At 38.6% G+C, this 72,089-nt stretch overlaps 3 protein-coding genes and 1 pseudogene across 4 annotated transcripts; 2 read left to right on the top strand and 2 right to left on the bottom strand.

Annotated features, from left to right (window-relative positions):
• Positions 1 to 35,954: 35,954 nt before the first annotated feature.
• On the top strand, positions 35,955 to 40,217 carry LOC142551184 (MACPF domain-containing protein At1g14780-like). Its single transcript, XM_075660271.1, has 7 exons — positions 35,955 to 36,478; positions 37,661 to 37,899; positions 38,138 to 38,336; positions 38,453 to 38,530; positions 38,637 to 38,820; positions 38,985 to 39,151; positions 39,288 to 40,217. Exons 1-7 carry the CDS (start codon positions 36,203 to 36,205, stop codon positions 39,984 to 39,986), a joined length of 1,842 nt encoding a protein of 613 aa, XP_075516386.1. The 5' UTR covers positions 35,955 to 36,202; the 3' UTR covers positions 39,987 to 40,217.
• Positions 40,218 to 40,816: 599 nt separating this feature from the next.
• LOC142551185 (uncharacterized) lies at positions 40,817 to 50,412 on the bottom strand. 2 transcript variants are annotated; one of them, XM_075660273.1, is made up of 9 exons: positions 50,061 to 50,412; positions 47,278 to 47,370; positions 46,502 to 46,713; positions 44,431 to 44,575; positions 44,273 to 44,345; positions 43,007 to 43,153; positions 42,779 to 42,904; positions 42,301 to 42,416; positions 40,817 to 41,032 (listed from the first exon to the last, which is right to left on the bottom strand). In XM_075660273.1, exons 1-8 carry the CDS (start codon positions 50,303 to 50,305, stop codon positions 42,324 to 42,326), a joined length of 1,134 nt encoding a protein of 377 aa, XP_075516388.1. In that variant the 5' UTR covers positions 50,306 to 50,412; the 3' UTR covers positions 40,817 to 41,032; positions 42,301 to 42,323. The 2 variants fall into 2 exon arrangements, with proteins under 2 accessions (XP_075516388.1, XP_075516387.1); XM_075660272.1 differs by having other exon boundaries at positions 40,817 to 41,063; positions 50,061 to 50,411.
• Positions 50,413 to 52,991: 2,579 nt separating this feature from the next.
• On the top strand, positions 52,992 to 57,081 carry LOC142551183 (putative aldo-keto reductase 3; annotated as a pseudogene).
• A 5,987-nt stretch (positions 57,082 to 63,068) lies between these two features.
• On the bottom strand, positions 63,069 to 65,597 carry LOC142550620 (uncharacterized). The gene is made up of 6 exons (XM_075659695.1): positions 65,160 to 65,597; positions 64,817 to 64,957; positions 64,324 to 64,707; positions 63,994 to 64,248; positions 63,556 to 63,864; positions 63,069 to 63,260 (listed from the first exon to the last, which is right to left on the bottom strand). Exons 1-6 carry the CDS (start codon positions 65,595 to 65,597, stop codon positions 63,069 to 63,071), a joined length of 1,719 nt encoding a protein of 572 aa, XP_075515810.1.
• Between the last annotated feature and the right edge of the window lie 6,492 nt (positions 65,598 to 72,089).

The following is a 72,089-nucleotide window of genomic DNA, read 5'->3' as shown; positions in this document are numbered from 1 at the left end:
ATGAATGAAATATTTCATTTTGTCATATCTCTGTTTATCTTTTGTTTTTTACTTAATGCAAATAAATAAATAAATAACAATAAATAAACAGAAGAAATGATGAGAAAAACTTAGTCTGGATAATTTAATGCACGATGACTCTTCGTCTTCCTCAAATCTTGTCTATAAAAGAAGATAACTTCTTCTCGTAATAAGATTAGAATTCCAATGGATTGTGAAAGCAGCACTCATGTTCCTCATCCTTTATGGACACCTCAACATTTGCAAGAATTAAAACAAGGTGCAGAAGACTTCATCTTTGCGGAGGTTATGTCCATTTGGACTAATGCTGGTTTAGAATGTGGCAAGATGCTGTAGAAAGAAGTCTGAATCAAGTTGTAAGACATCGATTTTATTCTCAATAAAATATCAGTAGTTGCCACAACTTGTCTCCTTTTTCTTATAAGCAAACTGCTATTAGTTGAGTAGCAGGCAACTTATAATAATCAACAAACTGATAGCAACAATATACTCAAGTTAAATCAATTAAACCAAGAACATTTCGAAAATAAGAAAACTTATTCTCAAGCAGAGGCTTTGTAAAGATATATGCTGCTTGTTGATCAGTAGAAACGTATTCCAGACGAATGTCCTTCTTCTGCACATGATCTATAATCAAATGATGTCTGATATCTATGTGGTTTGTTCTGGAATGAAGTACTGGATTTTGCGTGATTGCTATAGCACTGGTATTGTCACAGAAGATGGGTGATTCAGAAGCTTGAACTCCTTATTCTTTAAGTTGTTGTATCCAAAGAATTTGAGAGCAGCAACTTCCAGCAGCAAGATACTCTGCTTCTGCAGTAGACGTAGCTATGGAAGTCTGCTTTTTACTAAACCAGGAGATTAGCCTATCACCAAGCAATTGAAAAAAACCACTTGTGCTTTTTCTGTCTAATTTACAACCTGCATAATCAGCATCTGAATATCCAATAAGATTGAAAGAATGAATCATTAGGATACCATAAGCCAACATTTTGAGTGCCCTTCAAATATTTCAGTATGCGCTTAGCAGCAATGTAATGTGACTGCTTAGGGTTAGATTGAAATCTTGCACAAATGCAGACAGCAAACATAATATCAAGTCTATTGGCAGTAAGATATAACAATGAACCAATAAGACCACGATACTGAGTTACCTCTATTGAAATTCCATTTTCATCCTTGTCAAGTTTAGTAGATGAGCTCATAGGAGTAGAAGCATCAGAGCATGTTTCCATGCAAAACTTTTTCAGTAGTTCCTTAGTATACTTAGCTTGATTTAAGAAGATTCAAGTATCAAGTTGCTTGATCTGTAGTCCTAGGAAGAATGTTAATTCTCCCATCATGCTCATTTCAAATTGTTCCTGCATCAATTTGGAGAACTTTGCACACAATTTGGGGTTAGTTGACCCAAAGATAATGTCATCAACATAAATCTGTACTAACAGAATGTGCTTATTTTTAACTAAAGTGAACTAAGGTTTTATCTACTGTGCCGATAGTAAAATCATGATTAACAAGAAATTGTGAAAGTGTGTCATACCAAGCTCGAGGTGCCTGTTTTAAACCATACAGGGCTTTGTGTAATTTAAATACATGATTTGGTAAGAAATGATCGATAAAACCTGGAGGTTGTTCAACGTAGACCTCTTCTTGCAGTAGACCATTTAGAAAGGCGCTTTTCACGTCCATCTGATATACGTAGACCTCTTCTTGAATAGCTTCGATCCAACTGGGATCCAGAAGAGCTTCTTCAATTTTCATTGGTTCATCCTGAGAGATAAAGGCTGCATGCATATATTCATTAATCATTGCCTTCTGGTTCTTAATGGAGCTGCAGGATTACCAATAACCAAAGATGGAGGATGGGATTTCCTCCAAACAAAATGGTTTAAAGAAATTTCTTCCTAGTTTGATAGATTCGAATAAGGCTCAGCTAAAGCAGTAGCAAGTTCTAGGAATGTTCACTTCTGGTTCTGGTAAATCTTGTTTCTGAGCAATTGGTTCTACCAGAGGAATGTCTGGTTCTGGATTTTGAGCATCTTTAACACTAGGTTCTGCATCATCTTCATTATCCAATTCCAGATGAATCATGTCTAACCTGTTACTTAGATTTGACATGTTAGAAATTCAGGAGTACTGCTATCTTCATCAAAGACAACATGAATATATTCTTCAACATTAAGAGTTCTATTATTGAAAAAATTCTAAAGGCTTTGCTTACTGCTGAATATCCAAAAAATAGTCCAGCATCTGATTTTGAATCAAATGCAGGCAAATAATTTTTACCGTTATTGTGAACAAAACATCTGCAACCAAATACATGAAAATAAGATACGTTAGGCTTACTCTCTTTTCAGATCTCATATGGAGTCTGATTGTGCCTTTTGTTGATCATTGTTTTGTTCTGTGTATAGCATGCTGTGTTGATTGCTTCAGCCCAGAAGCGCTGAGAGATGTCTGCATCTTCTAGCATTGTTCTAGCGGCTTCTTTAAGAGTTCTGTTTCTCCTCTCAGCTACTGCATTCTGTTGAGGCATTCTGGACAGCTGAATATTCATGATGAATGCCATGTTCATCCAAGTATAATTCAAGAATCTTGTTAGTAAACTCAGTTCCCTGATCACTTCTGATTTTAGTGACAGAAATAGATTTTTCATTTTGAATCTTTTTCAGAAGCTTGACCAAGAGACTACTGGTTTGATCTTTTCCAGCAAGAAATATTACCCAAGTAAATCTAGAAAAGTTATCAACAACAACAAGTGTATATTTCATTCTCCCTAAGCTCATGATAGGGATTGGACCAAATAAGTCCATATGCAATAATTCCAAACACCTTGAAGTTGATTTACTACCTTTATTCTTGAAGCTAGATCTGACTTACTTTCCAAGTTGATATGCAGAACAAACATGATTCTTAACGAAGTTTATATCAAGCAAACCATCAACTATATTCTGCTTCTTGAGATTATTGATTGAATTGAAATTCAAATGATTCAATCTCTTATGCCATAGCCAATGTTTATCACTAAGAGAGGCAACTAAACACGTAGGAACATTAATATGATCTATATTCCATGAAACTTTGTATGTTATGCCTTCTCTTTTTCCAATTAATACAGTAAACTCATCAGCATTTTTAATTGTGCATATGTGCTTCTGAAAAGCCACAGAGTAACCATTATCACACAATTGACTGATGCTAATCAGGTTGTAATAAAGATTTTCAACCAATAGTATATCATTGATAGTAATGTTACCATGGATAATCTTACCCTTACCCACGGTTTTATATTTTGAGTTATCCCCAAATGTTATCTTTGGTCCAGTACAACTCATTAATTCTGATAGTCGATTTTTCTGTCCAGTCATGTATCTGGAACATCCACTGTCCAGATACCATGTGGAGCTGCTGATTTTGGCTTTCCTCTCCTGCTCCTGCAAACAAAAATTTTAGTATCTGATACTCAATCTATTTGGGTCCAAACCTTATCACTCCTTTAGGAACCCACATTTGTACAATTCTAAGTGACCTTGTACTTCGGGTATCCAAAGCGGTGTATGCAACAGAAGGTCTGCTATTTCTAACAGAATGCATCTTAGAATGTTGTTCTTCCCTTCTGTTTTTGTTGTCTGGTCTGTATCTCTTCTGAACAGGTCTAGAATTATAGTGCTGGTAGTTTTTAACCTTCATAGGGGTTTGTCCTCCTGAGTTGAATCCTCTGCTGGATCCAGAACTCTGGTTAACTCTTCCCTTAGGTTCAACATAACCCAGACCATAATGCTTCCTTCTGTTCGTCTGAACTACAGTCCTTTCAACTCGAACAGTTGGTACTTCAGGTTCATATACCACACTGGATTTGACAACGTGAATGAATTTCTCTTTGCCTTTATCCAGCTCTGGCTTAGTAATTTTTTCAGAAGTGCTTTCATTATTGCTGAATCCAAGACCACTCCTGTCAGCGGATTGCTTCTGCAATTCTTTCATCTTCTCTAAGGAAACAGAAGACTTGTTCCATGCATTTACCAAAACAGATAGATTCTAGTTTTCAGACCTCATTGTTTGGTAATCTGCATTCACTCTTTCATTCTCAGTTCTTAACTTACTCATCTCAACTTTTAAATCATTGCAGCTGTTCTCTTGCAAGCAAGTGAACTTGCTGACTTGATCTTTTAAGTCTTGATTTTCAATCTTAACTTCCTCGAATGATTGAGAAAGTCTTGAGTACTATTCCACCATGTCATGCAGTGCTTTAATTAAATCAGTTCGTGTAAATTCGTCAGAGTCAAATCAAGTACCTCTCCAGATGTCGAGGTTGGTTCAATATCTGCCATGAGACATTTGATCTCTTCTGCATCACTTTCGCTGGAATGAATTTCTGAGTCAGAAGACTCAAAGCTAGAATCCGCCCATTTAGATTTGCTTTCCTCAGCAATCATTGTTTTGCTGTCTCTTCTGAATTTCTTGTCATTCCTCTTGTATTCCTTTTTCTTCTGGTCATCCTTCTTGGGCTTTGGACAATCAGCAATAAAGTGACCGATCTTTCCACAGTTAAAGCACGCCATGTCACCAGGTTGTGAATCTTCTTAAAGTTCCGGTTAGGGCTTTGGTAGGCTCGGTGATTCTTCTTCATTAATCTGGAGAATTTCTTCACAAAGAGAGACATAGCATCATTGCTGATTTTTTAAGCAGTATTTTCATAAGTGCTCTCAATGATGGTAGCAGGTAATGCTTGCGGAACAACTACAGCAGCAGCAACAGCAGCAGCAGTAGTAGCAGCAAGAGCCTTGGTCGGTAGATTTGCTGAGAACTCTTCTCCGCTTCTCACTTCCAATTCGAACTCATAGGCTTTTAAGTCTGCAAAGAAGTTATGTAGCTCCGAATTGTTTAGATCATTAGAGACTCATAGCCATTGTTTTAACGTCCCATTCCATGGGTAAAGCTCTCATCACCTTGAGTGTTATTTCTCTGTTGCCATACTCTTTCCCAAGGGCTGCTAGTTCATTGACCAGGCTACTGAAAATCCGGATCTTCCAGTCATCAAAGTCTTCTTTTGAGAACATGGGAACCTTGCTGAAGTGTGCCATATCAGTTGTAAATATAGAACAAGAAAAATCTGCTCTGATACCACTTGTTGGGGATCGATATAGAGTTTAGAGGGGGATGAATATACTCACTCCTTTGACGGTCATTTTTGCAAATGGTGCTAGAATCCTGTTAGAGATTATAGCTAATCTTGTTCAAGAGTAATTCCAGCATATCACAATAAATAGTGCGAAAACGATCCGATGGAGTACGGTGAAATACAATAAAACAGTAGGCAGTAGACAATGGTTGTTTATGGAAGTTCGAAGATAAAATCTTCTACGTCTCCCCTTCTTCGGTTTCCAAAGGGTATCACTAAAAGACTTTGGTTTTTACAGTACAATACTTGTACACACCCACTTCAGCAAGACTTATCCTTCGCCTATTGAAACTCTTAGTTTCTCAACACGATAAAACGAATACAGCAAAGTTCTGGAAAAGACTCTTTTTCAGATTACAAACTCTTCTCAAAGATATAGTAATGTGAATATGATTGTAGAGAGAGTAAGAAACAGTCAGCACTATAAGATCTCAAAAAGATCAGATAACTAATGTGAAGCGTGTGCTGCTTTTCTGTATATTGAGCTTTGAAGATGATAAGTAAGTCTGAGTGCTCAAATCGACGTTCGTATATATGAGAATGTAAACGTTGTTTCGGTGTTGGGTGACCTATAAACGTCGTTGAACTTGTGTATTTATAGAAGTCTTGAATCCAACGTCTATAAACAAAACGGCTTCTTTGACTTCTGATAGAATCAGCTTTATTACCTAACAAGATTCCTGCAAAAAGTTTCAGAACAATCAGTATTGTTTCATACCACATTTGGTAAAACGTATTAAATGACTTTATTCAGCATTACTGATGCATTTAATACTCGTACTTGGTAGAGTAACGGTAACATTTAATATAAGATTGATAGGTTCTGATTTAACAAAAGTCAAGTTCTGCTTCTGTTTTTCTAAGCCGATAAGTACTCGAAGAGTACTGCTTTGTTAAGGCGATACGAGAACTTCTGCTTTTATACTATCTTCTGGTTTACTAACACGATCTACTGGTTTTGACTATCATCACCACAATTAAATTAATTCTATCAGCAATAATAAATCAAAACTCCCACTTATAAGTAGGGTATAATAATGCTTAAAGAAATAAATATATCATACACAATAAATAATGATTAAATAATATAAAACATAGATTATTACCTTTTAATAACCTTATTATCATACCAAGAGCTTTCACCTTTTCATCTCAACTTTGGGAAGTTAGCTACTCATTATTCAAAGTATAAAACTTTGAATATGAAATTAACATGATAATTATATTTAAATGAAGAAATAAAGGAAAAAAGAGAGAGAAATATTATGAACTTAAAGGTTTGTTCATAGAATGATGGATATCTCAATACATTACAATGCAACCCTATTTATAGCCAAATTTGGTGAGACATTCACAAATAAAATATTATATTTTTACACATAAGTCTTTATTGGTGTTCCAAGAAATTATGACATCAACCACATTCTCATCCGGATTTTCTTTTCCACATAAAACAAAACATGTAGATAATTGAGTTGTTTGAATTGTGGTATTTTTTTTTACCATTTTATCAAGTAATTCGAGAGATATGGTCAAAATGCGAGAGCATGGTAAAATTACCACTCCTTTGATAACTTTATTTGTTGCTTAATTTGATCCCAATTGTGAGAGGATTTTTTATCTCATGCTTGCCACCAATATTGTATATATTAACATCAACTTTCTACAGGTCCAAGAATCATCTTAATCTAATATGTTATCATAACAAAACTATGGGTCACAGCTGTAAGCAGAATAAACAGTAAAAACAATAATGACACACATGCATATAGATAGTAATGTGATTGTGGCTCACAATTTTCCTCTGGTTTTACGTCCAGAAACGACTTCAACGCCTTCTATGAGTCGATGATATGCTTCCCATCCAATTTTCTCATAAATTGGCAAACATGGTCGTTTTTAGTCGGATTTCCAAGACTATTACGATGACGCTCATCTTGGAATTGTTTCCATAAACGGAGAAGTTCAATATGCACGTGTCCTCTAGAATGCGTCTCAAGAGTCAATAAGATGTTATCTAAACACTCCATACTCAGCTCATTCTTAATGAAACCAATTTTATCTTCTCTATTATTGAAAACACATTTCAAAGATCTGCATCGTTTGTCACAAGTTCATCTTGCACACTTATGACAAACCCCTAACCTTTTGGCCCTTCGTTTTTTCGCATAAGTGCTTTTTCCTAATCCAGACATATACCGAATGAGCAATGACTGTTGAGCTTCTCCTCCTAATCGGACCTTAGCTTCTATTACAAGATGAATATCTTCTGGAATTTCATTTTGCATTAGCAATCTCAATCTTTCACATCTACCTGCATAAATTTTTCTTAGAGCATTTTTAGAAACTAGAGGGAAAATATTTACAAATTTTTGAGAGAATTGCATCCATTTTGAAAAGAAAAGAAATGATTTTTTTTTATTTTTGTATCAGCAATTTTGGGAAACTGATTTAACCGACTATGAGAGTCACGGAGTACTGTTATCCGCTATTTAACCGGAAAATAAAAAGATTAAGGAAACCTCAAATTAAAACAAACAAAATTAAATGCAACACAAAAACTCAAGGATCGGAAAGGGAAATAAACTCTTCTTAAAAGATTTCATTTTCTAAAAATGGTTTAAGTTTTTGTCCATTTACTTTAAAAACATCACCATTTTTAGGATTTTCAATGTCCACAGCTCCATAAGGATAAACATGTTTTACAACATATGAGCATGTCCATCTTAATCGTAATTTTCCTGGGAATATGTGAAGTCGATAATTATAAAGCAAAACTTTTTTTACCAATCTCAAATGATTTTCTAAGAATTGTTCTATCATGAAATGATTTGATTTTTGCTTTATAAATCCTTGAATTATCATATGCGTCATTTCTAAGTTCATCAAGTTCATTAAGTTGCAATTTGCGCAATTTAGTGATGTTTCAAAAGCTGTTCGATATGCCCAAAGTGCATCATTAAGTCGCATAGACCAATCTTTTCTATTTAAATTAACATTTTTTTCCAAAATTTGATTTATCTCCCTATTAGCTAATTCAACTTGTCCATTTGTTTGAGGATGATAAGGAGTAGTTACTTTGTGAGTAATACCATAATTTTTCATTAATGAAGCATATGATTTATTAACAAAGTGAATTCCCACATCACTTATCATGGCTCGAGTAATTCCAAATCTACTAAAAATAAAGTTATGTTTCTAGGGGTAAAACGGTCATTTTACACCTAAAACTTGTTAGACGTCCTGGCAGTTCCCTGAATGCTGTAAATAATGTTAATATGTTTATTTTAAATGTTTATGAAATCTTATGATGAAACGTTAACGCTAAAAGACGTGTTGCATGCTTGGTTTAGAATAAAAATGATTTATATATATATATATATATATATATATATATATACACACACACATATGCATGAATTTTTTTAAGTGACGAAAATATGAAACGTTGGAGGAGGTGATGTCATGATTGTGACTAATACGATGATACGATGATATGATTGAAGATATCGTGAGGGAAAAGACCCCAGAGGGAGCTTTTTTACTGGAGAAGACCCCGGAGAGAGCCCGACGACCATCCATTTAAAAGTGTCAAGGGAACAACTCAAGCTCTATTTCAACGCCTCTGTTTTACATGTTTCTACCGGGTTGTTGGGGAAAATTGTATAATTTAATATACACATACACGATTTAATTTTATTAAGCTATTATTATAAAATTGTATTAATTATTTAATATACGCACGCACGCACACACGCACGCACGCAAAAATTTATAAATTTTCTTATATTTCCTGACATAATTGTTATTTTTAATTTAATTTTTCATCTTTCCTTAAAATAAGCTTTTATATTATTATATTTAACTATTTACAATCAAATTTAAAATTTAAAATTTCAAAAAGGCCCCAGAGTGAGCCCGACGATCGTATTTCTATCGACATGATATGATGATATGTAAGGTCAAAACTAAATTGACGGGTGAGATTATCGCTGATGTCCCCGTCGCCCAGTATTGTGGTTACATGTAGATGGATGTATCGACCTTCAGCTGAAAAGAAAGTCACAATTAACGATCTGAATTCAATAAAAGGAAAACATATATGTATATGATGAGAAGGAAAATTTGTATGATGAAAGGAAAAATGTTTAAGTTTATGCATGTTCATGAAAAGCTATTTTAAGTAAAAGTATTTTCACTGTTGCATGTGGATGTATATGTATTACTTGTTATCATGGTTAAGGTTTGTTGCATCAATAGACTCACTAGGTGTGATCGATGCAGTGAGCATGATGTTAATGAGGGAGTTGATGGTTGATCTTATTGGACTGAAAGTGAACACAAACCCGAGGACCAGCGCTAGTTTTTCGCAAATAAATTACGTTTATGACTTACGTTATGACTTATGTTAAATGATTTAAGTTGTTTTTTTAGATTTTATGGCTTATGATGATTTTGAGAGGTTTTGGAGATGATGTTAGAATTAAGTTATTTTGAAAATGTTAAAGTTTGGATGATTGACTTTTTACAACTTTATGGTTGAATCACTTTCTTTTAGATCTTCAAATAATCTTTGGTTGATTTATTTTTAAATGATGCAAAAGGATTTTAAAATTGTACTTATATATAGGTATAGTACGGCCGAATTTTTTTTTAAAAAAATTTCTAGTATATTTTTAAGAAAAACGAGTAGTGGACATTTCACATAGCTTGAGAGAATATGTTAATAAATTAGTGAATTCTGTCAAAAGTATGACGTATGGTCTAGATTAGTTATTTGAAATAAACGAAGAGTAGTTGAACTACAATTTCTAACAAATTTATTCTCACTTGATTTTAAAATTTTCATTGATTTGATTTTATTGTCTTATTGAATTGTTATTATCTTCAAATTTTCAGTAGATAAATTCACATCAAATAATCATTTAACACTCACTAAAGAATAAATTTATGAAAATAATAATTGTGCATACAATCTATGTGGGAATGATATTTATACTCAGTACACTATTCTATAACTTTACTCGTGCACTTGCGATTATTTCGTGCAAAAAAGTTAAAAAATTTATTTTGATGATTTTTCAGTACCCCAGATCTCGAGAGATTTGAGGGAATTGATCTCAAATGATTGCCTATAGTGGACTCAACAAAGGCAGTAGAACTTTGTAGCACTATTAAAGAAGTAGTCAGCGCATTTTGTTGATGTTCCACTGTAGCAAACACGTCATGTTAAACCAAGGGCCTCAGGGTAGTGGTAGCAGAGTCCGGTGAAGACTCTCTAGGTTGAATACTCGAGGCAGGCATATCACTTGAGCTTGCAGTGTTGGATCTTGGTTTTCTATACGCCCAAACGCAGTGGAAGATTTAAAAATTTTATTTATTTTGACAATCAAAATATGATTTGCTTTGGACGTTCGTATGATTTTAACAAAAACATTCATAGGGCGTTAGAGTTTATACCTTTGGTGAATGATTCACACGGCTCCAACTATTCCGGGGTTAGCGGAGATAGCTCTTGGTGAATTCCCTACGAACTTTCTTCATATCCGCTTTCTTTGATCCTCCTATCAAGTCCACGACTAGATCGCTTGTTCCTCTTCCATATTGCACAAGAAAATTTGGAAGAAGTTTCTACGTTGAGATTGAACACGAAAAAAAATTCGACTTAATAATATAAGCCAAATTTTCTTTCAAATGTTTCAAGAGAAGCACTATGGAAGAGCCGAAAGTTTGTTGCCTCTTATCAAGCAAGTTTCGAATCCTTCCATTTAATAAGAATAAAATATTCTTATTATTTATTTAATCATCATTTACTTAAATAATTTAATTAATTAAGTAAACTAAATATTTGGAGGATCATGTTTGTGGATTCTCGAAAATCTCACAATCCAAATTAGTGGAAGCTCTCATTTTAGGTCAAAGAAAACTCAATAACCTAATTACCATAATTAACATTAATGAGCTTGATTAATTAATTGGGCTAGTCCAACTAATTTAATAAAGTAATCAAAATCCATTAACAACTTTAATTATTTAGTATGTTGGACTTGTACTCCTACAAGCTCATTAAACATAATTCCCACTATATTTAATTTAATATTTAATAAACCCAACTTTTGAGTTTAATAAATTAAATTAATTATAAATTCAACATTTGAATTTAAATTGTGAATTCAAATACTTGAATTTTATCACCTCCAAAATTTCATATTTAATAAACTCAACTTTTGAGTTTAATAAATTAAATTCTCAAATGTTATAAATTCAACTCCTTGAATTTATTCTCTCAATATTTCATAAATTCAACTTCTTGAATTTACTATCTCATAAATTCATCCCCTTGAATTTATTTTCTCAAAATTTAATTATCATAAATTCAACTCCTTGAATTTACTATAATAATGTATAAATTCAACTACTTGAATTTATTCTCTCTACGGGAACAAACGATCCAGTGCTTGTGTGACCCTCAATGGTTCAGGGATACAGTTAGCCGTGGGTTCACAACTCTTTGTGATTCAGGACATAATCCTTTATTCGGGCTTACCCTAGTTAGCCCCATTCTTTTCATCAACACCTTGATCAAGAATGTCAGAACTCATTTCTGATTGCACCCATCGGATCATGGTAAGAGCATCTAGTAGCATCGCCCCATGATCCCCTAGGTATCACTGATAGTGCCTGCAAGAACCAGTCGATTATGATTAACGTACACTACGGTCCCTTCATCTCATATATCCCGATCGAATCTACAACCATTGGTTCATCGAGGGTTGCATATTAATTCGATAACTATGTGATAACTATAATAGTGGCATCGCGTGTACTATTTTGAGAACTCCTTCTCTAACGTACATCTCATACTCTGGCCAGAGATTCCATGCACTATTATTTCATCAGATCACATAGGATATCCACACCCGTAGGTGAGCGGTGAATCCCCGACTACAATGCACTGGCTCTTATATGTGTCGCAACTGTACTCAACCTCGCCACCTGATGGCTCTCCTGGAGCCGGTAAACGAGTCAAAGCACAGCCCTAGTATATAGAGCCTCAGTGTTGTCCCGGGTCGTAAGGACTAATGGTGTACAATCATAACCACGGACTTATCCTCTCGATGAATGATAACCACTTGGAAAGTCCGATGGAGGTTTGTTCGGTATAATCATCATATGACTACCCATCTTCATGTTTGGACATCTCTATGCCCTTACCAAGAAACGCAGTACACAACATCACAGATGCTAGTCTCGAGCTCAAGCAGCCTTTATCCCTGTTTTAGGCGGCTGAATCGACTAGGAACGAATTTAGAATATGCAGTGTTTACAAATGAGTTTCAACATCGAATTACGATTCATTTGTATTAAAGCATAATTAAGGACTTTATTTATGCTGTTTGCATGGGTATACAGATAAAGTATAACAAGACCATAAAAAGTTAAATTATATTAAAATAAAGATTGCTTATTTCACTTGAGTCAATAAATTTCCTAGCCAACCGTTGGCTTGCAGGGCATCTACTCTAACAATCTCCCACTTGCCCTAGAGCCAACTACCCTTAATCCCATTGCTTCGCGATGCTTTTCAAACAATGGTCCTGGCAAGGGCTTTGTAAGTGGATCAGCAACATTATCTGCAGAGGGGACTCTTTCAACTGATATGTCTCCTCTTCCCACTATCTCCCGTATGATGTGGAACTTCCTCAGTACATGTTTGGATCGCTGATGAGACCTTGGTTCCTTTGCTTGCGCAACGACACCAGTGTTGTTCCAGTACAACGGGACTGGATCAACTCCATTAGGAATAACGCCCAACTCTTGGACAAAATTCCTCATCCAAACTACCACTTTAACTGCATCAGATGCAAGCAATATATTCAGCTTCAGTGGTGGAATCCGCAACGGTGTCTTACTTGGAACTTTTCCAAGAGACAGCTGCACCATTAAGCATGAATACAAAGCCAGAGGTCGATTTCGAATAATCTACGTCACATTGGAAGCTAGAATCAGTGTAGCCTTCCAATTTCAATTCTCCACCCCATAGACGATGAACAAGTTCTTAGTCCTTCTCAAGTACTTAAGAATATCTTTCACGACCTTCCAATACATTGGACCAGGGTTTGCTTGATATCTGCTTGTAACACTCAGAGCGTAAGCAACATCAGGACGTGTCGATATCATACCATACATGATACTACCAATAGCTGACGCATATGGAATACGTGTCATCATCTCTATCTCTTCATCTGTTTTGGGACACATAGCTTTAGATAGAGTAACATCATGACACATTGGTAAGTATCCTCTCTTGGACTCTTCCATAGAGAATCGCTTCAGAATGGTATCGATATAAGTGACTTGGGTGAGTCCTAGCATCCTTTTTGATCTATCTCTATAGATTTGTATTCCCAATACATAGGATGCTTCACACATGTCTTTCATGGAGAATTTACAGGCCAACCATACTTTAGTTGATTGCAATAATCCTACATCATTCTCAATGAGCAGGATATCATCAACATAAAGTACAAGGAATGTCACTACACTCCCACTAACCTTCTTGTACACGCACGGTTCCTCAGGATTCTTAGCAAAACCAAACTCTTTGATAGTGCTATCAAATCTGAGGTTCCAACTCCTTGATGCCTGCTTGAGACCATGTATTGATCTCTGAAGTTTGCATACCTTATGCTCACTTCCTACTGATGTGTATCCCTCAGGTTGAGACATATAAATTTCTTCTTTGATGTCTCCAATGAGGAATGCAGTCTTTACATCCATTTGCCATATCTCATAGTCATATCATGATGCTATGGCTAGTAGTAATCTAATGGACTTAAACATAGCAACTGGTGAAAAATTTCCTCATAGACACTACTTTCCCATTCGCCCCAAGCTTTCTTTTGTAGATCCATTTGCACCCTATAGGAACGATTCCCTCAGGTTGATCCACCAATGTCCAGACTTGGTTTGAATATATAGAGTCCATTTTTGACTGCATGGCTTCAAGCCATTTGGTTGAATCAGTATCAGATATTGCTTCTTTAAAGTTCATTGGATCATATCCAACACAAGACTCATCATGGTCTTGTTCATGAAGAAGCGTATGTCTTGCAGGTGGTTTAATAACCCTATCAGACCTTCTAGGAGCTTGTACTTCAACTACTGGTTCTTGGAAATGGGTTAACTTCTACAGTTGAGGGAGTATCTTGAATTTCTTCAAGTTCTATCATCTTCCCTTTTCTATCTAATAGAAATTCCTTTTCCAAAAAGGTGGCATTTCTTGAAACAAACAATTTTGCTTCATTGGGACGATAGAAATAATACCCAACAGAATTCTTTGGATATTCTACAAAGTAGCACAAAGTGGATGTACTATCCAATTTGTCTCCCACTGTCTGCTTCACGTAAGCAGGACATCCCCATATTCTCTCGTAAGAATATTTGGGAGTTTTTCCCATCCATATCTCATATGGTGTTTTATCAACTGCTTTAGCGTAGACATTATTCAACAACATTGCCGTAGTTTCAAGCGCGAAGCCCCAAAACGATGTAGGCAATTCAGTGAATCCCAACATGGATCGAACCATGTCCAACAAGGTTCGCTTACGACGTTCAAAAACACCATTCAATTGTGGTGTTGCTAGGTGGAGTCCACTGTGAGAGAATCCCATTCTCTTTTAGATAACCCAAAAAATCAGCACTTAAGTATTCTCCACCTCGATCAGATCGAAGTGCCTTAATACTTTTTTCAAGCTGATTTTCTACTTCAGATCTGAATTCTTTGAACTTTTCAAATGCTTCAGATTTGTATTTCATCAAATAAACGTACCCATACATCGAATGGTCATCAGTAAAGGTAATGAAGTAGGATTGCCCATATTCTGTGCTAACACTTAGCGGGCCACAAATGTCTGTGTGGACCAAATCCAGTAGACCATGCTCACGTTCCACGTTTCCATCGAATGGAGTCTTGGTCATTTTTTCTTTTAGACAGAACTCACAAGTAAGTAGAGATTTTATGTTTGACAAGTCAAACATATCTTCTCCCACTAGTTTGTGCATCCTTCTTTGGGAAATATGACCTATTCTAGCGTGCCATATTTGTGTGGGATTTGGATCATCTAACTTTCTTTTGGTTTTTGTTGAAATCATGTTTACTTGGACATTCAATTATCATTTCCAGAATATTTCTGGCACATATAATTTCTTATGCCCGGACTTCTTGCAGTGAAATAAATATGTTCCGACTTATCGGGCTTTGTAGGCCTTTTAAGTGTCCTTCAGAGTTTGCCTCTTATTGGGTTTGTTTTTTCTTGTGAGGGGCAGAACATTTCTTTCCCTTAACTTGTGGGCCATTTTTCGTCTGACAAGAGGCCCATAAGAAAAACAAAAATTTCATGTTTTATGGTGATATCATAAGTTATAAGCGTATTGAATAACTCTTCAAGGCTATCATCTATCTTATTCAATTCACCATAACCCTGTCAAATGAGGAAGAGAAAGACAACAAATTGATGTTATCTAGTAACTCGTTAGGAATCACATATTCCAGGCCCACCACATTCTTATTAAGCCCAGTCATATGTACACTATGTTCATGGACCAAAGCCCCATCTTACGTGCGTGTAGTCATGAGCTTTTAAAGGGGTGTTCATCACTGTACGAGTTTCATGTACCATACAACTCTTGCATGTTTATTCGAATGTCAGCAACATTCAACATTCCCTCAAACTGTCCCTACAGTTCATTTGACATAAAAGCGAGCATATTACACTTTAGCTTGCATACTATGGTCCTACCATCTTGCATGCTTTGTCAGTTCAGCAGGACTGACATTAGTGTGTATGTCATTTTCTCCGAATTTAGAACAATTTTTCCAACCAGTCTTGAAAATTAGATTCGGTTAGCTTGTTAATAACAAAAATCGATTACGTGACGAAATCGAAAATATACTGATATAGAAATAGAATAATGGTTGCTGATTATTTTAAAATAATTTTAAGATATAAAATATGAATTTTATTTTATAAATCTCCCTCCCACTATTTTGACATTTTCACCACCCTCTGATGAAAAAGAGAAATCATATTTTCTTAGTGGGCACGTAGAGTCCAATTAGCCAATTATAATCCCGAATAATATCAGCCAATTATAATTTCTAAAAGGTAGAATCCAATTGCATCCCTATGCAACCTCCGCGTGTTTTGCCTCACGTTTAATAAAGACCCAATAATATGACGCCGTTTATTTTCGCGTGTCAAACCGACCCATCAATATTGAATTGTAGTAGACGGTCGCCATGAGTTCCCCCAATATAGGAGCCGAAGTCATAGGAGTTCCACTCAATTCACATCATATGTCCGGTGGAAGTCACAGCTTTCCGGCGTCCAGGCCTCCCCAATAATATGAGCCAGACACTGTCTGCGGGTAGCGATCAACATGCAACCACGGTTGATGGAAGGCAAGGAAAAATTAAAATCTTTTAATTTTTACTTTTTCGGTTTGATATAAATTTTGAATCATATTCAAAATAAGGGATTTTAATTTTAAAATTGTCTCATCATTTTAAATTTTTTTTTAAATCGCGTGCCATGATTGTATGTTTGCCGGATCCATGCAACTATATTATCTAATAATATACATACATGCATACTACTATATATCGCATATATTATAATATGACATTCAACAATAAATAAGGATGATCGATCGCCAACACTATTAGATCCATGTGAGCCAAACATGGATCCAGGTCCAAAACCTAGGTGAATGCAGGGATGCAAATGCAATTATTACAAGAGCTTCCAATATTTTACATGTCTTCATCTCGTTCATCGGGCCCACCATCTTCCAGTCTTGATCTCCCACTATTTCTAATAATTACATTTAAATAGCCATGACACATAAGGGATACATCTCATGGGGTGGGAACGGGTCATAAACCAGGCCCACTTTAATAATATCAAATATTAAAAAAAACGAATAAAACAGTAAAATATCCTAACATACACCTAACACATTGGTCAAGGCTCTCGATTTCATCCTTCATGTATTTAATATCAAATATTAACATCAATTTAATTAAACAATTTAATTAATTGATAAATCATATATCTAATAATTTTATCACTAACCACCACAATTATTAAAGAATTTAATAAATTAAATAAACTCCTTTATTTAATTTCCAATTAAATCAATAATAATTGATTTCTTGTAAAACTCATTTTACCATAAATAATTAAAATCACATTCTAATTATTTATTTTACAAGAAAATTATTAATTTTCTAAAAATCAATCTTTCAAAATAAAAATTGAACCAATTTCTAAAAAATATCAATTTTACCCAAAAATTTTAAAATTCAGAAAATTGCACCATAGGCCCAAACAATTCAGGCATAACATCCAGTACGGTTCCTGAGACGATCCCGGGCAGCCGCCCTCGCTGCCCGAACGTTTCGGGCAGCGGCAGCGGCCCTGTGCGCGCGCACAAGGCGCGCTGGCGCGCCGACGCCGCGCGCGGGCGGTATGCGCAGGCGTCCGGCGCCTGCGCTTGCGCGTTGCGCGCTGCCGTGCGCGGCCCTGCGCGCACGGACTTCCCGAAACAGTTCCGGGCAGATTTAAAAAAAATTTTTTTTTTGTTTTTTGAAAAAAATAATTTTTCATGGTGTTACAATTTTCTGAAAAATTTTCTTGTGTGGTTAGAAATAAATTATTTAATATCAAACCATACGATTTAGAAAAACCTTGGCTCTGATACCACTGTTGGATCTTGGTTTTCTATACGCCCAAACGCAGCGGAAGATTTAAAAATTTTATTTATTTTGACAATCAAAATATGATTTGCTTTGGACGCTCGTATGGTTTTAACAAAAACATTCATAGGGCGTTAGAGTTTATACCTTTGGTGAATGATTCACACGGCTCCAACTATTCCGGGGTTAGCGGAGATAGCTCTTGGTGAATTCCCTACGAACTTTCTTTATATCTGCTTTCTTTGATTCTCCTATCAAGTCCACGACTAAATCGCTTGTTCCTCTTCCAAATTGCACTAGAAAATTTGGAAGAAGTTTCTACGTTGTGATTGAACACGAAAAAAAATTCGACTCAATAATATAAGCTTAATTTTCTTTCAAATATTTCAAGAGAAGCACTATGGAAGAGCCGAAAGTTTGTTGCCTCTTATCAAGCAAGTTTCGAATCCTTCCATTTAATAAGAATAAAATATTCTTATTATTTATTTAATCATCATTTACTTAAATAATTTAATTAATTAAGTAAACTAAATATTTGGAGGATCATGTTTGTGGATTCTCGAAAATCTCACAATCCAAATTAGTGGATGCTCTCATTTTAGGTCAAAGAAAACTCAATAACCTAATTACCATAATTAACATTAATGGGCTTGATTAATTAATTGGGCTAGTCCAACTAATTTAATTAATTAATCAAAATCCATTAACAACTTTAATTATTTAGTATGTTGGACTTGTACTCCTACAAGCCCATTAAACATAATTCCCACTATATTTAATTTAATATTTAATAAACCCAACCTTTTATTTTAATAAATTAAATTAATTATAAATTCAACATTTGAATTTAAATTGTGAATTCAAATACTTGAATTTTATCACCTCCAAAATTTCATATTTAATAAACTCAACTTTTGAGTTTAATAAATTAAATTCTCAAATGTTATAAATTCAACTCCTTGAATTTATTCTCTCAATATTTCATAAATTCAACTTCTTGAATTTACTATCTCATAAATTCATCCCCTTGAATTTATTTTCTCAAAATTTAATTATCATAAATTCAACTCCTTGAATTTACTATAATAATGTATAAATTCAACTACTTGAATTTATTCTCTCTACGGGAACAAACGATCCAGTGCTTGTGTGACCCTCAATGGTTCAGGGATACAGCTAGCCGTGGGTTCACAACTCTTTGTGATTCAGGACATAATCCTTTATTCGGGCTTACCCTAGTTAGCCCCATTCTTTTCATCAACACCTTGATCAAGAATGTCAGAACTCATTTCTGATTGCACCCATCGGATCATGGTAAGAGCGTCTAGTAGCATCGCCCCATGATCCCCTAGGTATCACTGATAGTGCCTGCAAGAACCAGTCGATTATGATTAACGTACAGTACGGTCCCTTCATCTCATATATCCCGATCGAATCTACAACCATTGGTTCATCGAGGGTTGCATATTAATTCGATAACTATGTGATAACTATAATAGTGGCATCGCGTGTACTATTTTGAGAACTCCTTCTCTAACGTACATCTCATACTCTGGCCAGAGATTTCATGCACTATTATTTCATCAGATCACATAGGATATCCACACCCGTAGGTGAGCGGTGAATCCCCGACTACAATGCACTGGCTCCTATATGTGTCGCAACTGTACTCAACCTCGCCACCTGATGACTCTCCTGGAGCCGGTAAACGAGTCAAAGCACAGCCCTAGCATATAGAGCCTCAGTGTTGTCCCGGGTCGTAAGGACTAATGGTGTACAATCATAACCACGGACTTATCCTCTCGATGAATGATAACCACTTGGAAAGTCCGAGGGAGGGTTGTTCGGTATAATCATCATATGACTACCCATCTGCATGTTTGGACATCTCTATGCCCTTACCAAGAAACGCAGTACACAACATCACATATGCTAGTCTCGAGCTCAAGCAGCCTTTATCCCTGTTTTAGGCGGCTGAATCGACTAGGAACGAATTTAGAATATGCAGTGTTTACAAATGAGTTTCAACATCGAATTACGATTCATTTGTATTAAAGCATAATCAAGGACTTTATTTATGCTGTTTGCATGGGTATACAGATAAAGTATAACAAGACCATAAAAAGTTAAATTATATTAAAATAAAGATTGCTTATTTCACTTGAGTCAATAAATTCCCTAGCCAACCGTTGGCTTGCAGGGCATCTACTCTAACATGCAGGACTAAGGAAGCTGAAGTCATGATTTATATCACATTGAAGCCTTCTTGAAGCAAGATCCAGCAAAAAAAAAAGAGCTAAGTATTAACGTCTATAATCAGAACAAAGATAGACTACAGAAAGGTGTTACATCAAGTTTGTTAGGGATGAAGTATTAGTGTATTGAAATGACGAAGGGGAGATAAAACCATCTTTTTTTTAGGAGGATAGAATAGATATTGTTATTTTTTCCTGACACAAATTCTCACTGGGAAAGGCAACATAGCAATAAGGAATCTTGGATGAAGGTAAATTATTGTTATTTAATTTCATCAAAAATGCCCTAGAGATCCTCATTGTCTTGATCATGGAACTCATCATCTAGGGTAATTCCATGATACTCAGATGGAGTGGAAATTTGAATCACCAATCGGGACTAAGAGGATGGTGGAATGAGAGAGTAGATTGTGACTGGAAAGTTAAATTGTTCACCCAGCAAGATTAAAGCTATGTGAGGAGACAACTGAGCAACATGAAATATGTCGAAGTTCATGAAATTATGAAAATAACCACATTTGGAGAAACCATGTTGTCCCGTTCAATTTAGACAAAGGGTTGCGTTGGTTCCCCTAGTTAGTTCCTTAACTTGCCTGGCTCCACTACCATGCTACTTTCAACGTCAACAGCCCCATTAACAACCTCACTTACTTGAAACTGCTTTAACCTAGTCTTATTCTCCCTTTCTCCTCTCGGTTCCTCGAGTTGGTTTCCCGAGTGCACAACTCAACTAACCCACAACCTCCAATGTGGGTCTTGGATGTTGTGGACAAATTCTTTGTAGTTCCTGTAGCTTTCTCGGGATTTAATTCCTTGAGGCCCATAATTAAAAGGCTTAATGGATTAAATGATAAATTCGTTGGCCAAATTAATTCATAGGCCAAATAAATTCTCCCCAGCAGGTTGTTGTGTCATAAGGTGTTGGGTTAAGTCTCGCTGCTCGTACGTGTTGGTTCACGTAAGAGTGTGCGTACAAAAAAGTTATTCGACCTAATCATACCATGTAATACTTTTGTGTTATGAGTGATTTATTTAAGCTCACTTTTTCCGTTGATTTAAAATTCAATCAAGTAAAGCGTATTAAGTTCAATTATTTTATTTGTAGGCCCAATGGGTGAATACGTTTGCCCATAATACCATACATTGACATGATTTTCCCACAAGATGTTGGCCCAACCGACCAATTAATATACTGGGGAAAACATTTTCTCCTTGATCCTCAAGCCCAAAAAACGTTTGCACAAATAATATTGCGAGCATGCCAAGACAACTGATGTTTGAGTAGATGTCTTCGAATCTATCTGTTTGGTTGGGGATTTTATTATGGGTAAAAGATAGTCTTTATTTTAATATATTTGATACCCCCGTATCGGGGATGGGCCCGGCCTACTCTCGGTAGCCCAGATAGTTAGTGACCCAGCGTTCAGGAGCTCCTGGCAGGATATGTACTTGGAGGTCATCCGGGAGGTCATCCAGGCCGACCTCCCAAAACACCCGTAATCGAGGCAGAAAAGATAGGGCTGAGCTCCAAAGCCAAGCTCCCATGCCGAGCTCCCAAGAATTTCCGAGCCGACCTCCCATATGTTGTTGAAGCATCAATTGGACACATCCTGGCCGACCTCCCGATCCGATCTCCCGTAGGGTCTAAAGAGTGGACGGGCTCTTGCCTACAAGAGCTTATATTCAGACATTAAACGGGTAGCCCACGAAAATAAGGCCCAAGAAAGCTAGGCCCAGCAAGATCTAACCAAATCTGGCATAAGATCTAATCAAATATGGCACAAGATATACCCAAATCTTTTAAGATTTTGAGGATCTAAACCTACCAAATCAGGACTCTCTCGTTCTCCTATAAATATCAGGTTTCGTTCATTATTTATTCATTCATATATTCACATTCTCTCAGCACACACATTACTCTCTCAGTTTTCTGTTTTCTGACTTGAGCGTCTGAGGAGCTACGCCGGAACAACCTTCCGCCCCCTTCTAACACTCCAGTTTGTGCTTCCAGATTTCGAAGGACTGATCCGAGCTCCCCAAGCGAAGATCCGACCTCCCAGCTACCATCGCAGATTTCAGCAACATCAATTGGCGCCGTCCGTGGGAAATTATGAGCAAAGACATAGACATGTGGGGAAGAACAGGAAAAAGAATAGGCCCTAGGGGTGCCCAAGGAGGCCCTGGAGGTGATCATGGAGGCCCCGGAGGTGACCGAGGAGGAGAAGCGGCTGTTATCAATCTAGAGCAGCTGACCCAGCTGATTAACACATCTATAAATGAGGCCCTCCATCGAAATCGAACTCCATCACCGCCACTGCAACCACCTCACCCTCCTCCCCTTGGATACCTGGATGTGGTGTGGGGTGAAATCACGAGGTTGGGCAGACAATTAGGAGGCCGACCTCTCCCACAAGACAGGGAAAGTCCCCTCTCTCATGAAATACTGAACGAGGATCTCCCGCCCAACTTTCGTAAGCCGACTGTTAGAGATTAAGATGGGAGTACCGACCCCGAGGAACACTTGGGAAGGTTCAATAATGCTGCCCTGCTCCACAGATACTCAGACGGGGTGAAATGTCGGGTCTTCCTTACCACATTGGTAGGACCGGCTCAGAGGTGGTTCGATTTGCTGCCACCACGCTCCGTCACCAGCTTTCGGGAATTCAGTACTGTCTTTATGAACCAATATGCCACCAGCAAGAGACATTTGAAGACCTCCCTGGGTTTTTTCAATGTAAAGCAAGGTGACACGGACTCATTGAGGGATTTCATTAGACGGTTTAACAGCGCAGCCTTGGAGGTCCCCTCCGCAGCTACGGAGACCCTGGTAAATGCCTTCACGCAAGGTCTCCTGGGGGGACATTTTTTCAATTCCTTGGTGAAAAAGCCCCCTCAGAGCTATGATGAGCTCCTGAGCCGAGCTGAGAAATATGTGAACCTCGAGGATGCTCAAAGGCAGAGGCGTACGGAGGCAAATCGGGAGATAAAGACAAAGGAAAGGAAAAAGTAGAGCTGAGCAGGAAGAGGCCTGCTGAGAGATCAGAGGAACGAGGCCGAGGTCCTGGACCTTTTCCTTATGCCCCGTTGGCCATGAGCCTGCAAAGGGCCATGGAAATCTGTGAAGAAAGGAGGAAGTTAGAACGCCCCAAACAAGCTGAAAGGGGGCCACGTTTACCTCCCTCTGATAAGTTCTGTGAATTTCATCAAGAATACGGTCATATTATAAACGACTGTCAGAGAATAGGGGAAGAGGTGCAAAGGATCATGCAAAGATATCCTCACATGAAGAACTTCCTAGCCCGACGAGAAGGGAGATACCAAGACGACAGGAGAGGTCGAGGACCTCCCTGGGCGAATCAGAGACCTCCACCCAGAGAAAACCGACCCAACCCAGGGGGGCGGGCGGATCCTCAGGTTGAACAGATAGCGAATGACCCGACCCGAGGTATAATACACATGATATCTGGCGGTGCAACTGACAGGGATTTCGGGAGAGCTCGAAAAGCCCATGGTAGAAGATTTGAGAGCCTTGGGTTAGACCTCGCTCCCAAGTCTGACCCCAGCATCAGCTTCAGACCAGAGGACCTAAAAGGTGTTGTCGCACCTCACAACGATGCCCTGTTAGTAACTCTCACTGTCGCCAACTATGACGTGGCAAGAATCTTTGTCGACACCGGGAGCTCAGTCAACATTCTTTTCAAAAAGACCCTGGATCAAATGAAAGTGGAAGGGTTCGAGTTTGACCCCTTCTCAACACTTTATTTGGCTTCACAGGACATGCGGTACAAACCATTGGGCAGATCATGCTTCTCTTATCTTTGGGAACGGGACCACACCGCATCACCAAAATGACATGTTTTACTGTGGTGGACGCCCCTTCTTCGTACAATGGGATAATGGGTCGACCAGCCCTGGCTGACTTCCGGGCTGTGAGCTCCACTTACCATCAAAAGCTAAAATATCCTACAGGGAACCAAGTGGGAGTTGTTTGCGGGGACCAGAAGTCCTCGCGTCGTTGCTATGTGGATGAGGTAAAGGTTGAAGTGAAGAGGTCCCGAACTGAGGTGGGGATGATTGAAACTCCTCAAGGAATGATTTCCAAAAATGAGGCTCAACTCGTATCAGAGGAAGAACCCGAGATAGTGGAAGTAGGAGCCCAGCGGAACTTCAGGGTGGCGGCCGACCTGGACCCTGAAACTAAGAATGATTTGTTGGCTTGTTTAAAAGCTAATCTCGACGTGTTCGCCTGGTCCCCACAAGAGCTTCAAGGGGTCAGTCCAATGGTCATGGAACACCGCCTCAATATACTTCTTGAGGCTCGACCGGTCAAACAAAAGAAAAGACAATTTGGTCCCGAGAAAGACAAGATAATAAAGGAGCAGGTGGACGAGCTCCTCAGGGCAGGGAACATATGGGAGATCTTTTTCCCAACATGGTTTTCAAACGTTGTTCTGGTCCCTAAAAGCTCTGGAAAATGGAGGATGTGCGTCGACTTCAGAGATCTTAACAAAGCTTGCCCAAAAGATTGTTACACCCTACCGAGGATTGATCAATTGGTCGACTCCACCGCAGGTCATCAATACCTATGTCTAATGGATGCTTATCAGGGGTACCATCAGATACCCCTAGCAGAGGAAGACCAGGATAAAGTAAGCTTCATCACCTCCGAGGGAACATTCTGTTATGTTGTGATGCCCTTCGGGTTAAAAAATGCGGGAGCTACTTATCAAAGGCTCATCAACAGGGTTTTTTCAGCTCAGGTTGGGAGAAATGTGTAGGTATATGTGGATGATATTTTGGTGAAGTCCAAGAGTTCGGCCAACCTCATAGAAGACCTTCGTGAGACCTTTGCCACTCTGAGATCTTGTGGGTTAAAGCTGAATCCCCAGAAGTGCACCTTCGGGGTCAGGAGCGGGAAGTTTCTGGGGTATATGGTAACAGAAAGAGGAATCGAGGCCAACCCCGAAAAGGTAAAAGCCATTCAACCTATGTCACCTCCTGGGAATCTCCAGGAGGTCCAGAAGCTTGCCGGGAGAATCGCAGCTTTATCACGATTCATTTCAAGAGCAGCACACCTGAAGTCTGCCTTCTCTTCCGAGTTCTCAGGAAAGCTAAGAAGTTTGATTGGGATGAGGAATGCGTGAAGGCATTCGATGATTTGAAGAATTATTTGGCCGAGCTCCCCATACTAGCCAAGCCAGCTCCAGGAGAGCAGTTATATGTTTATCTCTCGGCCACGGAGGCAGCTGTAAGCTCAGTCTTGATCAAGCAAAAAGGAACCGAACAGAGTCCCGTATATTACATCTCTCACGCACTCAAAGGAGCGGAGCTCAGATATACTGTGGTCGAGAAACTTTGTAAGGTCCAAAATTAAGACGACGTAATCCAACTGCATGCGAATTAGGAAATTATAAAAAATGGAGTAATTAATTGATTTTAGTTGCTAATTAATTATGTGACGTACTTGTTTATATGCTAAATGAGATTTATTTTTCATCATACATAAAAAAAATGTATTTTGGGAATATTCAAGTGACGATCGAGGAACGGGGACCGAGGGCTGAAGAAAACGTAAAATATTTTTATTAAATAATTATTTTTAATTATTTAAAAGATGGTCGAAGCTTTTTAGTATTTTTGTGAAATTAAGGGTTTTGAGGTGATTTTATACGCCGGGGCGTAAATTTTATCGGTGTTGGTTTTTCAACTAAAATACGAACTTTTCGGCAACCCGGCTAATAAATTCACATATTTGCTAAAAGAAAAACTTTGTTAATATTTTAATTATGTCCTAATTAGACTAATGGGCCCTATTAGATGGCTTAATAGGCCTAATAAGCCTTGAAGGTGATTAAGTAGTATTTAAAGTATTAAAATATACTAAACCCTATTCTAGAACATAAAATAATCGGCCACCTAGTTTATTTTCTGAAAAACTCTTCCCATCACACACACACAAACCTCACGGCACTTTGAAGGATTTTTGGTAAGGGTTTTTCGAAGGCAACAAGCAAAGTAGAAGCCGTAGTCATCTCCCGTTCTTCGTCGTCAACGGATTTTCGAGCGTATAAAACGCAAAGGCACACCTTAATCTCCCTTTTCTCATCCATCATATCATAATATTGTTTAAATTATGTTTGCATGAAAAGCTTGAAGTTCATATATATATATTCAGAAATTTCGGTTGATTGCTTGTATGCATGAGGAAGTATGATTTTGAAACCCAATAGCTTGTTTATTGTTTAGTGAAGGGGCTGTCATGACATAGGGTATGATCAAGGGTGGTTTATACATATTTTAGAGCCACAAGCACGCACCATAAACACCACAAAAAGAAAAATAAAACTGCAGGAACAAGCACAAGCGGAACCCAAGAGCTGCTGCCAAGACTTTTGGGGGTTCGGTTTCCTTAAGGGAAGGGGCGGCTTGGTCTTGGCTGGGGCCAGGGCTCGGCCAAGGGTTTTCATGGGTCAGGGCTAGAGTCCTAGCCAAGCTAGGACTCGAGTTAGTGGCTGGGGAAGAGTCCTAGCCTTGCTAGGACTCCACCCGAGAACCCTGCACAGATTGGTGCAGGGTTTGCGCTGCATCCAGGCGTTGGTGGCTTGGTCTGGGGTTCAAGGGCCGGGTCGAGGCGATGCACTAGAGTCCTAGGAGGGTGCACGAGGGGTGGTACAAGGGCTGGGCGCGTTGGTTCATAGGTTGGAGAGCAAAACTTAGAGTCCTAGGATTTCACACTTCTCGGCCAGAATTAGAGGCAGAGAAGGGGTTCACGTTTTTGACTTTAGGAAGGGTTTCTTGGTAAACTTAGGGTCCAGTAGGGTACTTTGGGATGTTGGGAAAGTTTTGGCTCGACATGGTTTGGTGGTAACTCGGGAAAATCAAAAGTTGGTATCAGAGCCGACCTCTCTTATTACGGTGTGGTTCGGGGACGAACCAAGCGGAAGCTGGTGGGCACGTGAGGCCCGGGGCCGAAGAGGGCGGGGGGTGATCGCCGGTGCCATTAGGTGCACGGACAATGAGCGGCTCCTGGCAGGCTTCTAGGTGGAGGGAACATGAATGAACCGACCCACACGGGAATGAGAGGGATTACGAGACTGTTCAATGTAATGGACTTTACAGTTGAAGAGGGCTTAAAAAATTTGATTGGTACTACTCATATCACGAAGGTGCATCTTCTTTTCGTTAGTTCATCACATAAGAACTCCAAAGTTAAGCGTGCTTGACTTGGGGCAATTTTGGGATGGGTGACCTCCTGGGAAGTTTCTCAGGGTGCGTGTGAGTGAGGACATAAGCACGCTGGAAAGACTCGTCTTGATACAGTGAGGACAGTCGTCAAATCTGGGGCGTTACAAACTTGCTCTAGCTTTGGTCACAACAGCTCGATGAGGCCATACTTCCTCTCTCACCCCATTATGGTCCTCACTAATAGTCCTCTCGGGATAATAATGACGCATGCTGATATCTCAGGAAGGTTGGTGAAATGGACAACTGAACTGGGAGAATATGACATTCAATATGGACCTCGGACCGCAATCAAAGCGCAGGCCTTGGCCGATTTCCTGGCTGAGACTTTGCATGTCGAGGTAGAAGACCTTTGGAAGGTCTATGTGGATGGCTCATCCACAAATCAAGGAAGCGGAGTTGGAGTGTTGTTGATCTCTCCGAAGGGGGATGAACTAAAGTTGGCTGTGCGGCTAGACTTCAGGGCATCCAACAATGAAGCAAAATATGAAGCAGTCTTAGCAGGTCTAAGGGCAGCTCGGTAGGTTGGGGCCGCCCAGGTTCACGTCTTCTCCGATTCTCAGTTGGTGGCTCATCAAATGAATGGATCTTATGATATCAAGAATGAAAGACTGATGGAGTACGTAAAGGCAGTAGAGGCGGCCAAAGAACTCTTTACGGAGCTTGTTTTCAAGCAAATCCCGAGGGAAGAGAATGGGGGAGCTGACTCCCTTGCGAAAATGGCAAGCTCACTTCACACCTGGAAGTTAAGAGATGTGGTAGTCCAAGTGGAACTAAGCCCTTCTTTGGACTCCCCATCTCCCGAACCCGAAGACAATGACTAGCGTGCCGAATTATTGGGATATATGAAATATGGGGAGCTGCCCAAAGATCCAAAAAAGGCATATAGGATGAAACGGAGGAGCCTTCGGTTTATACTTGTCGATGGAGTTCTCTACAAGAGATCACTCTCTCAACCTCTGCTCAAGTGCTTAGGCCCCAAACAATCCAATTATATGCTAAGGGAGATTCATGAAGGCTGTTGCGGAAATCACTTGGGATCTTATTTCTTGGCACGGAAGGCACTCTTGGCCGGTTATTTTTGGCCAACTATGCTAAAAGATGTCCTAGCCGTCGTCAACTCATGCAACAGTTGCCAACGTCATGCTAAGCTCCAACATCAACCAGCCGCACTAATGCAGAGTATTGTAGCGGCTTGCCCGTTTGACCAGTGGGGAATCGATATTGTGGGAACTTTTCCCATAGCCCCAGCTCAGAAGAAATTCTTGCTTGTCGCTATCGATTATTTTTCAAAGTGGGTAGAGGCTGAGGCGTTGGCTAAGATCACTGAAAATGAGGTCCTCAAATTCTGCAGGTTTGGGGTCCCGAGAAAGTTGATATCTGACAATGGAAGACAGTTTCAGGGAAACTGGATCCAAGCCTGGTGTTAGGAGATGAAAATTCAACATCACTTCACTTCTGTGGCTTATCCTCAGTGCAATGGCCAAGTGGAGGTCACCAACAGGTCCTCAGTGCAAAGCCTTAAAACCCGACTGGGGAATGCAAAAGGAAAATGGGTGTAGGAACTCCCCAGTGTGCTTTGGTCATATCGGACTACTCCAAAGATTGGCACCGGGGAGACACCTTTCAGCCTGGTTTATGGGAATAAGGCAGTGCTTCCGGCAGAGATCGGCGAAGAAACCTCCCGAGTAATATTCTATGATGAGCAAAACAATGAGAGGCGAGCAGCGGACCTAGATTTCGTGGAATAAAAGAGGGAAGCCGCGGCCATAAGGATGGAAGCTTACAAGAGACGCATAGCCCAAACCTACAATAAGAGGGTCATTCAGAGGAGCTTCCAGGTTGGAGATCTGGTTTGGAAGAAGATTCAAGAGGTGGAAGTCGGAAAGCTAGATCCAAGATGGGAAGGACCGTTCAAAGTGGTAGAGAAGCTCAGCTCGGGTTCCTATTAATTAGAAGACCTGGCGGGGAAGAAATTGAAGAGGCCTTGGAATGCTTTTCACCTCCGCAAATATTATGCTTAGATATTGTTAGAGCTTCAGTTTCTTTTATTCTGTCAGTTACTTTTGTTGGAAAGACATCATATTTTAATACTTTATTCAGATCTATTAATAAAATCATGCATTTTTTTTAAAGATTATTGCGGATAAGGGTTTTCACCCTCAGTCAGTTCAGGAGCCCAGAGCTCACCTCATCTTGGTTACGCCAAGTTTCAAAGGATTTTCACCCTCAGACAGTTCAGGAGCCCAGAGCTCACCTCATCTTGGTTACGCCAAGTTTTAAAGGGTTTTCACCATCAGTCAGTTCAGGAGCCCAGAGCTCACCTCATCTTGGTTACGCCAAGTTTTAAAGGGTTTTCACCCTCAGACAGTTCAGGAGCCCAGAGCTCACCTCATCTTGGTTACGCCAAGTTTTAAAGGGTTTTCACCCTCAGTCAGTTCAGGAGCCCAGAGCTCACCTCATCTTGGTTACGCCAAGTTTTAAAGGGTTTTCCCCATCAGTCAGTTCAGGAGCCCAGAGCTCACCTCATCTTGGTTACGCCAAGTTTTAAAGGGTTTTCCCCATCAGTCAGTTCAGGAGCCCAGAGCTCACCTCATCTTGGTTACGCCAAGTTTTAAAGGGTTTTCCCCCACCTCATCTTGGTTACGCCAAGTTTTAAAGGGTTTTCACCCTCAGTCAGTTCAGGAGCCCAGAGCTCACCTCATCTTGGTTACGCCAAGTTTTAAAGGGTTTTCACCCTCAGTCAGTTCAGGAGCCCAGAGCTCACCTCATCTTGGTTATGCCAAGTTTCAAAGGGTTTTCGCCCTCAGACAGTTCAGGATCCCAGAGCTCACCTCATCTTGGTTACGCCAAGTTTTAAAGGATTTTTGCCCTCAGTCAGTTCAGGAGCCCATAGCTCATCTCATCTTGGTTACTCCAAGTTTTAAAGGGTTTTCGCCCTCAGACAGTTCAGGAGCCCAGAGCTCACCTCATCTTGGTTACGCCAAGTTTTAAAGGGTTTTCGCCCTCAGACAGTTCAAGAGCCCAGAGCTCACCTCATCTTGGTTACGCCAAGTTTCAAATGGTTTTCACCCTCAGACTGTTCAAGAGCCTCAGAGCTCACCTCAGCTCGGCATAAACTTTACGGTTTGGTATTATTATTGTTAAGGATCGTGCCGAGCTCCCATGGCCGAGCTTACCCTCGCGGCATGTCCTGTTATTATTTTGTTAAAGTATTGCGCTGAGCTCTCATGGCCGAGCTTACTTCTCGCGGCATGTCCTGTTATTATTTTATTAAGTCTTAGGCCGAGCCCCAAGAGCCCAGCCGACCTCTCTCAGGGCGACCTCACCCACAAGAGCCCAGCCGACCTCTCTCAGCGTGGCCTCCTAGAAGTCATAATCTTTATTAAGTATTGGGCCGAGCTCCAAGAGCCCGGCTGAGCTTCCTCAGCGTAACTTCACAGATTATTTTTATTATTAAGTATTGGGCCGACCTCCCTTAGTGTAACTTCACAGATTATTTTTCTTATTAAGTAATGGGCCGAGCTCCAAGAGCCCGGCCGACCTCTCTCAGCGTAACCTCACGGAGTATTTTTATTATTGTGGTGGGCCGAGCTCCAAGAGCCTGGCCGACCTCCCTCAGCATAACCTCATGGAGATTATTTTTATTATTAAGTGTAGGGCCGAGCTTCAACAGCCCGGCCGACCTCCCTCAGCGTAACCTCACCGAGATTATTTTTCTTATTAAGTATTGGGCCGATCTCCCAGAGCCCGGCCGACCTCCCTCAGCGTAACCTCACGGAGATTATTTTTATTGCGTCTGGCCGAGCTCCCAGAGCCTGGACGACCTCTCTCAGCGTGACTTCCTCGAGTCATTATTTTTACCAAGTATGGGGCCGAGCTCCAAGAGCCCAGCCAGTCTCTCTCAAATGACCTCACCACGTCATTATCTTTGAGGGAATAAAACTTTCATAAAGTTCGGTACAAATATATATATATATATATATATATATATATATATACAAAATACAATATGGAAATAAAAATTGAGGAATCAGGTGAGCTGAGCTGATTACACATCAGGGGGGGAGATTCTCCACAACCCTCTTAGAATTCAGGAACTCAGCTGAGGTCCCCTCCGGAGGATAGCCGGCTTCCTTGAACTGCTCTACAGCACCATCAAAGCCTACGTAAATAAAATTGAGGGCTTTGTCTGCAACGACGTCCCAAAACTCCTCGGACTTTAGGAAAGCTTCCTTGAAGACCTCAGACCCATTGGCGAGAATCAGCTCGTGCTGAAACTATTTCCTGGTGAGCCACGTTAAGTTCCTCCTTAACGGCCTTCGCCTCCTCTTGGGAAGCTTCCAGACGTACCGCAGCCAGGCGCAACTCATTCTTCAGCTTCAGGATCTCAGCAGCGAAGCCCTCCCGCATATCTGCCTCCTTCCTCTTCGAGTTGGCCTGTTCCTTCTCCAGGGCCTCCGTTATGGCAGCAAGTTTGCTCTCCAACTCAGCCGAGGTTGATTGGAAGGACCTGGCCTCTTTGGATGATTGTTTCTGGAAATTGTTGGCTCGGAATGCCACCTCGGCGTTCAGAAGGGCGGCCTATAAGAAAAAATGTTAGCCAAGGCAATACAAAGAAAGGACCTAAAGTAAATTACCTCAGCGCTGGCACTGGTGGACCTCTTTATAAGCTCGGACCAATTCAGCCCTTCGAGGAAGTCTGCATCGGCCTTCGAGGCGATGTCCCGGAGAACAGCCCTAGCCAGAGGGGAAGGCCCTGCCCCAACAATACGCAGGTCCTCCTGGTACATATCATACAAATTTGAGCGGCAGCGGAGGACCTGAGTGGAGATATCCGACCTCACCTGCCGAAGGGGCAAAGCATCAGTTTGAAGGGGGCCGAGCTCCCCACTGCTTGCAGACTGAACATGGGAGCGGGGGGTTTCGGGAGCTCGGCACTTCCGAGACGAGCTCTTGGGAACCTCCTGAGCATCAGCAATTGTGACCACAGGGACCTCCTCCTGGCTGGCCTCAGCGATCACGGCCTTGCCTTTGCAAAAACAGAAGCTCAGTCAAAAAAAAAAATTAAAATTAATCTACAGGGGAGGAAGGAATAGCAGAGGCCGAGCTGAACTACATTCCCTCATTGCCCAGGGGAGTGACTTTGTCCGAGCTGAGCCCATAATAGCACAAGAGGTCCTCGGCTAAAAGGGTGGGAGTATGGAAACGCCGACCCTTGATTGCCCCGAAGGGCTCGAGAAAAGTGCGGCTTTTGCGGAAGCCCGAGGCGGGGGGGGAAGGGAGCTCAGGAAGAGCTGCTCTCTACCGAGAATAGATGTCCCAAGAGTCAGATGGTTGGACAAAAAAGAAGTGATTTTTCCAGAACTTGTTAGAAGAGGGGGCCCCCTCGAAAAATTGACAGTTAGGCCGAGCTCAGAAGTAGAAGGGGCCCTCTTCTGACCTCTTAGGGAGGTAAAAATAGGAGAAGGAAAGGGGGTCTAGTGCAAAATCTAAAGCTTTAAAAAGAACTACGAAATTACATAAGGAACGGAAGGCATTTGGTATGAACTGGCCGAGGTGGATTTGGTAAAATTGGCTTAGCTCTTGGAAGAATGAGGGGAGAGGAAATCGAAGCCCACCCTCCAACTGGTCCTGATAAAAGGTATAGTAGCCAGGAGGGGGACAATTAGCTCTCTCCTCAGAGTGAGGAAAGATGAACTTATAATCGGAAGGGGCGTGAGAGAGAGCTCGGATGCGAACCTCATCCGATTCATCTAACCACGAAGGGTGGAGATCGAACCAGGGCTCGCAGGTCCGGATAGGCTCCTCGGAATTGTAGAAGCCGAGCTAGTTCCGAACTGTGCCATCATCACCAGTGGGGTAGCGGGAGCTGACCCCCGCTACCTCGGGACGATCACCTGACCCTGAGGCGTCCTCAGTAAGTGGATCATACTGATCCACCTCACGGAAGACCTCCTCAGAGGTCGACTGGTTAGGAACGTTTGGAGAGGTCATAAATACCTAGTGAGGATCAGGAGATTGGGAGAAAAGAGTTGGTAAGTTCTATTTCTAGAGGGTCGGAGCCGTGGTGAAAAGAGGGAAATGTGGAGTACTGAAGCAGGGGAAGGGACCGGTATTTATAGAGGGGCCAAAAGAAGATCGGACCGTCGATTTCAAATAGATTGACCGGCCAGGATCGCCTCGAAATGCGTAAAAGTAACTGTTGGACTGACAATTGATAGTGACGTTTCATATTCAGGCAGGAACCAACATCGCCAGGGACTCCACGCCTCAGCGCAGCTCTCCTAGAACTTTGTCCAAGCTCAGGATAGCTACGAGCTCGTAGCTCAGCTTAGCTAGGAGTATCATCTCGGTTCAGAACAGCTAAGAAGCCTCCAAGCTCGGGAAAGCCGTGGGCCACCGAGAGTTCAGACAACTACGAGCTTCTGGTCTTCGACGTCAGCTCAACTTGAGGGGGGGACTCGTGATACCCCCGTATCGGGGATGGGCCCGGCCTACTCTCGGTAGCCCAGATAGTTAGTGGCCCAGCGTTCAGGAGATCCTGGCAGGATATGTACTTGGAGGTCATCCAGGCCGACCTCCCAAAACACCCGTAATCGAGGCAGAAAAGATAGGGCCGAGCTCCAAAGCCGAGCTCCCATGCCGAGCTCCCAAGAATTTCCGAGCCGACCTCCCATATGTTGTTAAAGCATCAATTGGACACATCCTGGCCGACCTCCCGAGCTGATCTCCCGTAGGGTCTAAAGAGTGGACGGGCTCTTGCCTACAAGAGCTTATATTCAGACATTAAACGGGTAGCCCACGAAAATAAGGCCCAAGAAAGCTAGGCCCAGCAAGATCTAACCAAATCTGGCACAAGATATACCCAAATCTTTTAAGATTCTTAGAATCTAAACCTATCAAATCAGAACTCTATCGTTCTCATATAAATACCAGATTTCGTTCATTGTTTATTCATTCATATATCCACATTCTCTCAGCACACACATTACTCTCTCAGTTTTCTATTTTCTGACTTGAGCGTCGGAGGGGCTACGCCGGAACAACTTTTGGCCCCCTTCTAACACTCCTGTTTGTGCTTCCAGATTTTGAAGGACTGATCCGAGCTCCCCAAGCGAAGATCCGACCTCCCAGCTACCATCGCGGATTTCAGCAACATCAATATTTATTTTTTATATTTATTATGTCAGTTATTTTTTCTATTTATCCATGCATGTTACATACATAAAAATCTTGTAAGTTTCTAGTTGATTCACTCACGTCTAGATAATGGGAGGCGACAATTAGGAAATCTAAGAACAAAACAAGCAACAAAAGGAAAGAACCAGACAACAGAAAAGGGCCGACAATCAACACAAAAAATTGCATCCCTCTACAAATTCTCTGCAAATTTCATAGATTTAACTTTCAGCTTTATTTCAGTTTTTATTGTAAATATCGATTAAGATTTCCATCTTGTTAGACTATCCTAGGATTTCCCAATTTTCGCATCATTTTGTTTGTAATTTCATGCATTTTCGATTATAATGACAGAATTATTTTTATTGTTATTTTTTAAAACTTTCATTCCATATTTTTTCACCATTTTCGTAATTTAATTTCCACGTTTTTCGACACTTAACTGGAGATATTAGTACATAAGATCAAATTGAGTCTCGTAATCACTTGATTATAAGTTAAATTTTCAACGATTATATCACACTTTGGCACACACCATATCTGCGCTTGCAGAATAATTTGTGCAAACAATAATATAATGTAATAACAATAATTTAATTTGAGGAAAAAAAAAATTCAATGTGTATTAATTGTCACATATTAATTAGAGCATGTTACGTTCTTAGAAAACTCGTGAAATGAAACAATTTACTAACTCAGATAATGACATACATAGTAATTGGATATTATAAAATTTTATTATAACATTCATTTTTTCTTTGGTTCAAATAGATGTTTCGAGCTAATGAAATAGATGAAGGTTTGATGAAAAGTCAAAAGTTCGATTTCTTCCACCAACAGCTTCTCGAACGGGCTTGTCCTACATATCTTGTTTAGTGTAGTTTACCTGACTAACGTAGTTTGTAAGCTATTGTGTTAGTCAAAAGTTTATCCCCCGTACACCAACAGGTAGCTGCTAAGATTTCTTTATACAACAATCATTTTATGAATTTATGCTTATTTGTTTCCAAATACTAATTTACATGTTCAAAACTAATGGAATAACAATCAAAACTGTAAGTACCCGTGTCATTATAAAACAATTGGTCAATATAAACGTAAATGTAAAATATATAAAAGTTGTTTATAAAATATAATATATGAACATAATAAATAAATAAAAAATAGCGCACACACTAATAAAACTCGTGAAATTCACCATGAAATTGTGATTAGTCGATGAATTGGAATAGATGCGCCGCCGCAGCCTGGGGCAGTCCGGCGGTGGCGCGACCAGATGTAGGTGGGAGAGTCTTACAAAATTGACTTATCGTAGCTGATGATTTCAAATGGTTGACCGCTTCTGTCCCGGCGGCTGGGGTAGGTGGCTGCAGCCCGCCGCATTCCCCGCCGAAGTCAAAACCCTTCAATTTTCATCAATTTCTCCTCTTTTCTCCGCGCATTCTCCGCTCCAATTCCATTATTATATTACTTATTCTTACGAGAAATCTGTCTCTTCCCCAAACCCAAGTTCGACTACAGCTTTCCTACCACGGAAACGACGCCTTTCAACTTTCCATGGATGAACTCGGAGAATACGTCGACACGCCTATTGGGGTGCGCGCGATGCAGGCTTTGGGGCTCGGCTTCGATTTGGCTAGTGATTATAGGCTCAAGTTCGTAAAAAGGAATCCAAACGGGGGGAGACTGGTCGTTCTAGATGAGAAGCGGAAGCGCGACGTCGTCGTCCCCGGGCACGGCGGCGTAGTCCAGATTCCCGACGTGCCGGAATGCATTCGCGTTGATAAAGGAGATCACATTCGGTTTAAGTCCGATGTACTGCCGTTTGACCAGGTGATTTATCTTCTAAGTTTTCCAACAAACAAGCCATGTAATTGCACATTCTTATCATCTTTTATGATGAATGCGTTCGATCTAATTAGCATCAATTTCGTTGTTTTTGCTTTGCTTTGGTGAAATTTAAAATTTGCTCTTTACAAGCAAATTGTTGATAAAACTCTAAAATCCCATTCTCTTTTTTTTTTCTCTCTCCGTATGATTCAGAAAAGACAAAAAGATTTCAGGAAAATAAACATTGTCTACACATAGGAATTGCGTAGTCTTTGTTTGTTTATCTTTTCAGTATTGTTGGAAAACATTTTCTGAAATTTAATCTTGGGGAAGTGAATTTGTAGAATATAAAGAACGTTTGGATGCAGGTTTGGATAAATATTTTGTGTCATATCAAAGTATGCTGGATAATTTAGCATTACGTTGTTATTTTAAAAATTAAAATATAATATATTATATTAGAATTTTGAAGTCGTAAAAAGTTGTATGTAAAATAAGGATTGTGGTGAGGAAAGTGAAGATAAATTGAAAATACTTTTTCCGAACACAGTTATAAATTAACAAGGATACATGTTTGTGTTCCGGGAAATATAAGTGTTCCCATTAAGATACACACATTGCCTTAGTTTTTGATACACTGGGCTGAAAAGAAGTTGAAGTCTAAAGCTAATCTGTATGGAAGTCCATGATGCATCTTTGAATAAAAATAATATTATAATTAAAAAGGGATTATGTGGAAAAATTGCTGTGTGTTTTCGCCTTTTGGGTACTCTTTTTTCTGTATATAATTTAAATAAAGCGGATCAATTTTGGTGAGTTGATGGCTCATCCTCATGGCCATTTAAAACGCTACTCTTGATGAAGCGTTGCATTTTCTGAAGGAAAACTATATATGCAAGCTGGCTGCTCAAACCTCTATTTCTACATGGTATTTAGCACCTCAAGTCCCTTGCTTTAAAATCTTGAATAAAATGGCTTCTAAGAAAGTTTGAAACAATGGTGAGAAATGGATGAACCATTACTGCAAGAACACATTTGAGTGGGGGTACTGATTTGAAACTTGTACGAACATTTAGCACATTGATCAGAGAATCAAAAAAGAAGGAAAATGTTCTCTTTTATGTTAATTCTTTTGTGTGTACTTTCTGAAATCTTTCTTGCTGATGAAAAAAACTTCTTTTGCAGATGTCAGAGCTACTCAATCAGAAGTCATCGGTACAGGGAAAAGTTCCTTCGGGTTATCTTAATGCTGTTTTCGATTTAAGTGGTGCCTGGTTGAATGATGTAGCAGACGCTAAAAATCTTGCTTTTGATGGTTATTTCATCTCACTTTTCTGTTTGCACCTTACTGCATCACCATTAGTACTTCATGAGTATGTGAAGAAGTCTGTTCCATCACGCTGGGACCCAAAATCATTGTCCAGGTAACTTCAAGTTAACATCCTTTGTTTTCTACATCTATATTTGTTAGAGGTTAAAGTTCATCTCTCTAGCAGAAATCAGTGCAAGTCATATTTTTCTTTTGCACTGATGTCCTTAAACTTAAATAGGTGTGCATGATAGCTACCATATTTTTTCTGATATTCTTAAGTGCATTTAGAACCATTAACATCAATTTTGGCTTTTACTGTTTTATGATACCAACTGGTTTCATCTCTCCAGATTTATTCAGACTTATGGAACACATATAATTGTGGGAATGGCAGTTGGAGGCCAGGATTTAGTTTGTGTCAAACAGAGGGCATCTTCTCCGATTTCTTCTGCTGAACTCAAGGGATACTTGGATGAACTTGGAGATTGCCTTTTCTCTGATGCTAATAGTCCTATGCTAGAGAGGAAGGCTATGAATAAACAAAAGAAGGTTTGTACGCTCACGTTATATTTGTATATTTGTTTGTGTGCTTGTTAGCGATCCTCTATCGAGTCATGTGAAAATGTAATCTGACTACAAGTTAATGCTATATTTTGATTGGTTAGGTTCCGGAGGTGTTTAATCGTATGCTACAGGCACATACCCTGCAGTTCACCAGCATCACAGAAACATCAACCAAGGATGTAAGTTGCGCCCTTATTCTTGATTAATAATATATATAATCATTATTTATTTATTTTCGGAATAATTACTGTTAAGATGTTTGACTTAAAATATAGTTTGGATCAGGGACTCACGCTTATTTGGTCAAAAAGGGGAGGTGATTTGTTTGCACAAAGTCACTCCAGGTGGCTCCAGACTATGGCTACTAACCCAGATGCTGTAGTTTTCAAATTTGTTCCTATTACCTCTTTACTAAATGGGATTCCAGGGAGTGGCTACCTCAGTCATGCCATTAACTTGTACCTACGATGTATGTTTTTCAGATTCTCTTAGTTTTCAAATACTATTATTTATTTTGTATCTGCCCATGGCGTGTACACAAGCTTTTTCTCCCCTTCGTCTGTTGGATATTTGGAGGTTATAAGTTTTCTCCTCTTCCTCACATTGAAATAACTAAAGATTCTCTCTTTATAGACAAGCCTCCTGTAGAGGATTTACAATACTTTTTGGAGTTCCAAGTTCCCAGACAGTGGGTACCCTTATTCGGTGAACTGCCTTTAAGACATCCAAGAAGTAAAGCATCTTACCCTTTGTTGCAGTTCAGTTTCTTGGGTCCAAAAGTTTTTGTCAACACCGTCCAGGTATAAATAATTTTTATCAGCGTGAAGAGAAAGTTGAAAATTGTGCATTTTTCTGCAGTTTAAGAGTTTGATTACAATATATATCGTCTACCATTCTTGAGTTCACTTCATTTATGTATCTTTCTCTCCATTTTAGGTTACTAGTGATCAAAAACCAGTTCTTGGCCTTCGCCTATACTTGGAAGGAACAAAAAGCAACCGATTAGCCATTCATGTGCAACATCTTTCAAGTCTTCCAAATATTATGTCATCTACCTCATCTCGCAAGCCACAATGGCGAGGTTCTGACGAATATGAATCCTCTGATAATTTCTTAGAACCAGTTCGATGGAAGAAATATGCAAATATATGTTCAATGCCTGTAAAACACGATCCTAATTGGGTTCAGGGAGAATCTGATGGTGTATTCATTGTGACTGGAGCACAGCTCATTATAAAGGGGAAATGGCCAAGAAAGGCTCTTCACCTACGGCTGCTTTATGGCCACATACCGAACTGCACCATCCGGAAAACCGAGTGGGCATCTGCACCAGAATCCTCACAAAAGTCAAATTTCCTCACGAACTTAAGCACGACTTTCACTTTCACCCAAAAAGCTGTGGCCGATTATCCGAAGCAGCAACCAGCGGCTCTGAACTCCGGTGTATTTCCTGGTGGTCCTCCTGTGCCTGCTAACTCAAGGAAGCTGCTTGAATATGTCGACACAAAGGATGTTGCTCGACACCCATACGATGTTCCAGGACATTGGTTAGTAACAGCTGCGAAGTTGGTGAAAGATGGTGGCAAAATCGGTTTGCAAGTGAAATTTGCTCTGTTAGATTGTTCCCAAGAGTGATTTCCTTTTGTAAATGAAAGGGGAAGAGGTTTTATGTGATCGTATAGGTTTGTTTTTAGTTTATAATTCGTTGAACCAAAAAACAAAGAACTGAAACACTGGAAAACACTAAAATGTAAGTTTGGGGTAAGGAAAAACACTTTGTACAGGGAACTGAGACGGAGCGGAAGCGAGGTTTACTTTCCGCTGATCCTCAGTTTATGAAGTTTGAGGTATTATATCCATCATGCATTGTGCATGCCATTGGTTGTTAGTTACCGATGTGATTGCCAAACTTTACTGAGTTCCACGGGCTTTCCCAATTTAAGTGTGGGGAAAAATGGGAGTGTTGACGATGATATGTCGTTGTCGTGGCTCATGTTAGATATTTTTCAAATTTTTTACTTTTTTTATGTAGATTCGTACAAAGGCTATATTACACCTGGCAAAAACACACCCCATGTAACATATCCATTAGACTAACTAGATATGACCACGGTTTCCTTCGAATCGTGAATCGAATAAGCGAAAATCAAAAATAAAAACCTTTTTCGGTTTTGGTTTCGAAACTGGAACAACTGTAGCTAGGACTTCAACCAAATGGGGTGAAATTACAATTGGAATTTAAAATTGTATTTAGATGGATGTATTTGAAGTTGAGGATTTCTAATGAATAATGACAAATTTATTTGGTTTTTAGGTAAATCCACTTGATAATTGATTTTAAATTTTCGACTAATTAATTTTTTAAATCACTGTTGCGGATTTCAAATTATCTAGATATGTAGTTTCAAATACTTTACCAAATTGAAATCTTTTAATTCAAATAAACGTTGTTTCAGCCTCAAGAATAATGATAAACTAAAAATGAATTTTTTTTAATCAAAATCTAAATAATTTAGCATCATCATGGAAATGATGTTGGCTTGATGGGAATAATAAGAAATGAGACAGTAATCAGCATATTCCCCTCTCAAATGGAAAAACAACTAGAAATCTACATATATATTTTTAAAAAAATCAGGTGTTCTTCCCAAATCCAATGAGCAGCATCCTAAACTCAACCTCTTGCACAAATCATGAGTCCACCCCAATATACTGTCAGAAAGTTGCAAGGGTTTATGACAGGGTAGTTCAAGAATGTGATAAACAATCAGAATATACATGCGCGAATTAGGCCATCGGAGCTTAGTTTGTTGAAGATGAAGCTAAGGGTAACATGCTATCTAAGGCCATCTCCAACTCATATCCTTTATTTTTCATCCTCTATCCTCCAAACTAGAGATTCGTGATCTCTATTTTTAAAAACCTTCTCCAACCCATATCCTCTAAAAATATTACAAAATACTTCATTTCTTTTTTTTCATTTTCAAAAACACACACATATAATTATATAATTACATAATGTATTATATAACCGAATTTAATTAATTCGATAAACATAATACAATAAAACATGTATTAAACTCAATTTATTTAAAATAATACATTTTTTAGACACGACAAACATAAACGACAAGATACAACATTCATAATATAAACATAAAATATAAATCACGACAAACATAAACGATACATATGGTTTAAAGAATAACACATAAATTGACCTTAAAAATACTAATATTCCGAAGTACTGTACTCCTCCCACAAATGGTCAATAATAAAACAATTAAAATAAATTAACTAAGTATAAAAATTATTTAACATTAAAATTAATTAAATAAATAATTTGAAATATAATAATATAAAATGGAGCAAAACAAATACATAAAAATAGAAAAGGACTATTTTGCAATTGTTATGATGACATTTCAGTAATTTGATGGAATCTCCATATTGATCTTCAAATGAATAGTGATCCTCCAAAAATGGAGGATCACTATTGCAATCTCCAAAATGGAGATTGCATTTGGAGTTGGGTTGGAGCACCAACCCATACTCTATTTTGGAGATTTCCTCCAAAATAGAGATGGGTTGGAGATGCTCTAAGAGATTAACTGTCCTTCAGTGATATACGCTAAAAGATAGGTAAGAGTCTCAAATTCGAGGTAAACAATAAGAGGTGTGTTTCTTCGCATGAAAATGTCATGAGTCATGACACATGATGCTATACACTTCGACGGAAAAAAATAGAACAATGCCCATATCTAACTTATGGTAACCTAAAATTAAGCACATAGAATCATGGTGTGATAGACTGATACCATTTCATTTATAAGGTAACTAGATGCATAATGCCCATGTCTAAATTAACCAGGGGGAATTGAGCATGATTTTGTAAAAACACTTGTCACGTCGATCAAGCATAACAGAGAAAGCACAGAGCCAATCTAACCGCACACGATCAAGCAACTTTAATCATGAAGCTGAGGGTGAAAGATTTCCAGCCTGTGGAGCATGTTTAGCCACAAAGGTCGCAATGAGCGGGTTCACCAGATGAGGGGCCTCGTCCTTCATGGGAATTTTTTTTTTTATTACGAGATACAAGGTAATATTACCAATTGATAAAGGGTAGAAAATCCCGACACACGCACGCACACATGCACATACGTCCATTAGTTAAGATTCAAGAAATTTGTATTGCGTGAAAGTTTCAAAGATTTTAGCTACGTGTGTTCCTTAGAAACCTTAAAAGAAAACATAAGAATAGCATAAAGCCTGAAGAGAATCACTCCTGGCAAATCAACTTCTGACCTAGTTATTTATTCCATTTACCATAAATTCCATCATATTCTTATTTTCTACAGAATTTATCACATGATGGCATTTTCCTTTTCAGACACATCACAGTATTTTACTCAATTCAAATCGACCTGAGGGCAGTGGCCAACATCTGGTAGGACAACAAACTCTTCAACAGATTCGAATTGAGCATAAGCTTTCCCCAAATCAATAGGTTCCCATGGATCCTTGTCACCCCATGCAATTAGCACAGGACACTGCGATAAGAAGCGAAATTAACACGTTATTTTCGGTCACAAAAAGAAACAAGCAAAAATACAGTACTTATAAAGATGGTAAATATCAAATGAAGGGATGACCTTCACTTGAGGTAATAGTTCCTCGGGAAGAGGCCCATCTGAGTAGCATATGAATTCAAGAAACACATCTACAGCTCCAGGCTCACGTCCCGGATCAAGGATTATCTGTACTAGTTCATCCGTAACTTGGGAAGTGTCATAGTAACACTGAAGCACAGTTCACAATGATCAAAAGATTACTAAAAAATTAAATGGAAAACATCATGAAGAAATAACTCAATGTTTCAAAGTCCTCCAGAGACCTGGATCAATATATTTCCCTCAATTATGCCGGGAAATGGCAAAATAAATCATTTTCGTTGTGCTTGGGTTGATAGATTTGAAATTATGAATTCAACGATTTGTTTGGATGTACAAAATTCAAGTCAATTTTAAATCACTTTCAATCAAATTAAGTTATTTTAATAGTAAAATATATAGTAGATTTTGAATACACTCAAGATGGGTGTAACTTATGGTTTATTCCTCAAATCCCCCCCAAAATCGAACCCACTCCTCCAAATCGTATCTATCTATCCAAATGCAACCTTTAAGTATAATGCTGCACTTACCAAGCGAGATGTTCTTCAATGATATTAAAGCAACAAAAAAGAATAGTAATGTAAACTATTGAACAATGGATTTCTGGATGCCGCTAAGACAATAACATTTCTGGACTCTTCGACCTTTATGTTTTCATACTCCAGAGTACATGGTAAATAGGTCTTCTGGTCACCCTTTTTTCACTACGCCACCAAAACCGTCAGACTAACATGAAGCTTTTCAACAAATATTAATCTTTCCCTACCTTTATTTCCATTTCTCGACATGATATAGAAGATGAAATGCTTTAATGCAATATGGAGGTGTATTGCATAAATCAAATCCATTTCTTTTTCCAAATAAACACTTCTAAGATCATGATGAGGGTTTTGGTTGAGCAGCACCTTTTTATTCAAAGCAAGAAAAAGCAATACATGAAGGGTGTAAGATTTTGAAATCCATTACAACCAAATGTTTAAAAATTAAACCCATTTATTATTTTTTAAAAATAGGTGATGACTGTAATGGCCAGTTAGAGCACCACACATACATTGGACCAAGGATAAGTTCCATCAGTGTCCAATTGAATAAACATTCCTTCTGGATACAAATTGGTTGATGAGCTTTAACAGCATTTCTGATGATAGGATAAGGCTTTAAATTAACGTCGATATTTTCAATTGTGACAAACATATTCTTACAACTGAAAAAACATCCTACATGTCTACTTTTAAGTTTTCTTACCTGACGGAGAATGTTCTTCACTGATTCTGGTGTGGCAACAGACTTGAAAAACATTTTCCCAAGGTCCGTATTCCTGGAAAAGTACATGTATGCAATTAATTGTCAAGTATAACACTTAAACATGATGCACTGTAGAAACTTATCTTAAGTTCAAGTACCTAAGCAAACTCTGAAATGATTTTATTAGAGGTCTTCCAAACCAGGGCTGTTTTTTTATGTGCAACATACGGAGTGATATATTCAAGAGAATAATTCCCTTGCATATTTGAGGATCCATGACTGCAGCCTGCAGACCGACAAGTCCTGCATCCAGGAACTTCAACAAGTCCTTTAAATAGAAAAACAGATTATTTTGTTTTCAAACAAAAACAGATTATTTTTGCAATTTTCTCCATGTAACATCAAATAAAATTTATGTCCCTCGCTAGACACTAATTCCATCAAATCTTCTGCCTATTAAAAAACACCTGACACATTATTACTTATTCAAGAGCCTTATCATATTTCTTGAACAACAAATAATAAGAAGTTAAATAAGTGATATGGATTGTGATTCTGTCTCAGATTACAAGCTCCCTTTATTCCCATATAACCATTGCTAATGATACTGAATTGGCGGAGCGAACTCAAAGTGTATTTTTATGTTTTATTTTTTAATAAAACGATCTGTGCCAATGGGGTTCAGCATATGCCCACGTGAGTTTATACACTAAAGTTGTGATTGGCTTCGTAAATTTAATGTGGAGGAAAGGATTTGAATTGGCAAGGATTTGAGCGATGATTTCAAATTATAACTATGTCGGGTGTGTTTGAAATTCACCACAATTATCATTGAAATTGCATAACTTGATACGAAGTGGATTTGAAATTCACTTGAATTTTGCCAATCCGCGCAAGTCAAAGAATTTGAAATCAACATCATCTCAAATCCATCAAGTCAAACCCAACCCGAGTGTACCAAATGAAAGAGTGAAACTCAATATAAGTTACGAAAACAGTGATATTAAAAAAAATTCCTTACTTTTTCAATTGAAAGAATTTCCCAACATATGATCTGCACAATCTGTCCATTATACAATACCAACTAAATAATCAACAAATCCCCCTTGATTTTCAAACCACTTACAATGAAACCATACTTCATCTTTAAGCTTACTTTCTAAGGACCATGCATTAGATCACAATCATTCAAATTTCTACACCTGTTCTTCAAAGATCATATATCATGTACCGTGTCAATACGGGCCAAAGGGGCGAGCGGGCCCACCATTAAGGAGGGTCGTAAAATTACTAACCCAACCTGCCTATTTTATGTGGAGGGGTGGGCTGCGGTCCGATGAACAAGCCATTTTGGTTTATGTGACGTGACGGACCGTCCCGACAGGCCCAACCGGTTTTTACAGCTCTAGTTCCTTCAGGTTCCTCATCTTATTTCCTACATTTACTATTTCAGGAACCACACATCAGTTCTACATGCCACTATTCATACTCAAGGACCTTGCTTTCAACAACTTGCTTTAGAATAGCCCAAAAACCCAATATTAACTTGGTATTTAAGCTATTAGGATTTAGGCCCATATGTACATATCAAAATTTTGTCTTCCCATGCTTTTCGGTTGACTTTAAGCTAACTTGTTTCTGAAAAAACTTGGATACTATGTAAAGAATGTGATCCTAGAGACGATCAAAATCTAGAATTTGAGAAAACCTTAAACCAGTGAGAATTAGAGGTTTTCTACCTTAAAAAAAAGAACATAAAAAAAAAAAACAGCAAATCACACATTAACAAAGAGACAAATATGGTTCAAAGCAGTCCTATTTGTGGTTTAGAAGCTTGATTATCGTTATGGAGTCTCAGAAACCACACAGCCTTAACATATGACCCAAATTTAACAGATAGAATTGGTTGGTAGAACAACTAAAATATTTATAAGAAACAAATTTAATTTTAATTATCATTGTTGATTTCTCCATTCTCGATCATCTCAAAATCTGCAAGGCATGAAGATTACACAACAACTATTTCTCTGTTTGGATTCTGTTAAAATGTACTTCCAACTTGCCTTTCTCTAGGTTATCAGTTTGAGTGTTTCCCCTTAACAAATGCAAAAATTTCTTGTATACACTTCTCTTACAAGAACAAACAATCAGCATTACTAAAAGAAAACACGTGAAGCTCAATGTTACCCTACCAAATTCATCGAAAACTAGGGGAATAGAGTAAATCACCTCCAATAGAATTGCAGATAAAAAAGGCTTCATCTTTAACAATATCTTTACAAAAGTCGTTGAGCTGGCTGGCCCAAGTCTCAAATGTGTAAAAGTAATCAACACTTAACTGTCGAGGATTAGGTTTATCTGAGTAACCATATCCAATAAGATCAATGGAATACACCCTATGTGAATGTGCTAAAACTGGTAAATTTTTCCTCCAATGGTCACTGTAATAACAGATATAAGGTAGATATTATTGTATGTCAAATAAATTGTGATCATCATTGATCAAATGCCAGCATAAAATGTAGTGGATTATTTAAAGCTTCATGATCTAATGAGAGTATAATGGAATAACCTGCTAAAGCTGCACGTGTTGTGAACGTCAACAGTAAAGAAGGATATTTTTCAGAGCCTAAGATTCATGCAAATTATACCAGCCAAAATGAGTCAAATGACCTATTAACAGCATTACAGCTATCATAATACATTTAATAACTGCATAGGATAAATGATTCAGCCTAACAAAAGGCGATTGTATCTAAATGTTGATGTTGGGCTCATTTATTTGGTTTTACCTTCACCTATCAAATGTGTTTTTCATTTCATTTTGAATGTCCAAATGTGTTTTTCTAATAATGAATGTTTTGCATATACTTAAATGATTGCATCTAAGTTACAGTGATAAAGACAGTAGAGGCAAAAAAAGAAAATTCAAGTTACTCCACTACTTTGTTCACAAATACGTAGATCATACAGCTGACAAAAAGTGAAATTGAGGAGATGTACACCTGTTTGCTCCAAAACCGTGAACCAAAATCAAGGCAGGGCCACTAACTCCAGAATACTGGTAACGAATAGAGTAATCTCTCCATTTCCATGTACTGCAAAAAAAAAGTAAATTGTTTACATGATGAAGATAAAATTTTTGGGAAAAAGTATTCTGCATAAATAATATAGTAAGAAAAAGAGTAGATAAATAAATGGAACATAACTTCCTAGTGGCCCTGCCTATGCATCATCCAATCTAATCTTCCAAAACAGGGGTACATTGAAATTAATAGAACAAAAATTTCGACGTATAGAGGCACGTCATTAAATTTGTTCACGGACATTTGTCTCAAGAAACATATCCTTCCAAAAATATAGTAGAAACATGATCCTGATAAATTTCAACACATGCTCCCTCCATCACTTACTAAATGCCTTATTTTCGATTTGCACATTGTTTTGAAACCAGAGCTAAAAAACAATGTTTTGGAAATGTTTACAACTTTAAGCATAAAATGTTCGTTAAAGTTACTGGTGTTGTGTCATATCAGTCCTCTATATAAAGTATATTTTTTTTAAAATAAAGTATAATTTTGAAAACAATAACAGAAGAGTTATCATAAAATTAAAAAAAGCACATTCATGGCATTGGAATTAAGTACCTTGCACAATTTAATGTTGAATGCAAGGCGCAACTCTATCAGAATCTTAAGACATTGCAAGAAGCATCATATACACTAAACTTGGTAAAAACTAATTCTGAACACATTCAGCTCTCTCTGCGTCATGTTTTGTGATTACTGATCTTTCTTTTCTGTTTGAATAAAGCGTAGGGGTCACATCTTCCAAAATATCAACTACAATTCCATGATATGCAACCCGTGCCAAAATATTAGTCAAAATTTTTTGATGCTTTAGATCTCCAATAAAGTGATTCTAATCTTGTAATCTATTACAGCTTTTATCTTGTTAACTTATTCTGCATCATCATCAGTAGCTAGTCACGCTTTTAGCTTTCCAAAGCTTCGTAAATGATAATCATAAACTTCTAATCTTCATTTCAGAACAATCTTTTTTGTAGCAGTGCATTTAATCACAGTATTCCAAGAAGAATTAAAGTGAGAAACTTTAAGAACGTTTCGTGCGTTACTGATAATTTTAACAATTAATTACCATCGATAAAAATTAAAAGATTTGAGTATTATTGATATTTCTATCCGATGGGAATTTTTTTCTCAATCAATATGCATTTCTAACGAATGATCTAAATAAAATTGCAATAAATCTCCTTCTCATACATATTTCTTTTAAAAAATGAAGATTTGAATCAAGTAAGAAAGTAAACAAAGTAACAAGCTTCACGACAGGTCGATATTGAACCAACATGAAACCAAAATTCATCACGTTCCCCTTACGATTTGGTTGCATTAGGCCTATAAATCTCTAGTCTTCCGACATAAATTCGCTAGGCCTTGGCACGCCACTCATGCCCTGAAAGACAATTTCATTCATTGCCATTTGCAAAAATGCTACTGTGTTTGAATTTCATCGGACACAGCATTCTTACCTTACCAAGAGTCCCATTCAAATTATAAATTAATTAGAGCAATCTTATCTCACTCAAATATGCATACTTACAGGATCAAATCCTAAACATCCAACAATAACCACAATCCCCACTACAATAACATCACGAAAAACATTTGAATTATATATATATATATATATATATATTCCCACCCGTCAGTTTTAGTGATGTTTGTGCTAGAATTTAATTTAGCCCAATAGATTTTGTCCAAGCCCATAAATTGAGCCCAATAATAAATCCATTAATTATTTGAAAGTTGGTTGTTTGAAATTTTAATTGGACATAATTCAAGGAGCAGGAGAAGTTAGCGACACGTTATAGAGTAGTGGAGGAGTGCGAAGTTGAATAGCTAAAGAGTGGAAACTGCATGTACGATAGAACAAAAGAAAGCATAAGCAGAAAAAAAAGACAACTCAATCGCCCGACAACGAATTCTCTACAATTTCTCTAAATTCATCTTCAAGCAATTTATCTTTTCAGTCCAATTCCAAGCATTTTCACGTTTTTTCATTCTAGATTCAGCAAATTTTAATACTTTTATGTTTTCTAAATTCCTAAATATTATTGTAAATACAAAATCTTGTTGGGAGTTTATTTTCTTAAATTTCAGTGTCGTTTCAATCAATTTCTTTTATTTTAGCGCATATTAGTTTTAGAGATTAGAACTCCGATCAAATTTAGAATTTACGTCGTTTGAACAGTTGCAAGTTTTATTATTTTTCAAAATGGTTGATGCTCGTGGCACTCGGCACGCCCGTAACTCAAGAATTTGTGCAAACAAGTGCATTATAATCATATAATCCAGATCAAATTACATTGAATCCTTGATTTCAAAATCATTTTAGTTCTTTCGAATTCATTTCCTCTCTGTTTCTGTGTGGAATGTTTCAAATTATCAGCTCTCCGTTATATTAAGAAATGAAACGGATTTCTATTGAACCTGAAATCTGTGTCATCAAAGATTCCTTCATACAAAACCAATCTTCTCGCCCCAAATCAAACTCAAATCCTTCAATCGAGACAGTAACTTGCCCAACAAATACCTTGTCACTCAGGTAAAGACAAAAATTTTAAAAGCCAACGATATTTTAAGAAATCTAAAGTGAAGAACATGATATGCACAAAAAAAAAAAACCTGCAAACTACACAGTGACACCTAAAAATAATGAAATTATGAAAATTTTTAAGAAAGATAATGACGAGTACTAGTAGTACCTTGTTTTAACTTCATGTACGGTCGCATAACTTTCATCAAGCGAACTGTAATTCACCACAGAATTGAATACATGGAAAACATTACGCCTCGAGAGGTTAAACTTTGAATTTGAAATTGTACTGGGCATGAAGAATTCGTGAGGATATTGACAAAGTTGTTTACTTTTTGGAGATCTAGAAGATGAATATGTATGAGTGAGATTGAGGGTCGATACGGCCAATGCCGAAGAGCAGCAAGTCGCCATGCTCGGTATGAGCCGAAAGTGTGAGATTGGAATAAAGCTGAAAAATTGGCTTTTATGGTTGGGAAGAAACCACAACGATGGAGCGTCTCCATATGTGATGGATAAATTTGTAGTTCCAATAAGATTGGTTGGTCAAATATTTTGACAGGCTTCACATTTTTATTCGCAAAAACTAATATGAAATATGGAAGAAGAATATCTATCATATCAGACTTGCTAATTTTTATTTTATTCATTTTTTTTTTTTTACTTTGTATTCTTCCAAAGTTTAAAACTTTTATTCTCTACAAGTTTAAGCGGTTTACTAAAATAATGTTAAAAAAATATTATGTATTTTTATTTTATAAATTTGTAAAACTTTGTAGAAGAAAAGTTCATAATTAATTTTTTTTTTAATTTCAAATACTAATGTTAAAAGTTTTAGTTGTTACTATGATGTTACTATATAAAAAAAACATAGAAAATTTTACAGTGAATATATTCATTTTTCATTTTTTTTTTACTATCAAGTGTAAATATTTAGTTTTTTATTTTAATTATAAAATATTTAAAAATCAATTTTAATTTAAAAAAATAGTAAAATTAATTTAAATTTAAAAAAAAAAGTTAACTTAAAATTTTATATAAAAGGCTCTCGCGTCTCTTAAACACGTTTGGTCACACTTTCTTCTCACTCATTATTGCCAACCTTGGGTTAATCGGTTATCCATGTTTTCCCCATATTTTATATTTTTCTTCACGTTTAATTGTATTTAATACGCGTCTGTTCACGTAACTCCGAAAAATCAACCTACATAAATCACATGCATGCAAAATTATTTTAATTGCTTAATTTTTTTTATTTAATTGCTTTTGAATGCTAGCATGTTATTTATTATATGATTAAATGCATGATTACATAATTAAATGATAATATGACATGATTTTATGAAATTAAGGATTTTACCCAAATATTCGATAATAGGCAGAGAAAATGAAACCGGGGATGACCAAGACAAGAATATGTATTTTTATTTAAATAATGACAAGGCTTCCTAATATGATTAAAAATGATTTAACTTTCCTAAAAATGTTGGAGTTCGAATTATTTTACGAGTCGTGCTCGATTTTTCCCGGGAAGCCGATTTTGAGTAAACAAGGAGTTTTAAAAGATCAAAAATATTATTTTTGAAAACTTATTTTATAAATTTTTATTATTTAATTAATTAAGTCTTATTGGGCACAATTTAATTATTTAAAGTAGGTCCAATTACCCTTAAGCTTGCAAGCCAAAAACCAAAGCTCATTAATATGTTAATTAAATTATAAATAAGTGTATTAGTTATTCAAAACCTCACAAATTACCTTCAATCAGCCGTGAATCACCTTGCACACACCGTCAATAATTTCAAAAAAATAAGGAGAAGGAAATCATCTGTTTTTCGTCGCCCGTTCGTCCCTCCTCGCCGACGATTGAAAATTCGAGCGTTATAAACGCAAAGACACGTTTTCTAACTTTTTTAAAACATCATACAAATCATATTATGCATGTTTTAATTGATTATGCATGAAAAATATGTGGGTTCGATTATTTTACGGTATGATGTATTTTCAACGTATTTACGATTTTATGCTTGTTTTAAAAGAATCGTTATGAACTCAATGGACAAGCTTCCAAAACATGATAAATTATGGACAAAACATGATAAATACTGAAGGAAAATAAGCTGGAAACCGTAGGCAAAGAATCAAAGAAGGAACCGTGAGTTGTGTTGGCTTGTACAAGATGCTAGGTGCGGTTGCTTTGCATGGGACCATGGGGCTCGACAAGGGCTGGTTCAGGGGCAGTGGTGGTCTCAGTCTAGGGCTGGGTTGGGTCTTAGGGAAGCTAGGGTACACGCCTTGGGATGGGGAAGAGTCCACGTGAAGTGGGACTCTCCCCCACGCTCGGGTATATGCACCAGCAGCTAGGGGTTGCGCTGCTGGGGCTTGGGCGAGCTAGGTAGGTCCATCAGGGTCCAAGGGATATGGGCAGGGGTCGAGTACAATAATATATAATTATTTCTGCGAATGATGAAAAAAGTGAATATATAGAATAATGAATATAGAGACTAGAGATGAATTTGAAAGAGTGTAGTTAGGAAAGAATTTTATAATATTTAGTATGTATGTATTTTCGGGAGTTGAAAATTTCCATATAAAATTAATACTCAAAGTTATTTTTTATTTTTGACAATAAATTTACGAATTTTGAAGCATCATTTGCAAGATCCTCACTACTTTCTACATTGATTCTGAGCTTTGCTCTCCTATGTTTAATCGTTTTGATAACTTCTTTATGAAGCTGTTTAAATTTAGGGATGTAAACGAATTGAATCGAATTTTATGAAATTTTCAGTATTCGAGCTCGAGCTCGAATTCGAATAAACATATTCGAAGCTCGATTCGAAACTCGAACTTTTATTATTTTCGATTCGAACTCGAATAATATTATATATATTATATATTATATATATATACTTAATAATATTATATATATTTATTTTTTAAATATAATCCTAAAGTTTGCGAACAATCGAACAATATAATTTTAGCTCGAATTCGATTAAAAAAATATTCATTCGAACCGGCTTGAAATGTTCGTGAACGTGTTCGGTTCGTTTATACCCCTATGTTTAATATAGTATGAAATGTTAACTATTTGTTATTTTTTCGATATGGGGAATGTGGTTTGTGCAGGCTTTGAAGGAAGGGATGAGGGACAAAGTGGAGTTGGCCACAAAATTTGGAGTTTGCTTTGCCAATGGTAAAGGGGAAATACGTGGCGACCCAGACTATGTGCGTGAAGCCTGTGAGGCGAGCTTGAAACGCCTTGATATCAAATGCATTGATCTTTATTACCAACATCGAATTGACACACGTGTACCAATTGAGGTTAAGTTAATTAAAGATTCTAAATTCATGCCATATTAAATGCAATCTCGAATATTATTTTTCTTTATGTGAAAGTTTATAAAATTATGGTATCATGAACTTTTCATATTACATAAATCAGTACCATATTTTATAAAACTTAATGGGTTATATTTTAACTCAATTAAAATATAATTTAATTATTGAAGCGCATTTGAACTTTAATAAATTAGCACGATGAGCTTATACTCTTACAAGCCCATGATCCATGCTCCCATTACATTAATCTCATCATAATCCCGATCGAAGATCCAATATCATCGATGTGACAATTCAACTTGTTTGTTATTATGATGCACACTTTAATTTCGAGATCACAAATGTCTATATAAGGCAGGTGTACTCCGTTGACTGTCTTAACACTCATGCTCTCAAAATTTTCTATAAGTTTTTATAAACTTTATTTACAAGCTTATCGATTGATCATATCAAACTTATTTCTTATAAATTCAACTCATTGAATTTATTATCTCAACGGGAACAAGTAAACTAGTGCTTGTGTGACCCTCAATGGTTCAGGGATACAGCTAGCCGTGGGTTCACAACTCTTTGTGATTCAGAATAATATTTATTCTTATTCGGGCTTACCCTAGTTAGCCCCATTCTTTTCATCAACACCTTGATTAAGAATGTCAGAACTCATTTCTGATCGCACCCATCGGATCATGGTAAGAGCGTCTAGTAGCATCGCCCCATGATCCCCTAGGTATCACTGATAGTGCCTGCAAGAACCAATCGATTATGATTAGCGCACAGTACGGTCCCTTCATCTCATATATCCCGATCGAATTTGCAACCATTGGTTCATCGAGGGTTGCATAATAATTCGATAACTATGTGATAACTATAATAGTGGCATCGCGTGTACTATTTGGAGAACTCTTTCTCCAACGTACATCTCGTACTCTGGCCAGAGATTCCATACACTATTATTTCATTAGGTCACATAGGATATCCACACCCGTAGGTGAGCGGTGAATCCCCAACTACAATGCACTGGCTCCTATATGTGTCGCAACTGTACCTAACCTCGCCATCTGATGACTCTTCTGGAGCCGGTAAACGAGTCAAAGCACAGCCCTAGCATATAGAGCCTCAGTGTTGTCCCGGGTCGTAAGGACTAATGGTGTACAATCATAACCACGGCTTATCCTCTCGATGAATGATAACCACTTGGAAAGTCCGAGGGAGGGTTGTTCGGTATAATCATCATATGACTACCCATCTGCATGTTTGGACATCTCCATGCCCTTACCAAGAAACGCAGTACACAACATCACAGATGCTAGTCTCGAGCTCAAGCGACCTTTATCCCTGTTTTAGGCGGCTGAATCGACTAGGAACAAATTTAGAATATGCAGTGTTTACAAATGAGTTTCAGCATCGAATTACGATTCATTTGTATTAAAGCATAATCAAGGACTTTATCTATGCTGCTTGCATGGGTATACAGATAAAGTATAACAAGAGCATAAAATGTTAAATTATATTAAAATAAAGATTGTTTATTTCACTTGAGTCAATAAATTCCCTAGCCAACCGTTGGCTTGCAGGGCATCTACTCTAACAAGTTTCTAATTTAGCCTTGATTATGCTATGTCCGTAGATTGTTCTGACGATGATGGTTATTTTCTGTTATTCAGGAAAAATGGTTATATGAGTTTCAGCTAGACTTTGATATTGTGAAAATCACTTTATTTATTCACAAGATTTAGATTGAGTATAATCTTGACTTGATTTATATTTGAAATGTGTCGAACTCGATCACGGGCAGAGCAATAATCTTGGTGCAGGGTGACAACAATAAAATAAAAAAATTTAGGGAAAAGACATCCTATTTTTTTTTTTTTAATTAAAAAAACATCCTACTTTTACATCTATATGATAAAAATATATACAAATTCATAGAATAGTTTAAGAGCCAGGGGGCAACCTCATATCTCTCCAGTTTTTGATCTCCCTGTTTTATTCAAGTGTTGTTGAGTTTTGATTATGCTCATATTGGCTGATAAGATGGAAAAACTTTCTCGACGCGTGAAAAAGTTATGTAAAATTAATGGTTTGGTGTCTGTGCAAATCAAACTTTGAAATGATATCATTACTACCTAAATGCATTAATCTAAATGCAACTCCACTTCTCTTTGTAATGGTATTATTACTGTAAGAGGTTTATGGAATTAGGCATGCATTTGCATTATAATGGATGTGCCCACATGACAGTAAAAATCAAAGGCTCGTACAAATGAATTTTCAGTTGTTTTAAAGAGATTTTGAGAAGATTTCACATGATGGAATCATTTGGAAAACAACAGCATCCAAGTCTATTTTCCCTGACGCTAAGCTAGCCATTGATAATAGTTCATCTTTGGAGGGTATCTGACTAACAGTAAACTAGCATCTATCCGTTTTAAAACTTTGATTTGTAATGTTTTAACCAATTGCATCACAAGATCGGAGAGCTGAAGAAATTAGTAGAAGAAGGTAAAATAAGATATATCTGTTTGTCAGAGGCATCGGCTTCCACGATCAGAAGAGCACACGCGGTTCATCCAATAACTGCCGTGCAGTTGGAGTGGTCTTTGTGGACAAGAGACGTTGAAGAAGAAATCGTTCCCACTTGCAGGTATTTTGATTCGTTACGGGTTATGAAGTTCATTCTTACAGTTGTGGGAACCTAAAAATTTTAACTTCGTTGTTCCTTAATGGCATGTATAGGGAACTTGGGATTGGGATAGTAGCATACAGTCCTCTGGGACGAGGGTTCTTCTCTTCTGGTGCAAAGGTGGTTGAATCTTTCACTGAAGGGGACTTCCGAAAGGTCTGCTTACATATTCATGCCGAGTTTTAAATTAAAAATCTAGTAATTGTGTTTTGACCCGTTTCATTTCAAGAAGAAAATAATTCCGTAGAAATTTTATTCAAGAAATACACTGTCGTGCTCTTTTTTACCCGACTAGGATTAACATATCTTGTTTCCTAAATAATCTTGCATCAGAAGAGAGTACTTGGTTCATTTTCATGCTTGACCTAACATACTTGCAGCCAAGTGGCCAGCTTGTTTATTGAATTAAATGTAATGCTAATCTTCATATACCACAGTTTATTCACTCTTTTTGCTGGATCATGATAAGATCATGGAAAAACCTCTGGCACCCAAGTTTTGTTTTTACTTTTAGTTTATGTAATCCTTTATTTGGTCCAACTTAATGTTAGTAATTTGCGTTGTGCATGTAGTTCTTACCAAGGTTTCGACCAGAGAATCTTGAGCATAACAAGAATTTGTTCGATCGAGTGAATGATATGGCAACTCGGAAGGGATGCACTCCCTCCCAGCTCGCCTTGGCTTGGGTTCATCATCAGGGAAATGACGTGTGTCCCATACCAGGTACAACAAAGATTGAGAATTTTAATGAAAACATTGGAGCTTTAGCCGTTAAACTTACTCCAGAAGAGATAGCGGAGCTTGAAAGCATTGCTACAGCTGATGCGGTTATGGGTGACCGTTACATGTCTGGTTTTAGTACACGGCGTAATTCAGACACTCCACCATTATCTACGTGACAAGCCATTTGAAAATCTTTTAGTCAAGAAGTTCGAATGAAATGGTAGGGATACTTGCCTTGTTTGTTGTCTTTTCGTGTTTCTTTTTTTTGGTTTTTAAGCTGCGGTTCTTGAAGGCATATTGTGTTTAGACTAACGCAATGTCAAGCCGGGTCAAGTTTATGTAGGGAAGCTTTCTCAATTTTTTGTCTTCTCTATTCACAAAATTGATCTCATTATGAATGGATTTGTGTAGCTCTGTTCAACGAGCTGTTAAAAAGGTATAGGGACTTGGCAATTCCTTATTCTGCTGCTATTTCAATTTTGCAATGGGATTTAAAATATTATTAATGAAATGTAGCCATGGTTTTGTCAATGCTATGCGCGATAAAATTCTTTCTATGTAGTGTTAGTAAATAAGGGACTTTAGATCTCCGAAACATAGATGGGCCCTTGATAAAATACGAGAGGCTCACGTAAACTTTGAGGCTACATGCCCCATTAACCCGTCGAGGACAGGTAGCGCCGGGTTTCTCAGACGTAGCGAAAAAGTAAAATTTTTCAATATATCAATCCTAAAACGATCATTGATTATAAAATAAAAATGCATATAAATACAACATTAAATGCATGAATAAAGATGATCAACGACTCTCGTTGATGCGATCCACGTGAATAGGGTGAGCAGGGTCGGGCTATCCATCGAATCTGATGAGGGAGAAAATGAACAGGGAGATATATCTTGTGGTGAAGATATATCTCTGTATAATATAGCTGCAATCGTGTCCTGCAAACAAGGAAACGAACTTGTGAATCGGCGCCAGAGGGGTGTTCGACGTGGCCACTCTAATGCATTAATTCAGTAGGTGAAAATAAATGGATAACCAGTGTAATTCGAAGAGAAACAATCACTACTGGTGTAAATATATGTGATTCAATGCATTTAATGTACAATGAACTTGCTATTTATAGTAAGGATAGTCAAGGATCACCTCGTTTTAAGTGTGTACCTAACACTTATAGCCAATGATGTTGACTTCCTGTCACGCCTCCATGCCTTTTCCATCAAGTCACATTAGTAGGATTCTGTCAGGAATGCTTATCGAGGTAAGATTTTACTTGTTCTTGCACTCGAGTGCGGCACTACAATCGAGGCTTCCCGTGTAGTGAGTCATCAGCCGAGAATTTACCCGGGAGCTCGAACCTTTGGTTGTCCGGGTGGATGACTTCCCGGGTACTTAGTTGCTTCGCAACTCATGTGCCCTTTCCGCCATTCTACCATAATTCGGGCTTGTCATTTAATGTCCCGAGTCATCCATGATCTGGTTTCTCTCCACTGTTACCGGGTTATCTATAACCCAATATTTTATGGGGGTATCACCACTCCCTCCTTAAATAGTCGAGCTAGATTCTTACTCGTTGTCTCGATCAATCATACTTGTACTTCAAACAGAAAGATAACTAATCCCGCATTATAAAAGCATCGGAGATTCATGCCGCTTGGACATGAAAAAAAGTTTTTGGGGCTTTATGCCTCCCGGGCTTAAGATAGAGTGCCGGGTCCTCAAGTCTCTCGGGTTTAAATAATTTTGTCGCTTAGTATTCTCGGACAGTTGGGATGATGTCATGATGACATATGCCCTGAAATTCTAACGGCCCAAGACGTTTCGTATTCCGAGAATGCGATCAGTCTGACATGCCTCGATTTCCGTGCGCGTCTTTTCATCTACCCGCATAATTTCCAAGATACATCATGTCCGTTCCGATTCACCTTTATATCAACGGTGGAGATCACTCTCCTTCACTATATATAACAACAAAATATCTTTATCTGTCACTTTCTGAAATTTCAAAATTCTCTTAACTCTCTCAACTTCTCAACCGCACGGCGTTCTTCTGTTCCGGTGAATTCCGACCACCAATTTTTTGCAAATATTTCGTCCCATCATCTTCATAAGTCTCTTCTTCGCTTCCAAACTAAAAGAACCAAACCTTCATCCTCTGGCCCTTCCTGATCTCTTAAAAAGAGCTAGGGCAAAGTCAAGGGAAAAGCTCAGGCTTCTTCCCCTTCTCAAGCTGAGACCCGAGGAGTTCCTTGGTTCTTCTCCATGAGCAGCAAACTACGGTCGAGGGATGACGAGAAACTATGGGCCATGGGCTCCATTCCTTCTTTTTTCCAAATTTTGATTCCCGACCCCTCTAACAGGGCCGATAACCCCCCCCCCCCGGTTTTACTACCTTTTTCCGGGACCAAGTTAGAAATGGTCTCCGATTGCCCCTTCCTTCATTTTATATTGAAGTTGCCAAATTTTTTGGTGTACCTGTCAACCAACTCCACCCCAATTCTTTTCGGATTATGGCATCGGTCTATATTCTTTTCAAAATGCACGACCTTCTCATTAACCCCCTCATTCTTCACTACTTTTTCGTTTGCCGGCTGGGAGACAATGCCTTATCCCTGTCTGCCCGGCTCACTACATTCTTCACTACTTGATGATATCCCTTCTTCCCAGAAGGGATGGAAAGGACGCATTTCTATATCCGTCTCCCGGCCCCTCTTTTTTGCTTAACCGGGTTTCTCCCTTCTCTTCCTACACAACATTCCCTTCCCAAATCATACAAATTTGAGGAACCATTCACCCGAAGCCAAGACTTGGCAGATGGTCAAAAATTTTCTTCCTCGACCCTCATTTCTGAGGAAAACTTAATATCATATGGGTTGAGTGCCCGGGCTGAAGACCCTATGACCGGGTAGTTGAAGAAGTTGCTGTCTCGGGCGCTCAACCCGGTAACTTTCAATTCCTGAACTTCTTCCTTATTTCTCTTGTTTTTATTATTTTGTAATCATATTAACCAGCTTTCTTCTCCTTGTGCAGATAATACAGAGATGCAAGAGGCATTTGCATGGAAATGGGCGGCCAAGGAGAAGAAGCTGGTAGCTCGGAGGGCAGCTACTGTGAAAAAAAGACTGAGGAGGAGGCGGCCTGGCTGAATGAGTCAGTCCGGGCAGAAACTCGACAAGATCGGGAGGGGACTCGGGCGAGCTCCCAAGAAAAATCTGAAGATCATGTTCCTCTAGTTCAAAGGACAAGAAAGGCTGTAACAGGCCTTGAATTGATTTTTATCAAGAGCAACAGAGGCGGAAATCATGGTACCTCCCAGACAACTCAATTCACCCCTCCTCTACAAAATCAGTCAACCAACAAGCCCCTTCAATCCGAACTGCCTACACGAGCCAACCTTTTCTTCCCGCTGGACTCAGGCTCCTCAAACAGATGCTACTTTCTGTTGAGGAGGTACATTTGAAGAGCTCCCTCTTGACCCCCAAACTCTTTGAGGGATTGAACTGTATTCTCTTCGTAAGTGTACTTCTTGAACTCATTTCTTTCTCTTTATTTTTTAAAATTTTTATTTTATTTTTTCTTTGCACAGGGTGTTCAAATGATGGTATCGGCCTTTGAAGAGGAAGCTGCGGCAGGCCACTATTGCGAATAATCGAGCCCGGGCGTCCCAAGAGCTTCACGAGTAACTGCAAGAAGAGCAGTCTTGGGCTCGATCAGCCCATGATGAAGAAATGGGCGGCCTGCGTGCTGCTTTGGATAAGGCCAATCAGCAATTATTAGCGGCTCAAGCAGATCTGGCGAAGGCTATAAATGATGTTACTGAGGGCCTTGTCCGGGAGGAGACCCTGCAGGTGACTATCTCGCTCTTAGAATCAAGGTCTGATTCTTTGACTAATGAGGTAGATAGACAGATGTCCCGGGAAACGGCCGCTGAAGATGCCATGGCTGCCGCTAAGCATAATCAAGATAAGTTGCAAACCTCCCTCCTCCAGTCTCCGGATTTCAAGAAGACTGTTGAAGATCGGGCCTATCCTCTCTTCAAGACCGATTTCGATAAGTGCCAAGAGCAATTTGAAGAAGCCGGGCTCATTCCAGAGGATAGGGAATATTTTCCCAGTTTCGAACGAGCTATAGCATCCCTTGCCAAGGATTCTGAAGAGGAGAAGGAGGACCCCACAGAGGAAGAGCATCCAGGGTCGAGCCCCATAGATTTAGAGTAGGATTGTATTTTTTCTTTCAATTTTTCTTGTAATTCTTGCCTTCGGGCTTTTTTAATGAAATTTATTTCTGAACTATCTTTTTTTCCGTAAATAGATCGAAAATCCTTTAAGCTATGAATAATAATCGGGCTATTCTTCTTAATCACAAACTACTTGTGAATGTTGAATCTCTGAATTTTTCTAAGCGTTGCAAAATAGCCGATACTTTCACTAAGTAATCATGATGTTGAGCCCTCAGCTGGGTATACATCATCGTACTTAGTAAATGATCGAGGTGCAGAGCCCCCCAAGCCAGGGTACAAAGCCCTGAGCTTATAGAATAACCAGGGTACGAAGCCCTGGGCTGGGGAATGGATCCCGGGACTTGGAGTGGTCGAGGTGTGGAGCCCCGAGCCAGGGTGTAGAGCCCTGAGTTTATAGAATAACCAGGGTACGGAGCCCTGGGCCGAGAAACGGATCCCTAGACTTGGAGTGATCGAGGCGCGGATCCCCGAGCCAGGGTATAGAGCCCGGGGCTTATAGAATAACCAGGGTATGGAGCTCTGGGCCGGGGAATGGATCTCGAGACTTGGAGTTGTCGAGGTACGGAGTGCCCCTCGACAAGGTATAGAGCCCTGGGCTTATAGAATAACCAGGGTACGGAGCCCTGGGACGGGGAACGGATCCCGAGACATGGAGTGGTTGAGGTGCGGAGCCCCGAGCCAAAGTATAGAGCCCTGGGCTTATAGAATAACCAGGGTACGGAGCCCTGGTCTGGAGAACAGATCCTTGGCTTTATAGATTAACCGGGTCCTTGTATCCTCCCATGTTTAGATGTAATATTTATGCACTTTTTGAGAAGAAAAGAATTTCATTATATCTTCAAACAATAATTACATTATTTAAGCATAATATTTTTTCAAATGAAATACATTCTACGGCCTTTTGAGAGAATGACCCTGAGCATCTTCTAAGTAGTAAGCTCCAGAGCTAACTTTCCGAATGATTTTGAAGGACCTTCCCAACAAGCTTCTAGCTTGCCACATCTCCTTCTTGATTTACTTTCTTAATGACTATATCTCCTATCTGAAAATTTCGAATCCGAATAACGCATATTATATGATCTTATAACTCGGCTTTGATAAGCTTCCATCCGGATCATTGCCTACTCTTTTTTTTCTTCCAATATATCCAGCTCCATTGCCCAACTTTGGTCATTATTATCTGGGTAAGATTCTACCCGGTCAGAAGATTGCCCAATTTCTACAGGTAAGATAGCTTCAGTACCATAAACCAGATTAAAAGAAGTTTCTTGGGTAGGTGCTCGGGGTGTAGTACTGTATGCCCAAAGAACGTTAGGTAATTCTTCCACCCAGCCTTTTCCTTTGCCCTGCAGCCGAGTTTTCAAAGCTTGCACAATAATTCTGTTTACCACCTCTGTTTGCCCAATTTCCTAGGGGTAGGAAACTGAGTGAAAGACTGAAGTGATTTTCGTTTCTTGACACCAGGATGTGATCTTCTTCCCTTGAAACTGCCTTCCATCATCTGAAATTAGCCTTCGGGGAATCCCGAATCAGCATACGATATTCTTCCATAGAAAATTTACACTTCTTCCTCGATAATTCTAGCCAGGGGCTCGGCTTCTACCCATTTGGAAAAATAGTCGACCGTTACCAAGAGAAATTTCTTTTGAGCTCGGGAAATCAGAAAGGGACCAAAAATGTACATACTCCATTGATCGAAAGGGCAAGATGCCCAAATAGGTTTCATTAGAGTGACCGGGCTGTGCTGAAAATTAGAGTGATGCTGACATCCTTCACATGCTCGGACCATTCGGGAAGAATCATGATTTAGAGTGGGCCACTAGAATCCGGCCAACATGGCTTTCCTGGCTAATGCAGTTCCTCCAAGATGCTCCCCACAACACCCCATGTATCTCCCGGAGGACATATTCTACTTCTTCTCCAACTAGACACTTTAACAGAAGTCTCTGGTACGATTTTCTGTACAAAGTTTTGTTTAAGAAAACAAACCTGGAAGCTTGTTTTTTGATTTTTTGAGCTTAGGCTCGATCTTCAGGCAACTGGCCCTCAGTCATGAACTTGATGAGAGGTGTTATCCATGAGTCTTTTTGCATTGGTAGCGACTCTTCCTCAGTAGAAAGAACTAGCCGGGTGGAAAGTAATATCTCCCGGGTGCTAACTTCAGTCAAATAGGCAGTCATTTTGGTTAGGCATCTGCATCATTGTTCTCCTCTCGGAGGATTTGTTCAATGCTCCAATCCACGAAGTGTTCTGCCTGAGACAAAATGAGCTTCAAATATTTGAGCATCCTTTCATCCTTAGCTTCATAAGCTCCCTTGATCTGCTGAGTTATTAATTGCGAATCAGAAAAAGGATGACCCGGGAGGCTCCCGCTTCCCTGTCAGCATTCATACCGGCCAGAACAGCTTTATACTCTGCTTAATTGTCGGTAACCCGGGAATCAATCCTTAAAGCCAACTTAATTTTCTCCCCCGAAGGTGCTATTACCAGTATTCCAACTCCATACCCGGTCAAACTAGATGCCCCATCTACAAAAATCCTCTATACTTCTTCTTTATTTGGTTGAATCATCTCCGAAAGAAAGTCTGACAAGGCTTGAGCTTTGATTGCCACTCAGGTTTGTACTCGATGTCATATTCTCCCCACTCAATGGTCCATTTAACCATCCTTACGGAAACCTCAGAGTGAGGAGGACTGTTGGTGAACACAGTGATCGGATAAGATAGAAAATAAGGTCGTAATTTTCTTGCAGTCATGATCAGGGATATAACTATCTTCTCTACTTCACTATATCTGAGCTCGGCTCCTATGAGAGCGTGGCTGACATAATATACAGGCTTCTGATCATAACCTTCTTCCCGTATAAGCACTAAGCTCACAGCATATTCTGTTGTAGATAAGTAAACAAACAATTTTTCCTCGGGCTCGAGCTTTACCAATACAGGAAGCTCGGCCAAATGGCTCTTAAGATCTCTGAATGCCTGTTCACATTTATCATCTCAACCAAACTTTTGTGCCTTCCTGAGGATATGAAAGAAAGGATAGCTTCTATGTGTAGACCGAGAGATGAATCGAGATAGAATAACAATTCTTCAGGTTAGCTTTTGCACCTCTCGGATGGATTGAGGGGATGACATGTCTAAGACGGCCTTGACTTTCTCGGAGTTAACCTCAATTCCTCGATCAGTAACTACAAGGCCCAAAAATTTACCACTCTTTACGCCAAAGATGCATTTGGTAGGGTTGAGCCTAATCCCATATCGTCTGAGAGTGGCAAATTTTTCTTCCATATCAACAATAAAACAAGAAGCCTCCCGCGACTTACCAAGAATATCATCGACATAAACTTCAATGTTTCTCCCCAGCTGTTATGCAAATACTCGGTTCATTAATCGTTGATATGTGGCTCCAGCATTCTTCAGTCCAAAGGGTATGACTACATAACAAAACGTGCCCCCTGAAATAATGAAACTGGCTTTGTTCTTATCAGCTTGGGCCAGGGGAATTTGATGATACCCCTGGTAAGCATCCATAAAGCTAAGCAATTCATATCCAGAAGTAGAATCCACCAATTGATAAATTCGAGGAAGAGGATAATGATCTTTGGGACAGACTTTATTAAGATCTCTGAATTCCACGCACATCCTCCATTTTCTTGTAGCCTTAGGAACTAATACTCCATTTCCTACCTCTTGAATGTGGTCAGCCTTCAATAGTTCCCGGAATTTCATATCATCTACTTTATCCTTTTCTGGACCGAAATGTCTTTTCTTTTGCTTTACTGGCTGAGATCCCGGCATGACATTTAAGCTATACTCAGCCACCTGGTGTGAGATACCAGTTAATTCTTGTTCACATCAAGCAAAACTTTGATATTAGTTTTCAAGCAATTCAATAGATTGACCCGGGTGGTCGAGTCAGATCTCGGGCCACCCGGATCTCCTTCCCTGGCTCAATCTCCACCATCTCCTGCTCTTCTTCTGCTACAAAATGTACTTCATCTTTCTCGATTACTCTCTCCACATCCTTATGAGCCTTTCCCTTCTCCTCCCTCTTTGCTTTTTTTGATCCACCCTGACTGTTTCCACATAACTTTTTCGGGAAGAAGGTTGATCTCCCCGGATCTCTCCCACTTGATTTCCGACTAGATTTTTATCTTCTGGTGATATGTGGATGCGACAACCTTTAATTCATTCATGGCCGGTCAGCCTAGAATAATGTTGTACGATGAGGGGGCATCCACGACTGTGAAAGTAGTCATAACTATTTTCCTTACCTCCTGAGTACCAAGGGTCAAAGGCAAAATAATCTCTCCTTCGGGATACACAACATGACCTGCAAAACCAAAAAGAGCTGTCTCAATCGGCTCCAACTGATATCCTTGCAAATCCATCTGCACTAGGGCTTCCTTGAAAATGACATTTATAGAGCTTCTTGTATCAACAAAGACCCTCATGACGTCATAATTAGAAACCCGGGCATGAATCACCAGGGCATCATTATGCGGTAGACTGACTCCTTGAAGATCATCAGGGCCAAAACTGATAACCAAATCATTCCTTCTTACTCCTTCAACCTCCATGCAATCTCTCCTTTCTTGCGCCTTTCGTGCCCGATTAGAATCACCATCTGTAGGACCTCCAGAGATCATTTTTATTACCCCCAAGGCAGGGGGTGAAATTCTTTTTCTTTCGGGCTCCAGATTTCTCCTCATGCTTGTGGTGCCTCGAGAATCTTCTCTGTAATTGGGTCCCGGGCGTTGATTTACCCAAGGTGGCATTCTTGTCTTTTTGCTCAATGAGTTGTGCTCTGGTGCCGCAGGCTAGACATATTCCCGTTTTAACATCCGACACTCACTTGTGTCATGAGTACCTACTTTGTGTAGGGTACAAAATTCCTTTTTTTCCCAAATCTAGCAGATGGTGATTGTGCTTTTGTTCCCTGGATCTCCCTGTCCAGGGCAATTTTCATGGGCACATGATGAGAAAAATGCCCAGCATTGACCCTCTTCTGCACTCTTTCTTCGGGTCTGGCCACCCGATCACCCCTTTCTCTCTTCAAGGCGTCTCTCTTCTGCTTTGAGCTTTCTCCATGTTAATTTACTTTTCCACCCGACCAAGAAGGTCCTCAAAATCCTCTGGCGCTCTTTTAGTTAGTGACTGAAAAAATTCTCCCTCCCGTACCCTTGAGTGAAGACAGTAGTTTTTTTTTCCGGGGCACAAGAGGAAACATCCAAAGCAACTCGATTGAATCTCCGAATGTAAGCCCTTAGAGTTTCCTCAGGACTTTGCTTTACCTAAAACAGACTGAAGGTAGTTTTCTTGTATTTCTTGCTGCTGCTGAAATGATGCAAGAACAACTTTTGAAAGTCTCTGAAAAATTGGATACTCTGGGGAGATAATACTTTGAACTACCTCTGGGCCAAGTCAACTAAAGTAGTTAGAAACACTTTACATTGAATTATGTCCCCATAACAGTGCGGCATGGACATGTTTTCAAATCAGGCTAGATGCTCTTCCGGGTCAACACTCCCATCATATTCTTTTATTTTTGCAGATTTGAACTGACCCGGTAGAGGTTCTCGGATAATAACATCAGAGAAAGAGCATCCTTTTATGACCACTCGAGCACTGCTCCGATCTCCAACTTACCCCTCCAAAATCTTCAATTTTCTCCTTAAGTCCTCCAATTCCTCAGCTACAGTCGGAGACTTTGAACCAGTGCTAAATTCCCTCTCCTCTGCTCTGACCTCTTCCTCTTTGTCCCTTTGATCCCTCTCCTGCTCATGTTCTGGCTGAGCAGAATGATGAGAAAGAGTCTTTTTAGCTATGACCTTCTCAACAGCATCAGATACAATCCGAGCAAGTTCCTCGGGCGACGAGATGATAGTGGGCTGTGGCCCGGTGAATGGAGGACCACCTGGACCAGAAAGAGGTGGATTCTCTCCCGGAACCCTAGAATTCTCTTGGTTTTTTCTTCTAGTATGAGCCATATCTACGTCTTAAACTCAAATTCTCACAGACGGCGCCAATGATGTGATCCGCGTGAATAGGGTGAGCATGCTCGGGCTATCCACCGAATCTAATGAGGGGGAAATGAGCAGGGAGATATATCTTGTGGTGAAGATATATCTCTGTATAATATGGCTGCAACAGTGTCTTGTAAACAAGGAAACGAACTCGTGAAATGGCGCTGGAGTGGTGTCCTACTCCGATGCTTAAGTCAACAAGTGAAAATAAAGGGATAATCAGTGTAATTTAGAAGAGAAATAATCACTATTGGTGTAAATATATGTGTGAATATATGTGATTCAATGTATTTAATGTACAATAAACTTGCTATTTATAGCAAGGATAGTTAAGGATTACCTCGTTTTTAGATTCTACCTACCACTTATAACAAATGGTGTTGACTTCCTATCACGCTCCATACCTTTTCCATCAAGTCACATCAGCAAGATTATGTCAGGAATGCTTATCAAGGTAAGATTTTACATGTTCTCGCACTTGAGTGCGACACTACTAGCGAGGCTTCTCGGGTAATGAGTCATCAGCCGGGAATTTTTCGGAGAGCTCGGGCCTCTGGTTGTCTGGGTGGATGACTTCTCGGGTACTTGCTTTGCAACTCATGAGCCATTTCCGCCATCCTACCATAATCCGGGCTCAACCATGATTTGGTTTCTCTCCACTGTTACCGGGTTATCTATAACCTAGGATTTTATATGAGTATCACCCCTCGTGTTATCTCACAAGGACTTCAACCGGTAGATTTTGCCGAAACTGCAAAAAATCCAGTCCACCACCTATGAGATCTACCATGAATAACTCTAGATCACTACTCGAATATTAAGAACAAAAAATCTAATAACGTAATGAAAGACGCTATACAGATTGATCAAAGACACGGAAATCAAACTATGTTTTTAAAGAAGTTTCAATCGAGACGATTCAAATTTTTTTAAATTCATTGAAATCTTCTGGATATCTTCTGTTGTTTCTTTGGGTTGCAACATATATATTAATAATCATATTATTATTTTTTTTATTTATTAATTAAGATAATTGATTTGACCAAATATTTTATTACCTTTTCTTTGTATCTTTCCTTGCACAGATAAAGCTATCACGTAGTAGATAAGAAAAAAAATCTTTTCATTTTATTTTCTCTATTTTATTTGATATGGAATATTTTATGTGAATTTAATCAATTAAGATCTATCCATATAGAATTTTAGTCAAACAATAAATTAAAATATTTCTCACAAAATATTTCATAACTTTCACATCATAGTCCCAAAAAATAAATCAAATTTCATTTTCATGACGAGCATGTCGAGCTCGTTATTACGTTGTTCATATCAATTTTTCCAATTTTGGACTTTCCAAAAATAAAAAATTTACTCGATTTTCGTGCCAATTTAGGATTAGCTCATAATAAATATTACAAGCTTATAAATATAATTCTTAAATTCAAATCATTGAAGTTAATTATCTTGTTTAGATAGATCACAATCAGTACTTGTTTGACCTTCAATAGTTCAGTTATATGCTAGATATAGGATCGCAACTCTTTGTAATTTTAGATTGAGATCAAACATATTTAATATTTTGTAGACATACCTCAACTATCCATATTGGTTAATTAAAATCTTTTAAGTATCAATATCCGAACTCGTTTTGGTTTATCCCACTGAATCGTGATCAACACCTAGCAACATCTTGTCACGATCCCCTCGATAGTGTCTGCAAGAACCTTCTATTGCAATGGTCCTGGCATGGGCTTTGTAAGTCGATCAATAACATTATTTGCAGATGGAATTCTCTCAAACGATGTACAAATCTTGGACTTCCTTTTTGCTGTAGCTGATGCAGCAATGTATTCAACCTCAATTGTCGAATTTGTTGTGGTTTCTTTTTTGGAACTCTTCCAAGAGACACCACCACAATTGTGCATTAATACAAATCCAGAGGTTGATTTTGAATAATCCACATATGATTGAAAGCTAGAATCAGTGTAGTCTTTTAATTTAATTCTCCACCCCCATGAACCATGAATAAATTTTTATATTTTCTCAATTATTTTATAATTTCTTTCGCAGCTTTCTAGTGTAGTTTATCAATGTTCGATTGATATCTACCTACAACACTCATTGCAAAAGTTATATCATGTCGTGTTAGTATCATATATATATGATACTACCAATTGTTGACGCGCAGGAAATGTGTATCATTGTTTATATCTCCTCATCAGTCTTAGGGCATATAGATTCGAATAGAGTCATACCGTGACACATTGATAGATATCTTCTCTTCAAGTCCTCTATAGAGAATCCTTTTAGTATGGTATTGATATACTCTCTTGGGTGAGTCTATGCAATATCTTCGATCTATCTATATAGATTTGTATTCCTTATATATATGATGTTTCACACATGTCCTTCATGGAGAATTTACTTGCTAACCATACTTTAGTTGAATACAGCAATCGTATATCATTCTCAATGAGCATAATTTCATCAACATAAAGTACTAAGAATGTCACATCACTCTCACTAACTATCTTATACATACATGGTTCTTCAGGATTTTTAACAAAATCAAACTTTTTGATAGTGTTATATAATATGAGGTTCCAACTTATTGATGTCTATTAGATACCACATATTAATATCTAAATTTTGTATATTTACACTCACATCTCACTGATGTGAATCCTTCAGGCTGAGACATGTAATTTCTTCCTTAATATAACCATTAAGGAACGTTGTATTCACATTCATATGTCATATGTCATACTCATACTATGCTGATATGGCTAGAGGAATCCTAATGGACTTGAACATTGTGATATAAACAAATGTTTCTTCATAGTAATTCCTTGCCTTTGAGTATATCTTTGAGCTATTAGTCTAGCTTTGAAGGCCAACACATTGAAGGATCGTCTGCCTAGCACCTTGTGGTTATTCAAACAAAATATTCTCCAAGAGCTGCAATAGCTCGTGTTCTAAGAAAATATACACCGATGAATTAGATCGAGTTTGGAGTTAAAACCAAGCGAAAAACACTCGAAATAATCATTCGTTAAGAAACACTGATATATTTGTATATCTTGTGTAACTGAATAACCAAAAGACTAGATTATTTTTTGCATTCAGTTAGTTCAGTTATAGTGAGAACTGAACCAACGAATTCTCTAACTAGTTAAATAAGTTTGAAAACAATAGTTAAAACAATAAATATACAATATATGTTTATGGATGTTCGAAGACTTCAACTGCTCCTACGTCACCCCTTCTACCACCTCGGGTAGGATTCACTAGAAGACTTTGATCTATACAACACTATGTACAAACCCACCCAGCTAGGACTTACGCTACTGCCTAAACTGAACTCCTAGACTAGACTGAAGGCAGCACCTTTTAGTCAACACTTCTTTATTGTCTATGTGAGAAAGACTACATACACAAGTTTAACGTCTTTGCTCAAGACTGTATTTGAGTGGTGGTGGTGTGTGTGTATTTGAGAACTGATCTCTGAACACTGCCCGAAAGTGTTCTCACACACTGAGGGAAATATGCTTCTAATATAAGATGATAACACGTTGAAGTGTTCCCTCGACTGGGATGAATGCTTCTCTCTTAAGCTGATATAACTTTGAAGCGAGCCCTTCTCTTTTCTCTCTTGTGTTGTATATGTCTTGTTGTTTTTTTTTTCACTGATCTTCACCTTCTATTTATAGGCGCGAAGTTTGATCGTACAGAGTGACTCAATTATTGTATCCGTTGCATTTTGAATCTGTTCCTCGAAATTTGTCTTGTTCTTTCTGGAACACTTTTGTCTTTAAGCTCTGATGCAACGTCCATTATTGTCCTTGACTGAACAAAAGTTATTGTACCTTTGCGCACAGCTGTATTCCACTTAGTTCAGCTTGTCTTGATCTGCAACTGATTGCTCCTAACTGATGTTTTGAACTGATCAGTTGAACTGGTTTTCAGTTGGGCAACTCGTTTCAGTTGGGCTCTTCATCAGTTGAACACTCTTTCAGTTGGCCGGGCTTCTGAGGTTCTCCTGCTGAACCACCTATCAACTGAACAATCAGTTGAACTCATTTACGATACATCAGTTGAACTAGTCTAGTTTAGTTGATCAGTTGATGCTTTCAGTTGGCATTTTCGACAGCTTCAGTTTTGGCTCATAACTATATACTTCAGTTTCAGCTATCTGCGCACTAAGGTAGATTATTAGAAACAAACAAAACAAGTTTTGTTAACATCAAAATTAAGATTGCGAACATGAAATGTTCCAACAATCTCTGCCTTTTTGATGATCACAAAACTTGAGCAATTAAAGCTAAAAGAAGTTCTCTTAAAAGAGAATCAAAGAAATAAAGAAAAGCTTTTAAAGAAAAGTTTTTCACTTCGAGGAATAGTAGAAAGAAATGCTTCCCCTCAACAACTGAATGAAATAATTTCAAAACAGATTTTCAGTTTGAGGGAACAAAACTCCCCCTCAGAAACTGAATGAAAAATTTCTCTTCAAAATATAATTATTTATGCGATTAATGAAGTTTTAGTATCAATCAAGCACTTTAGGAAACAAGTCTTTAAAATAGCAGTTCAGTTATGTAAAGGCTAACTGAATGAACAAGATGTTTATTTAATCAGATAAGCGTCCCTTATATTATACATCTGCGCATATCACCCAATGTAAGGGAAATTGCTACTCCACTAGCAGACTTTTAACAACATCAATCATCAGTTAGTTTATACATAATAGGACTGAATATACTTACAACTGGTCGCCTTGAATGCTTCGACTGTTGCAAAAATTGTGAGTTTCTTCTTCTAGAAGATCAGCTAATTTGCCTTTGGACTTGATCTTTATGCAGTCTAACTGGTCGAGCTGACTCAAACTGGACTCAACTGGTGCTGACCCGCTTTGATCATCTATATTTGATCTGATATGGCAATTAAGCGGCGATACTGCTGATGATTAAGATCCACTTAACTCATCAGTTTCAGCTGGTAGTTGGGTTTCGTCTGATGATCAGTTGAGCTGGTAGACATGCAACTAAAATCTTGTCTGAAGAGCAGTTTGGTTGAACTGCTGTCAACTGAGCTCAAAATCCTGCAAGCTACTAAAAACAATAACGTTAATGAGTCGAGAGAAGTAGCTACGATGTTAGAGTTCCAGAGTTAAGAACCTTC

This window comes from Primulina tabacum, chromosome 7 (genome assembly GCF_025594145.1).
Source record: "Primulina tabacum isolate GXHZ01 chromosome 7, ASM2559414v2, whole genome shotgun sequence".
In the NCBI taxonomy this organism is placed as follows: Eukaryota; Viridiplantae; Streptophyta; class Magnoliopsida; order Lamiales; family Gesneriaceae; genus Primulina; species Primulina tabacum.
Note: the sequence above shows the minus strand (reverse complement) of the source record. Positions and strands in the feature narration are given on the sequence as shown.

Bases quoted from the DNA above. Each gene is read 5' to 3' on its own strand.
- LOC142551184 (XM_075660271.1), top strand. From the start codon at position 36,203: ATGGATGAACTCGGAGAATACGTCGACACGCCTATTGGGGTGCGCGCG. The intron at 38,821-38,984 runs GTATGTTTTTCA...CTCTCTTTATAG, and splicing joins CATTAACTTGTACCTACGAT to ACAAGCCTCCTGTAGAGGAT. The intron at 39,152-39,287 runs GTATAAATAATT...TCTCCATTTTAG, and splicing joins TTTTTGTCAACACCGTCCAG to GTTACTAGTGATCAAAAACC.
- LOC142551185 (XM_075660273.1), bottom strand. From the start codon at position 50,305: ATGGCGACTTGCTGCTCTTCGGCATTGGCCGTATCGACCCTCAATCTC. The intron at 44,346-44,430 runs GTACTTGAACTT...GTACTTTTCCAG, and splicing joins TCATTTCAGAGTTTGCTTAG to GAATACGGACCTTGGGAAAA. The intron at 42,905-43,006 runs GTCATCCCTTCA...TTCTTATCGCAG, and splicing joins AACTATTACCTCAAGTGAAG to TGTCCTGTGCTAATTGCATG.
- LOC142550620 (XM_075659695.1), bottom strand. From the start codon at position 65,597: ATGAGGAGAAATCTGGAGCCCGAAAGAAAAAGAATTTCACCCCCTGCC. The intron at 64,958-65,159 runs GTAAGGAAAATA...GGAAACAGTCAG, and splicing joins TGACCCTTGGTACTCAGGAG to GGTGGATCAAAAAAAGCAAA. The intron at 64,708-64,816 runs GTGGCCCGAGAT...ATCTCACACCAG, and splicing joins AGCCAGGGAAGGAGATCCGG to GTGGCTGAGTATAGCTTAAA.